Source organism: Oncorhynchus tshawytscha, linkage group LG22, assembly GCF_018296145.1.
Source record: "Oncorhynchus tshawytscha isolate Ot180627B linkage group LG22, Otsh_v2.0, whole genome shotgun sequence".
Taxonomy (NCBI): Eukaryota; Metazoa; Chordata; class Actinopteri; order Salmoniformes; family Salmonidae; genus Oncorhynchus; species Oncorhynchus tshawytscha.
In genome coordinates this window covers 38,664,358-38,716,857 of record NC_056450.1, presented here as the reverse complement: position 1 = coordinate 38,716,857, position 52,500 = coordinate 38,664,358, and the positions used below count along the sequence as shown (strand labels likewise).

Genomic DNA, 52,500 nt, shown 5'->3' with positions numbered 1-52,500 from the left:
AGAGCTTTCTCATGGATCTGCAGAGTGGGCTGCCGGGCCACCACTCAGGCGATCATCAGCATGCTGCTGCCTCACCCCCCAAGGAGGGACTAGAGCACCCCTCAGGCTTGACAGACGAGCTGTGTGGTGACCCCCTCCTGTCCAAGAGCCCTGCTGTCATCGCTGAGGCTCTGTGCGCTGCTAACATGGACATCTCTCACCTACTGGGCTTCCTGCCCCTCAACCTGCCCCCCAACCTGCCCCCCTACAACGCCTCCATGAGCACAGCAGGGCTTGTCATGAGCTACACCTCGTCTACCCCTGCCTCCTCCTCTTCCTCCTCTTCGTCATCCTCATCCTTGCATGCTGCCGAGACACACGCCGTTGCCACGGCTGCAGCCGCACCTCTTACCTCTTTGCAACCTCAACCTCAGGAGCAGCATGGCTCCAGCGAGGGCCTGGGTCTAGGGCCCCTGCACCCTCTCCCGCCAGTGTTTAGCTCCAGCCTCAGCACGACCACCCTGCCTCGCTTTCACCAGGCCTTCCAATGAGGGGCCACCAGGCCACCATGAGGGGCCATCAGGTCCCTACGCCTTCATCCTCAGCTCACTGCCTGGGCGCTCAAGGTCCATGGGGCCTGCTGGCCGCAAGGGCAATGATAAAAACACATGAACACTTAGAAGCCTTAATCGAATCACACAAAAGCTTTTGATTGAGCCCTAGAGAAAACTGAACCCTTAATTGAAACAAAAGGGAAAAGATGAGACATTTTAAAACAAACTTTCTTTCTATCCTTTAGTTATAACCTCTCCCACCAACCTATCTCCCTGATCCATGATCCCCTCTCCCACCAATGTATCTCCCTGATCCATGATCCCCTCTCCCACCAACCTATCTCCCTGATCCATGATCCCCTCTCCCTTTATTATGTAGGTAGTAGGCAGTAGGCCTTCAGTAGGCCTTCAGTAGGTCTTCAGTAGGTCTTCAGTAGGCCTTCAGTAGGCCTTCAGTAGGTCTTCAGTAGGCCTTCAGTAGGCCTTCAGTTGGTCTTCAGTAGGTCTTCAGTAGGCCTTCAGTAGGCCTTCAGTAGGTCTTCATTAGGCCTTCAGTAGGCCTTCAGTAGGTCTTCAGTAGGCCTTCATTAGGCCTTCAGTAGACCTTCATTAGGCCTTCAGTAGGCCTTCAGTAGACCTTCATTAGGCCTTCAGTAGGCCTTCAGTAGGCCTTCATTAGGCCTTCAGTAGGCCTTCAGTAGGTACCGCTACTTTATAAAGTAATAATATTAGGAAAAATAATCAAAGATTAATTTTAGAGAAGATGTTTTGAAGTGGATGAAATATAATTTTCTTGCTTTTCCAAATGTGACTGAACATGCTAGATTATCTCTCCTATGAGTGTAAAGGTCTGAACCACCTGCCCAGAAACACACCCTGTCTGTCATCATCACCGTCAGGGGGAAAACACACCCTGTCTGTCATCATCACCATCAGGGGGAAAATACACCCTGTCTGTCATCATCACCATCAGGGGGAAAATACACCCTGTCTGTCATCATCACCGTCAGGGGAAAACACACCCTGTCTGTCATCATCACCGTCAGGGGGAATATACACCCTGTTTGTCATCATCACCGTCAGGTGAAAACACACCCTGTCTGTCATCATCACCGTCAGGGGGAAAATACACCCTGTCTGCCATCATCACCATCAGGGGGAAAACACACCCCGTCTGTCATCATCACCGTCAGGGGGAAAATACACCCTGTCTGTCATCATCACCGTCAGGGGAAAACACACCCTGTCTGTCATCATCACCGTCAGGGGGAAAAAACACCCTGTCTGTCATCATCACCGTCAGGGGGAAAATACACCCTGTCTGTCATCATCACCATCAGGGGAAAAACACACCCTGTCTGTCATCATCACCGTCAGGGGGAAAATACACCCTGTCTGTCATCATCACTGTCAGGGGGAAGATTAATGAAGGAATGAAGTGATAATGCCCCGCCAACATTGCCCTCATCCAATAGGCCAACATTGCCCTCCTCCAATAGGCCAACATTGCCCTCCTCCAATAGGCCAACATTGCCCTCATCCAATAGGCCAACATTGCCCTCCTCCAATAGGCCAACATTGCCCTCCTCCAATAGGCCAACATTGCCCTCCTCCAATAGGCCAACATTGCCCTCCTCCAATAGGCCAACATTGCCCTCCTCCAATAGGCCAACATTGCCCTCATCCAATAGGCCAACAGTGCCCTCATCCAATAGGCCAACATTGCCCTCCTCCAATAGGCCAACATTGCCCTCCTCCAATAGGCCAACATTGCCCTCATCCAATAGGCTACAACCACACTAAAAATATCTCAGAGAAAGACTCGAACAACTGATTAATGTTATGACTCATAGAGGCAGATCATTTGTCCAGAAAGTATGATAACCAACGCTGCCAAACACAGCAATCAGTGGCGCCCACATATTTAATGACAAAGATATGTGAAAACATCTGAGTCGGTAGAAAACATGCCAAGTCATGCCGGTTTTATCTGGTTTTTCTAGAGAAGCATTTTATTTTATTTTTTTGGCAGAAGGCTCTTCCCCTTTAAGAATCCCTTTGGCTAGCTATCAGTGATGATGACCCTATATGGGGAAGGCTCTTCCCCTTTAAGAATCCCTTTGGCTAGCTATCAGTGATGATGACCCTATATGGGGAAGGCTCTTCACCTTTAAGAATCCCTTTGGCTAGCTCTCAGTGATGATGACCTTATATGGGGAAGGCTCTTCCCCTTTAAGAATCCCTTTGGCTAGCTCTCAGTGATGATGACCCTATATGGGGAAGGCTCTTCCCCTTTAAGAATCCCTTTGGCTAGCTCTCAGTGATGATGACCTTATATGGGGAAGGCTCTTCCCCTTTAAGAATCCCTTTGGCTAGCTCTCAGTGATGATGACCTTATATGGGGAAGGCTCTTCCCCTTTAAGAATCCCTTTGGCTAGCTCTCAGTGATGATGACCTTATATGGGGAAGGCTCTTCCCCTTTAAGAATCCCTTTGGCTAGCTCTCAGTGATGATGACCCTATATGGGGAAAAAACCCAACTTGTAAAAGCTGCTCTTGAAAACAGGTCATTACCAGTATTTGACTCATGATGATGTTCCTTCCTTCAACTGTCTTCCTTCCAGTATTTGTTTTAAGAAGTCTCCATGGTAACAATATGCCACACATTACTGATATGTATTTTTTTGTTGTTGTTGATGAAAACAAATATATTTTCTCTCTGTTAGAGATGCATGGTAATAACCACCCTGACATATGTGAATAGCAAACAAAAATGACAACGACGACATTGAGGAAAAGGTGTAAGAGAATGTTATTGCAGTGTACAAAATATCTCATCAAAAATGAATATTATTATTGCTTTTATCTCAGTAAGGTGTACAAAGTGATGATGTTTAATGTCTGGCAGGTTTACATTTGTGTGTATCTGACATTTTATTGCTCAAAAAAGGATGAATTATTAGCTTTGCCCTTTAGCTTTTCTCCTCTGTATTCATTCTTGATCTTGATCTTTACCTTGATATTTACCTTGATCTTTACCTTGATCTTGATATTTACCTTGATCTTTGCCTTGATCTTGATCTTGATCTTTACCTTGATCTTGATCTTTAACTTGATCTTTGCCTTGATCTTGAACTTTACCTTGATCTTGAACTTTACCTTGATCTTTACCTTGAACTTTACCTTGATCTTTACCTTGATCTTTACCTTTACCTTTACCTTGATCTTTACCTTGAACTTTACCTTGATCTTTACCTTGATCTTTACCTTTACCTACTTGAGTTAGTAGCAGAAACTTGGATTGTGGATTTTGACAAATGTTTTAGTAGGCTGTTAGTGGAATAATAATGAAATAGCAGTCAACATAGATAACATTGATAGACTCTCCAGTTTCAATTCATTCTCTACTTTCTCAGTATGAAACCCAACCTGACCCTAAGTAAACGAAGCGACCCGATTTTAGATGCCTTTTTTTTCTTCATATTCACTAGCCTTTTGAAAACTTAAGCCCAAAGTTATAAAACTATAACAGGTGCTCTTATTTGTGTCCCGTGAGTTATGTTTGTAGGATGGACAACGTTAAAAGATAGATTCTGCCTGGAGAGTACAAGGACTAATCTTTACGGTATGAATATCATCCTCTTGGTTTGCAACTTGTCTCAAAACCCCTTGACTTTTGTCTGTTTGAGTACTGAGCCCAGTCCACAGGCATCTATTAGTGAATACGTAGTTTCAAGTATAAGTCAAGTAGAAATGTAAAAATAAAGAAATAAAACATACGGCTGCTTTTAGCTACGGTTGCTCAGCAACTGTAGAGCACTAGAACATTTCAGTAGTAGCGATTTGAAGTGTTTCCCTTCCTCTCCTGTACTCCTCCTCACTCAGCTGCTTCCTAGATTCAAGACAAAAGGGTCTATCTAAAAAGGACAATATCCAGAACAGACAAGTCACCAGCCTGCTCTTTGACATTCAAAGCATGGGACGCCTGAATGGGATATTTCTTAGTCGTATTTTGTTGTTGTCATATGCTATATTTTTTTCTGTTTGTTAAAAACAGGACCTCGAAACAACACAACACATCACCTCATTTTTTAATTTTTTTTTTTCAATTTTTCTTACCAAAACCCAGAGAGAGGAAACTAAATCTTGCACAATTGCTCATTAAAATACATGTTGTATCATTTGGATTTAAGTTCATGTTTGTTTGGTTGTTACAAATAGTGCCACTGCCAACCAATGCTTGTGAGGTAATAAGTGCAGGTGTGTTCAAGTTGACACTAACCAGTCTGTTCCTGGAAAATCCTCCTCTAGGCTGGTACATTGTCTAAACTATGAACATGTCCTGATTGATCATGATACATGCGATTCTTACATTTGAAAGAGTTTGACTGTTTCTTACAGAGGAAGTTGGATATAAATATTGGTATAAATGTAAAAAAGAAAAAAAAGAAGGTTATGTCATAGCCTTTTTATATCAAGTATACATTTTAAAAGACCGTGGCTATGTTCAATTCCAGACACAATTGTAGGATTCAAATGTAGCATTTATCTTTTTATTCATTTATTGATAAAACAAATGAAAAGTTATTAGTATTTAGTCTTGTCCTCTCTGGGTTTCTGTGAGCTAATCTGAATTCTAGCACTTTCAACCTTTTAAAAAAAGTTTTTTTTTCTTTGAACATTTCAGCTGATATGTTGATGTGTTTTTTCATTTGTATTTGATCCTGTACATGTATGTGCCATTAGTTTGATGTGTAGATTTGATCAACCTTTGTGTATTTTTCTCCAAAAGAATGACAGTATTTTTGCTAAGACTTTTCACTAATACCTTCTTTCATGTGCCCCCCCCACTCCTCTCTCAGCCCATTGGGTAACCAGCGTTCATGTGCCCCCCCTCAACCCATTGGGTAACCAGCGTTCATGTGCCCCCCCTCTCAACCCATTGGGTAACCAGCGTTCATGTGCCCCCCACTCCCCTCTCAGCCCATTGGGTAACCAGCGTTCATGTGCCCCCACTCCCCTCTCAGCCCATTGGGTAACCAGCGGTCATGTGCCCCCTCCCTCTCAGCCCATTGGATAACCAGCGTTCATGTGCCCCCTCCCCTCTCAGCCCATTGGGTAACCAGCGTTCATGTGCCCCCCACTCCCCACTCAGCCCATTGAGTAACCAGCGTTCATGTGCCCCCCACTCCCCTCTCAGCCCATTGGGTAATCAGCAGTTCATGTGCCCCCCACTCCCCTCTCAGCCCATTGGGTAACCAGCGTTCATGTGCCCCCCACTCCCCTCTCAGCCCATTGGGTAACCAGCGTTCATGTGCCCCCCACTCCCCTCTCAGCCCATTGGGTAACCAGCGTTCATGTGCCCCCCACTCCCCTCTCAGCCTATTGGGTAACCAGCGTTCATGTGCCCCCACTCCCCTCTCAGCCCATTGGGTAACCAGCGTTCATGTGCCCCCCACTCCCCTCTCAGCCCATTGGGTAACCAGCGTTCATGTGCCCCCCACTCCCCTCTCAGCCCATTGGGTAACCAGCGTTCATGTGCCCCCCACTCCCATCTCAGCCCATTGGGTAACCAGCGTTCATGTGCCCCCCCCACTCCCCTCTCAGCCTATTGGGTAACCAGCGTTCATGTGCCCCCCACTCCCCTCTCAGCCCATTGGGTAACCAGTGTTCATGTGCCCCCACTCCCCTCTCAGCCCATTGGGTAACCAGCGTTCATGTGCCCCCACTCCCCTCTCAGCCCATTGGGTAACCAGCGTTCATGTGCCCCCCACTCCCCTCAGCCCATGGGGTAACCAGCGTTCATGTGCCCCCCCACTCCCCTCTCAGCCCATTGGGTAACCAGCGTTCATGTGCCCCCCACTCCCCTCTCAGCCCATTGGGTAACCAGCATTCATGTGCCTCCCCACTCCCCTCTCAGCCCATTGGGTAACCAGCGTTCATGTGCCTCCCCCACTCCCCTCTCAGCCCATTGGGTAACCAGCGGTCATGTGCCCCCCACTCCCTCTCAGCCCATTGGGTAACCAGCGTTCATGTGCCCCCACTCCCCTCTCAGCCCATTGGGTAACCAGCGTTCATGTGCCCCCACTCCCCTCTCAGCCCATTGGGTAACCAGCGTTCATGTGCCCCCACTCCCCTCTCAGCCCATTGGGTAACCAGCGTTCATGTGCCCCCACTCCCCTCTCAGCCCATTGGGTAACCAGCGTTCATGTGCCCCCCACTCCCCTCTCAGCCCATTGGGTAACCAGCGTTCATGTGCCCCCACTCCCCTCTCAGCCCATTGGGTAACCAGCGTTCATGTGCCTCCCCACTCCCCTCTCAGCCCATTGGGTAACCAGCGTTCATGTGCCCCCCACTCCCCTCTCAGCCCATTGGGTAACCAGTGTTCATGTGCCCCCACTCCCCTCTCAGCCCGTTGGGTAACCAGCGTTCATGTGCCTCCCCCACTCCCCTCTCAGCCCGTTGGGTAACCAGCATTCATGTGCCCCCTCCCCTCTCAGCCCATTGGGTAACCAGCGTTCATGTGCCCCCCACTCCCCTCTCAGCCCATTGGATAACCAGCGTTCATGTGCCCCCTCCCCTCTCAGCCCATTGGGTAACCAGCGTTCATGTGCCCCCCCACTCCCCTCTCAGCCCATTGGATAACCAGCGTTCATGTGCCCCCTCCCCTCTCAGCCCATTGGGTAACCAGCGTTCATGTGCCCCCACTCCCCTCTCAGCCCATTGGGTATCCAGCGTTCATGTGCCTCCCCCACTCCCCTCTCAGCCCATTGGGTAACCAGCGTTCATGTGCCCCCCACTCAGCCCGTGTGCGTTCATGTGCCCCCCACTTCCCTCTCAGCCCGCTGGGTAACCAGCGTTCATGTGCCCCCCTCCCCTCTCAGCCCATTGGGTAACCAGCGGTCATGTGCCCCCTCCCCTCTCAGCCCATTGGATAACCAGCGTTCATGTGCCCCCTCCCCTCTCAGCCCATTGGGTAACCAGCGTTCATGTGCCCCCCACTCCCCACTCAGCCCATTGAGTAACCAGCGTTCATGTGCCCCCCACTCCCTCTCAGCCCATTGGGTAATCAGCAGTTCATGTGCCCCCACTCCCCTCTCAGCCCATTGGGTAACCAGCGTTCATGTGCCCCCCACTCCCCTCTCAGCCCATTGGGTAACCAGCGTTCATGTGCCCCCCACTCCCCTCTCAGCCCGTTGGGTAACCAGCGTTCATGTGCCCCCACTCCCCTCTCAGCCCATTGGGTAACCAGCATTCATGTGCCCCCCACTCCCCTCTCAGCCCATTGGGTAACCAGCGGTCATGTGCCCCCCACTCCCCTCTCAGCCCATTGGGTAACCAGCGTTCATGTGCCCCCCACTCCCCTCTCAGCCCATTGGGTAACCAGCGGTCATGTGCCCCCCACTCCCCTCTCAGCCCGTTGGGTAACCAGCGTTCATGTGCCCCCACTCCCCTCTCAGCCCATTGGGTAACCAGCGTTCATGTGCCCACCAGCGTTCATGTGCCCCCCACTCCCCTCTCAGCCCATTGGGTAACCAGCGTTCATGTGCCCCCCACTCCCCTCTCAGCCCATTGGGTAACCAGCGTTCATGTGCCCCCCACTCCCCTCTCAGCCCATTGGGTAACCAGCGTTCATGTGCCTCCCCACTCCCCTCTCAGCCCATTGGGTAACCAGCGTTCATGTGCCCCCCACTCCCCTCTCAGCCCATTGGGTAACCAGCGTTCATGCGTTCATGTTCCCCCCACTCCCCTCTCAGCCCATTGGGTAACCAGCGTTCATGTGCCCCCCCACTCCCCTCTCAGCCCATTGGGTAACCAGCGGTCATGTGCCCCCCCCACTCCCCTCTCAGCCCATTGGGTAACCAGCGTTCATGTGCCCCCACTCCCCTCTCAGCCCATTGGGTAACCAGCGGTCATGTGCCCCCCACTCCCCTCTCAGCCCATTGGGTAACCAGCGGTCATGTGCTCCCCCACTCCCCTCTCAGCCCATTGGGTAACCAGCGGTCATATGCCCCCCACTCCCCTCTCAGCCCGTTGGGTAACCAGCCTTCATGTGTCCCCCCACTCCCCTCTCAGCCCATTGGGTAACCAGTGTTCATGTGCCCCCCACTCCCCTCTCAGCCCATTGGGTAACCAGCGTTCATGTGCCCCCCACTCTCCTCTCAGCCCATTGGGTAACCAGCGGTCATGTGCCCCCCACTCCCCTCTCAGCCCATTGGGTAACCAGCGTTCATGTTCCCCCCACTCCCCTCTCAGCCCATTGGGTAACCAGCGTTCATGTGCCCCCCACTCCCCTCTCAGCCCATTGGGTAACCAGCGGTCATGTGCCCCCCACTCCCCTCTCAGCCCGTTGGGTAACCAGCGTTCATGTGCCCCCCACTCCCCTCTCAGCCCATTGGGTAACCAGCGTTCATGTGCCTCCCCCCACTCCCCTCTCAGCCCATTGGGTAACCAGCGTTCATGTGCCCCCCACTTCCCTCTCAGCCCATTGGGTAACCAGCGTTCATGTGCCCCCCCCCCCCTCTCAGCCCATTGGGTAACCAGCGGTCATGTGCCCCCCCCCCCTCTCAGCCCATTGGGTAACCAGCGTTCATGTGCTCCCCCTCCCCTCTCAGCCCATTGGGTAACCAGCGTTCATGTGCCCCCCCCACTCCCCTCTCAGCCCATTGGGTAACCAGCGTTCATGTGCCCCCTCCCCTCTCAGCCCATTGGGTAACCAGCGTTCATGTGCCTCCCCCACTCCCCTCTCAGCCCATTGGGTAACCAGCGTTCATGTGCCCCCCACTCCCTTCTCAGCCCATTGGGTAACCAGCGTTCATGTGCCCCCCCCACTCCCCTCTCAGCCCATTGGGTAACCAGCGTTGCCTTCTCTATTGAAATTGTATCTAACCCAACAACAAATATATTCTACAACCAAGTATCTGTAACAGAGATCATGGTGAACATTATATGTTGTCGTCCCTAGGACATTCACAATCTGGAATAGAAGGACTACCAGATCGACCTCTTCTTCAAGGTAAAAAAAAAAGAAAGAAAAAAGAGCAGGTCCTGTTCTCCGACAGATGTGACACAGTTCCATCCAACAGCACATTATCTGGGGAACCCAGTTCGAAAGCACTTTTATTCAGCCCCCATGTTCATAACAACTGACTGATGCATGACTGTAAAGGGTTGTACTACTGCCTAGTAGCTAGAAAACACATGTTGCTTCTAGACAGATTCAGGCAGTCTTGAAATGAATATTGTACAACACTCTATGTTAACATGACGTGCCAAGACAGGGCTTGTTATAGAGAAGGTAAGTACGTCTCCATCTGCCCCAGTTTACAGTAGACTTCATCTCACACATAACAGTTTACAGTAGACTTCACCTCACACATAACAGTTTACAGTAGACTTCACCTCACACATAACAGTTTACAGTAGACTTCACCTCACACATAACAGTTTACAGTAGACTTCACCTCACACATAACAGTTTACAGTACACTTCACCTCACACATAACAGTTTACAGTAGACTTCACCTCACACATAACAGTTTACAGTAGACTTCATCTCACACATAACAGTTTACAGTAGACTTCACCTCACACATAACAGTTTACAGTAGACTTCACCTCACACATAACAGTTTACAGTAGACTTCACCTCACACATAACAGTTTACAGTAGACTTCACCTCACACACAACAGTTTACAGTAGACTTCACCTCACATATAACAGTTTACAGTAGACTTCACCTCACACATAACAGTTTACAGTAGACTTCACCTCACACACAACAGTTTACAGTAGACTTTACCTCACACATAACAGTTTACAGTAGACTTCACCTCACACATAACAGTTTACAGTAGACTTCACCTCACACATAACATTTTACAGTAGACTTCACCCCACACATAACCGTTTACAGTAGAGGTGATAGAAATGCTAATAATTCATTGGCAAAAGAAAACTAAAACTAAAGTACTTGTTGGAGGCAGCTTTAAATGCTACGTTTTTCAGAGCTAACCTTGGGAAGTGGCCTTTTCAGGAGTATTTTAGCAGTACTTCAGTATCATCAGGATGACCTAATCATGAGTCCATCCCACTCGTTGGAGAGATACCTCTGCTCTACCCCTGAGAAGGCCTACCTCTGACAGTGGTGTTATGATTCAAAGCATCAGATAGGTCTTTGGCATTGTTAATGAAAGGTTGTGGAAGTAATATCTCGATTTCAGTTCTGACTGAGTGCGGAGCGGATGTTTTCGCTACAATGCCTTGTTGGTTCATTACCTCGCCTGCACCTACTAGAGATGCACTTGTCCTCACCGTTCCTCTGTTAGTAGGTGAACAACACAGAATTTAAGGGAATTATTTGATCAATTTTAAGTCAGAAAACCGATTGGATTTCATGAATGCTTTTTTTTTTTTTTTTTCTAGTGAGAAACTGGGTACTGTCTGGTGAAAAGACAGAATCCACATGTAGTTTTATATATATTTTTAGCTTAATGTAAGTCTTGCATTCTAAGCTTTTTGTGTATCTTGTTTAGTGACATAGACATTTATTTTTAGTACTTGCTTATTACAGCCACCCCTGGAAAAAAAAGGTGAACAAAACAAAAATGGAATATTTACTTTCATCCTTACACTATTTTACATTTTATCAACTATATTCTTCAGAGAAAAAAAAAACGTATCTTTTTTTTTGTTTTTTTTGTTACATATCTCACATGCAATCAGTTGCTGCAATGTAAAGTGACAGATTTGTATATTGGTTGATCCAAAGAGATGACATAAACAGCAAACCTCTTTTACTTATTGTACAGTACATTGTATCTTTGACTTGTCATGTGTTATGTTGAAATTATTAAAAGACAAATTCACGGTTTCATACTTTGGCTGCGTTTTAATTTTTTTTTTTGATTTGACTCCTTTGTCTTTTTGAAAGGAGAATGATTAGAACACAGAAAGGTAGGAAATGGACTTAAACAGACTGGAAAGGGCAGTGTACACGGCACCTTCAGAAAGTATTCAGACCCCTTGACTTTTCTTTTACACATTTTTATTGTGTTACAGCCTGAATTTAAAATAGATTTTTGTGTCACTGGCCTACACAAATCAAATCAAATCAAATGTATTTATAAAGCCCCTTCGTACATCAGCTGATGTCTCAAAGTGCTGTACAGAAACCCAGCCTAAAACCCCAAACAGCAAGCAATGCAGCTGTAGAATCACGGTGGCTTGGAAAAAACTCCTTAGAAAGACCAGAACCTAGGAAGAAACCTAGAGAGAGGAACCACACATAATACCAATAATGTCAAAGTGGAATTATATCTTTTAGAATGTTTCTTTTACACATGAATTCAAAAAGGAAAGTTATAATGTGTAAATATAAAATTCGTTAAGCACATTTTTACTCCTGAACTAATTTAGGCCATAACACAGGGGTTGAATACTTATGGCACTCAAGACATTTCAGATTTGAATTCATTTGTAAAAAAAATGCATATGTGCAATAATTGGGTTCAACATTATTTTTTGAATTTGATTTATTATGGATCGCTGCTGCTGACAAGACAAGCAGCTACTCTTCCTGGGGTTTATTATGGATCGCTGCTGCTGACAAGACAAGCAGCTACTCTTCCTGGGGTTTATTATGGATCGCTGCTGCTGACAAGACAAGCAGCTACTCTTCCTGGGGTTTATTATGGATCGCTGCTGCTGACAAGACAAGCAGCTACTCTTCCTGGGGTTTATTATGGATCGCCATTAGCTGTTGATAAGTCAAGCAGCTACTCTTCCCAGGGTTTATTATGGATCGCTGCTGCTGACAAGACAAGCAGCTACTCTTCCTGGGGTTTATTATGGATCGCCATTAGCTGTTGATAAGTCAAGCAGCTACTCTTCCTGGGGTTTATTATGGATCGCTGCTGCTGACAAGACAAGCAGCTACTCTTCCTGGGGTTTATTATGGATCGCTGCTGCTGACAAGACAAGCAGCTACTCTTCCTGGGGTTTATTATGGATCGCCATTAGCTGTTGATAAGTCAAGCAGCTACTCTTCCTGGGGTTTATTATGGATCGCCATTAGCTGTTGATAAGTCAAGCAGCTACTCTTCCCAGGGTTTATTATGGATCGCTGCTGCTGACAAGACAAGCAGCTACTCTTCCTGGGGTTTATTATGGATCGCCATTAGCTGTTGATAAGTCAAGCAGCTACTCTTCCCAGGGTTTATTATGGATCGCTGCTGCTGACAAGACAAGCAGCTACTCTTCCTGGGGTTTATTATGGATCGCTGCTGCTGACAAGTCAAGCAGCTACTCTTCCCGGGGTTTATCGCCATTAGCTGCTGACTGTGTAGAGACCTCTGGTGGCATGTCTTGTGGGGTATGCATTGGTGTCTGAGCTGTGTGCTAGTCATTTAAACAGACTGTTCGGTGCTTTCCACATGTCAATACCTCTCATAAATACAAGTAGTGATAAAGTCAATCTCTACTCTACTTTGAGCCAGGAGAGATTGACATGCATATTATTAATGTTTGCTCTCTGTGTACATCCAAGGGCCAGCCGTGCTGCCCTGTTCTGAGCCAATTGCAAAAGTCCCTCTTTGTGACACCTGACCAGATGCGACAAAACTAGAGCCTGTAGGACCTGTCTTGTTGCTGTTAAGAAGGTAGAGCAGCGCTTTATTATAGATAGACTTCTAGCTACTGTTGTATCAATATGTGTTGACCATGACAGTTTACAATCCAGGGTTACTCCAAGCAGTTTAGTCACCTCAACTTGCTCAATTTCCATATTATTTATTACAAGATTTAGTTGAGGGTTAGGTATTAGTGAATGATTTGTCCCAAATATGTTTTTTGTTTTTGAAATATTTTGGACTAACTTATTCCTTACCCCCTTTGTTAGGCGTTGCAGTAGTAATTGAATACCTCATCTCTGTACCCCACACATACAATTGTCTGTAAGGTCCCTCAGTCGAGCATTGAATTTCAAACACAGATTCAACCACAAAGACCAGGGAGGTTTTCCAATGCCTCGCAAAAAGGGCACCTATTGGTAGAGTGGGTAAAAATAAAAAAGCAGACATTGAATGTCCCTTTGAGCATGGTGAAGTTATTAATTACACTATGGATGGTGTATCAATACACCCAGTCACTACAAAAATACAGGTGTCCTTCCTAACTCAGTTGCCGGAGAGGAAGGAAACCTCTCAGAGATTTCACCATGAGGCCAATGGTGACTTTAAAACAGTTAGAGTTTAATGGCTGTGATAGAAAACTGAGGAATACTAACCTAAATGACAGAGTAAAAAGAAGGAAGCCTGTACAGAATACAAATATTCCAAAACATGTATCTTGTTTGCAAAAAGGCACTAAAATAACTGCAAAAAATGTGGCAAAGAAATGAACAATATCCTGAATATAAAGCGTTATGTTTGGGGCAAATCCAAACACAACACGCCACTGAGTACCACTCTTCATATTTTCAAGTATGGTGGTGGCTGCATCATGTTATGAGTTTGCTTGTCACCATCAAGGACTCTCTTTTTTTAGGGTAAAAAGAAAAGGAATAGAGCTAAGCACAGGCAAAATCCCAGAGGAATACCTGGTTCAGTCTGCTTTCCAACAGACACTGGGAGTTGAATTAACCTTTCAGCAGGACAATAACCTAAAACACATGGCCAAATATGCACTGGAGTTGGTTACCAAGACGACATTGAGTGGGGTAGTTTGTTTTTGACTTAAATTGTCTTGAAAATCTATGGCAAGACTTGAAAATGTCTGTCTAGCAATGATCTACAACCAACTCGACAAAACTTTAAAGAATTTTTTCAAGAATAATGTGCAAATATTGTACAATCCATGTGTGCAAAGCTCTTGGAGACTTACCCAGAAAGACTCACAGCTGTAATCACTGGCAAAGGTGCTTCTACAAGGTATTGACTCAGGAGTCTGAATACTTAGGTAAATGATATATTTCTGTATTTACATTTGCAAACATTTCTAAATACATGTTTTCAGTTTGTCATTATGGGGTATATTGAGAAAAATATATATTTGATACATTTTCAATTCAGGCTGTGACACAACAAAATGTGGAATAATGGGTGTGAATACTTTCTGAAGGCACTGTACATTCCTAGAGATCACTACACCACACTGCTCTACACAGATGATTTGACAGACTGGACACCGCTAAGGGACTTGTTACTTGAGTTAAGCCATTGAACACCCTAATTACAGTATGATGTCATACAGGTATATGCAGCTAACCTACATGTTAACTCAGCAAAAAAAGAAACAGACCTTTTTTTCAGGACCCTGTCTTTCAAAGATAATTTGTAAAAATCCAAATAACTTCACAAGATCTTCATAGTAAAGGGTTTAAACACTGTTTTTCATGCTTGTTCAATGAACCATAAACAATGAATGAACATGCACCTGTGGAACGGTCATTAAGACACTAACAGCTTACAGACGGTAGGCAATTAAGGTCACAGTTATGAAAACTTAGGACACTAAAGAGGCCTTTCTACTGACTCTGAAAAACACCAAAAGAAAGATGCCCTGGGTCCCTGCTCATCTGTGTGAACATGCCTTAGGCATGCTGGAAGGAGGCATGAGGACTGCAGATGTGGCCAGGGCAATAAATTGCAATGCCCGTACTGTGAGATGCCTAGGACACCGCTACAAGGAAACAGGACGGACAGCTGATCCTCCTCGCAGTGGCAGACCAAGTGTAACAACACCTGCACAGGATCGGTACATCCGAACATCAGGTACAGGTACAGGATGGCAACAACAACTGCCTGAGTTACACCAGGAACGCACAATCCCTCCATCAGTGCTCAGACTGTCCGCAATAGGCTGAGAGAGGCTGGACTGAGGGCTTGTAGGCCTGTTGTAAGGCTGGTCCTCACCAAACATCACCGGCAACAACGTGGCCTATGGGCACAAACCCACCATTGCTGGACCAGACAGGACTGGCAAAAAGTGCTCTTCACTGATGAGTGGCGGTTTTGTCACACCAGGGGTGATGGTCGGATTCACGTTTATTGTCGAAGGGACCAGCGTTACACCGAGGCCTGTACTTGGAGTGGGATCAAATTGGAGGTGGAGGGTCCATCATGGTCTGGGGCAGTGTGTCACAGCATTATTGGACTGAGCTTGTTGTCAATGCAGGCGATCTCAATGCTGTGCGTCACAGGGAAGACATCCTCCTCCCTCATGTGGTACCCTTCCTGCAGGCTCATCCTGACATGACCCTCCAGCATGACAATGCCACCAGTCATACTGCTCGTTCTGTGTGTGATTTCCTGCTAGACAGGAATGTCATTGTTCTGCCATGGCCAGCGAAGACTCCGGATCTCAATCCCATTGAGCACGTCTGGGACCTGTTGGATCGGAGGGTGTGGGCTAGGGCCATTCCCCCCCAGAAATGTCTGGAAACTTGCAGGTGCCTTGGTGGAAGTGTGGGGTAACATCTCACAGCAAGAACAGGCAAATCTGGTGCAGTCCATGAGGAGGAGATGCACTGCAGTACTTAACACAGCTGGTGGCCACACCAGATACTGACTGTTACTTTTGACCCCCTCTTTGTTCAGGGACACATTCAATTTCTGTTAGTCACATGTCTGTGGAACTTGTTCAGTTTATGTCTCAGTTGTTGAATCTGATGTTCATATGATATTTACACATGTTAAGTTAGCTGAAAATAAAACGCAGTTGACAGTGAGATATTTGTTTTTGCTGAGTTTATGTATACCTACACTAATAGGAACACTCTCCTACATTTACAGGATACAGACTGCTATTAGATTTTTAAAAAATGTAAAAACTCAAAAATGGTTTTAATACACAATGTGTAATCTGATACCAACCCTCAAGACACACAGCATAGAGACAACATGACAATGGCACTTCAGCATTACTCTGGCTTTATCTAGTGAATGTAAAATGAGCACGCCCAAAATCCCAGCAGACAACCATTTATGGCATAAATGAATAGATAAAAGGAGACTTGTTCAAATTCCAACGAATCAGCACTTTAATTGTTTCATACATTATATAACTGGACATTCTGTAAAGAAAACGTGGGAAAAAAGAAAAATAAAGTTTCTTAAAAACCATGCTTTTGGCTAAAACAATGACATGATCTTTATACATACAGTCAGAGCCCCACAACAGGAGAAAAAAAAAAACACCGCTTTGCATTTACATACATAGTAGAATGTCATTCACACACATACACAGCTCATGTCAATCAAAAGAACATCTGTAGAAATCCTCTCCTGAAATGTTGTTTGTTGGGCCCAGGTGAGGAAGTATGTCTGTGGATCAGGAACACTTTGACACTGGCAGAGGGGAGGAAAAGGCTGATGGGATAATGTAGAGGTGAATGTGAGAGAGAGATGGCTGATGGGATAATGTAGAGGTGAATGTGAGAGAGATGGCTGATGGGATAATGTAGAGGTGAATGTGAGAGAGATGGCCGATGGGATAATGTAGAGGGTAGAGATGGCCGATGGGATAATGTAGAGGTGAATGTGAGAGAGATGGCCAATGGGATAATGTAGAGGGTAGAGCTGGCCGATGGGATAATGTAGAGGTGAATGTGAGAGATGGCCGATGGGATAATGTAGCGGTGAATGAGAGAGATGGCTGATGGGATAATGTAGCGGTGAATGTGAGAGAGATGGCTGATGGGATAATGTAGCGGTGAATGTGAGCTGTCCGATGGGATAATGTAGAGGGTAGAGATGTCCGATGGGATAATGTAGAGGTTATAGATGGCCGATGGGATAATGTAGCGGTGAATGCGAGAGAGATGGCTGATGGGATAGAGGTGAATGTGAGCGAGATGGCCGATGGGATAATGTAGCAGGGAATGTGAGAGAGATGGCTGATGGGATAATGTAGCAGGGAATGAGAGAGAGATGGCTGATGGGATAATGTAGCGGTGAATGTGAGAGAGATGGCTGATGGGATAATGTAGAGGGTAGAGATGGCTGATGGGATAATGTAGCGGTGAATGTGAGAGAGATGCAGAGATAAGCTGTTAAGGGAGAGTGGAGACAGGAGGCAGAGAGGTATGATTCATTCAGTGGTTCACTGTATTATCAGTCATCCAGAATGGAGTAATTCCCTCTCAGCACCGGTTCCCTCCCTTTCCCTCAGCCCCGTTTCCCTCCCTTTCTCTTCCAGTGCAGTTCTATCCCAATACCCTTTGCTGTGTGAAAATCACACCTCTACCAGACTGTTTCTATGCTCTTTAATCAACAACAAAAAAACAGATGAAGAATCTAGTGGGGTAGTAATGTTGACCTGAAGGTTATGTTCCTGAAAGATCAGCTCTCAATTTTATTTAAACCTTTTCCTGGACTTAAAAAGGTCCATGGATCATCATTTTTGGTGCAGGACTTGGCTTAATCTGGGCCTGGGAAACTGGCACTGAGAATAACATTTGATAGCCTTCGTTTACACAGGCAGCTCAATTCTGATATATTTTTCTTCTTCTCTTTTGACCAATCAGATCATCTTAGATAGAAAAAAAAGTCTTTAAAGAATTGGGCTGCCGATGTAATCAGAGACAGAGTAAAATATACCCAAGATAGAAAGGTCTTTAATGTTTTTAGTCCCCAACACCCCAAAAGGAACATTCTATCTGTTGTGTCGGGCCAGTGTTTCAACAGGCAGAATGTTCAGCATTTCAGTCTCAGCCTTCAGAGGAACTCCAGCTACAAGACGATGTGAAGCCCCAGTGGGAAACTCTAACTCTGGGTAACAGAGCCGGTGTTTACACAGGCAGGCCAATTCAGCTCTTTTGCCAATAATTGGTATTTTGACCAATCAGATCAGCTCTTTTGCCAATAATTGGTATTTTGACCAATCAGATCAGCCCTTTTGACAATAATTGGGGAAAATATCAGAAGTGGGCTACTTGTGTAAAGACAGCCAGATAGAGTAAACCCAGTGAAGGACCAGGCGATCCTAGTAGAGACATTGATGCTCAGAGTAAACCCAGTGAAGGACCAGGCGATCCTAGTAGAGACATTGATGCTCAGAGTAAACCCAGTGAAGGACCAGGCGATCCTAGTAGAGACATTGATGCTCAGAGTAAACCCAGTGAAGGACCAGGCGATCCTAGTAGAGACATTGATGCTCAGAGTAAACCCAGTGAAGGACCAGGCGATCCTAGTAGAGACATTGATGCTCAGAGATAACCAACACCAATAACTTCAGTTAGAATAGCAGGTGTGTCTCACTGAACTAGGTGTTCAAAACAAAAGATCAATCTCACCCCCCCCAAAAAAAAAAATGCATAGTTCAGTGAGACCATGGAGCTGTTTACATTGACTCGTAAATGTAATGGTGTCCAACCGTTTTAAAACAAGTCATTTCTCCCCTAAGGCTAAAGCTCATAAACTAGAAAAGGTGATTTGAAGATGAGAAATACTACTTTTCCATCAACAGGTACTTTTTTTTGTTCCATAACATTTCATATTTCAACCACCTTAAGCCTCGACTTCCCTAGCAACATCAGATTAATTGATCACGGAGGAGAATTTCATTTTACACAATCGGTTACCTCAATGTGAGAGATTTTTTTTCTCTCCAGGAAAAACATTTAGATTCTGATTTTTAGTTGTGGTTGAAATGGTCACATCAGGACATGGAAACCGCAATAAAAACAGAATATTGTAATATCCTTGTTCCAATGTTAGATTTCCATTTCCAAGCTAAACAAAATAATTTTTAGTGCCATTACCACCATGTGACCTCCCAACCATCTGGAATAAAGATTATAAACTCAAATAAACTAACCTTACTAACTAACACACAGACAGAGAGACACACACAAAGAGACCGAAAGACACAGACAGACCGAAAGACAGAGAGAGCGAGAAAGAAACAGAGACAAAGGTCAGACTAAAACATCTTTACAGAGAACTGATTTTAAAACAAAGTGAAGTTCTGAACCAATGCACTTCATTGATTGTCCAACTTCCAAAAAAAGCAGACACTAAAACACACAGAGACTCAATTCAATTGACATGCTTTGGCCCATGTTGTGTCCAAGGTGAACCACAGGAAAAACATGGACTGTCCCAGAGGAACTCTGTCTCTGTGGACACCAATAACGGAGGGAGGGGGGGGGGAGCGTCGAGCTATCAGGCAGCGTCCTCTTGCTGTTCTCTCCCTATGCCTGTGGGTGGCACTGTTCCACAAAACCCACCTCATGCTTCCTTCCATACACAGAAGTCAGTGTTTGCTGGACACGAAGAAGACAAAAATTAAAACCGAACAAGAAAATGTGGCAACAAAAAATAAAAAAAGCAGCAGAAGCAAACTCAGTCGATTTTGACGGCAGCGTAGATCTTCCGTATGAACATGTACGCTGCGTAAAAACCGATTGTCCCTGTAAGGAGCCAGAAGGACAGGACCATGAGAGCCGTGTAGCCAAAGTACAACAGGGAAGGAATAAACTCCACGATGTCCAGCTGGAAGAGAAACACAACATCAACTTGTTGTTAGACAGCTACCAGCCAATCTAAACAGCTACCAGCCAATCTAAGCACGCTTTCAAACCTCATCTCAATATGTCTTTGATGTTTACCTTGTTGACAAAGTAGAAAATGGCATAAACAAGAACGTAGAAGGCTGAGCCCCCTGATACCAGGAAGGTCCTCCACCACCACCGGTAGTCCTGTAGGAGACAGACAGACAAGACAGTTGGCAACTCTGATGTCACAACTCGTGGAGCGTTCCAGTTCCACTGTCTCTGAACTTCTTTTCTCACACACACACACACACACACGTTTTTACTATGCAAAAGCCCCATCTATACACCCACACAGCAGGGCCCCGTCTCACCTCCGCACAGAGCTGGAAGTAAACCATGACGATACTAATCTGGGAGCAGGACACCACCAGGATGATGAACACCAGGAAGAGGAAACCAAACAGGTAGTAGAACTGGTTCTCCCAGATGGCCTGCAGAGGGAGAACAGATTACAAACACCTCGTAGACCAGGGCCACGCACAGATCTGATTTGATTGGTTCTTCTTCTGCTGCGGCCCATCAATGTGGATGGAGGTGTTTCCTGTGGTCCATGATGGATCAACTCCTTGGTCTTTCTTGCTAAAGGGAAAGGTTGTTGTCCTGGCACTACACTGCCAAGTCTCCAACCACTTCCCTATAGGCTGTCTCATCGCCGTTGGTGATCAGGCCTACCACTGCAGTGTCCTCAGCAAAGTTGAGAGTTGGAGTGGTGCTTGGCCACCAAGGGAGGAGGGGGCTATGCACAAACCCCCGAAGGGCCCCACGTGTTGAGGGTCAGCGTGGCAGAAGTGTCGTTGCCTACTTTCACCACCTGGCCCATGACGAAGTCCAGGATCCAGTTGTAGAGGGAGGTGCTCAGTCCCTGGGTCCTGAGCTTAGTGATGAACTTGAAAAGGCATTATGGTGTTAAACGCTGAGCTGTAGTCGATGAACAGCATTCTCACATAGGTGTTCCTTTTGCCCAGGCAGTAGAGCACAGTGGAGATGGCATCATCTGTTGGATCTAGGGTGGCTGGAGTTGATGTGCCATAACCAGCCTCTTAAAGCACTTCATGATTACAGAGGAGTGCTACAGGGTGCTAGTCATTGTGGCAGGTAGCCTTAGAGTTCTTGGGGACAGGAATGATGATGGTCAACTTGTGGGGAATTCACAGACTGGAACAAGGAGAGGTTGAAAATGACTAGAGATGCCTGCCAGCTGGCCTGAGCATGCTCTGAGAACGCACCCTGGAATACCATCCTGTCCCGTAGTCTTGAGTGTTGACCAGATGCATTTAAAAAATATATATAATTTAGCAGACAATGTCACCCAGAGGGATTTACAGGAGCAATTAGGGTTAAGTGCCTTGCTCAAGGGCATCTGATGCTCCAGATACTAGTCTAAAGAAGGACAGTTTTATTGCTTCTTCAATCAGAACAACAGTTTTCAGCTTTGCTAACATACTTGCAAAAGGGTTTTCTAATGATCAATTAGCCTTTTAAAATGATAAACTTGGATTAGCTAACACAACGTGCCACTGGAACTTGGGATGGCTGGAGCCTTTGACATTTTTTTAGGGCCTTCCTCTTACACCGCCTGGTACAGAGCTCCTGGATGGCAGGGAGCTAAGCCCCAGTGATGGACTGCGCCGTATGCACTACCCTCTGTAGCGCCTTGCAGACTGACGCCAAGCAGTTGCCGTACCAGGCGGTGATGCAGCCAGTCGAGATGCTCTCGATGGTGCAGCTGTAGAACACACCATCTGTTGTTGAAGAGACTTCCCCCTCTGGATTTCTCGGAATCCTGATCTCGGAATCCAATCTCGGAATCCAATCTCCTGTTCTCGGGAATCCAATCTCGGGAATCCCAATCTCCTGTTCTCGGGAATCCCAATCTCCTGTTCTCGGGAATCCCAATCTCCTGTTCTCGGGAATCCCAATCTCCTGTTCTCGGGAATCCCAATCTCCTGTTCTCGGAATCCAATCTCCTGTCTGCTCGGTGAATGGAGAACCCATCGACTTGGATACCCCTCCAGGGCTATCTTCAGAAAAACATATTGCTTTTGTGAGAGTCCTGTTGTTAGCAAATCCGCGATCGGAGGTCATCCGTTTTATTTATCAAGTGACTGAACACAGCGGTGGCCTGTTTTCGTTCGCCTTAAGTCTCAACAGCACACCCCTCTCCTGCCTTTCCCCCCGCCTATTTCTCCTCTTGGGTGGCCCAAAGATTGGGTCAGCGGTACAAAGAACCCTGGGAAGATGAGTCAAAGTCGAAGCCGGAATTGAGGTTAGTAATTGCTGACGTGATGTTCAAAAGGTATTGTCGGTCTTAAGAAATGATAGAAACAAAATGCATCTTCTACAGCTAAAACGGCTCGGAGCCATTCACCATACAGTGACACCTTTATATAATAAACTGCAATGATTTCTGATTGACTCTCTTGTTTGTTCACCTGGAAATTCCTATTCCAACAGGCTAATAGGAGAGGACTTCTACTCACACTGAAAATGAAGAAGAGTTCAATGAACATGGCACCAAACGGTAGAATCCCAGCCATCAGAATTCTTCGGGAAGGGAAAAGAGAAAATGTCTTAAAAAAAACACTGTTCATCCAAACGACTGTGTTCAATGAACTTCTACGACTGAATATAAGAGGACGTTCTACACGAAAAGACGAGTATACATGGATTGGTGCAGAGCAGTAGGCAGGCTTGACAAGGACACTCACCCCACAAACTTGTTCATGTACCAGCGCTGCTCAGGCACCTGGCGAGGGATCTGATTGGTGCGGACGGGGTTATCGTACGGCTGCTTGCGGAAGCCAAAGTAGTAGCCCAAGTAGACCAGTGGCATGGAGATACCGAACCACATGCAGAGTAGAGCCAGCATGGTGGCGAAGGGGACCTGAGTGGGGAAGACGACGTCACAGGTTGATATGGTCCACAACACCTGTCCTTGTTCTGAGGGCGGTAGACTGAATGTGTTGATGATATTCAGGGAACACGTGTATTCCGGATCATTGTGGAGAATTGTAAAGCATGTGGATTTGACATATTTTCTATGTCTCATGTGAAAAACCAATGGCCCTCTCTGGGTCAAATATAGTGGTCCTATAGACAGTGGTCCTATAGACAGTGGTCCTATAAACAGTGAATGTGTTGCTATACAGTGGTCCTATAGACAGTGGTCCTATAGACAGTGAATGTGTTGCTATACAGTGGTCCTATAGACAGTGAATGTGTTGCTATACTGTGGTCCTATAGACAGTGAATGTGTTGCTATACAGTGGTCCTATAGACAGTGAATGTGTTGATATACAGTGGGCCTGTATGTAGGAGACTAGCTAGCTCACAGCTCCAGACGAGTGCTCTCCCCAGATGAAACAGTTGAGGACGAAGCAGATGGAGAAGACCACAGCCGGGTACAGAGTGGCCGTCTGCAGGCACAGCAGAAACACGGAGTCACACATGAATAGTAGGCAACCGGACACGAAGTTTGATTAGAAATAATATGTCATTAGTCATTGATAGTGTTCATTTGAAATACTCACACAGAAAGCACCCTTCTTCCACCGATGCCCTTTCAGCGTGCGGTAAAGTCGGCCAGCGAAGTACCCACCGAACACACTGGAAGCAAAAACAGTCATATTGATGCCTCTCCCAGTGTATAGACAGCAGACAGAGCACAGCCAGAGGCCCAATCCCAAACAGAAAGAGTCACCCTCCTTATGTCTCATGCCCAATCCTAAACCGAGAGAGAGTCACCCTCCTTATGTCTCAGGCCCAATCCCAAACAGAGAGAGTCACCCTCCTTATGTCTCAGGCCCATTCCCAAAATGGACCCCTATGCACTTGTGAAGATTTGTGAGGATTTGATAAGTAATATGGTGAAAGTTCCAACTAGCCTATCAGAGATGCGGCATGGTTGAGCGATTTACCGTATCGCTTACACCCAACACATCCTCTCAGATCTCCACAAGTGCATAGGGGTCCATTTTGGGATTGGGCCTGAGACATAAGGAGGGCGACTCTCTCTCGTCTTACCCCATGAACATGAACAGAAAGCAGGAAGTGGTCATCAGGGCCCCTCTACTGGAAGGAGACAGCATCCCCAACATGGCCACGACTACAGGACAGATAAAACACAACAGCTCCACGTCAGAGACACACAGGCAACCAGGCTTTCGTCTCCAGCTGTAGTGGCTGGACCAAATCCAGAGATTACAATTCCTTGGTGAAAACAGCTGTTGGTAGATAAGAGTGCTTTTGAAACGAGGTTCTAGAAGTCTGTTTACAGATCACACTCACAGATGACGATGAGAATCATGCAGAAGAGCTGTATGCCTGAGCCCAGCAGAGAGCTGAGGATCATGGGATATTGTGGAGGTCTGAACACGTCACCATGGACATTCTTCCAGCCCGACTCCTCCATGGTGTCCTCCTATCGAAGATAGGCATTGGTCAAGATATCTTAGAGACACACTACCCACAACAAGAAGTAAATACTCATCTCGAGAGGGTGTACATATGGCACATTTTAAATCCTAATCTCTCACACACACACAGCTGTCAAATGCCAAAGTCATGTCTAGCAGAGTGAGTGGGGTCTCTTACTATGTCATCCTCTCTGTTGTAGTTGGCGATGTCCTTCCTCAGGGTCCTGATGATGATCATACTGAGGATCCCAGAGAGGAAGAAGACCACCACCACTGAGTTGACGATGGAGAACCAGTGGATCTGCACATCGCTCATGGTCAGGTAGGTGTCCCAGCGAGATGCCCACTTCACCTGGCTCTCCTACAGGGAGGAGGGAGAGACAAACAGGGGGTCAAGTCAGGCCATTGATAATTCTTTAGGCAGAGTCCCAGCGAGACCAAGGTATCTTGGTCTAGAGGAACTTCCATTAGAAGACAAGCAATTACATAATCAAGGCAGGAGCCTAGAAATCACAAAAGAACCATCATAAATAAGCACATTCCTCAGTGAAGAGGACCCCTACCAACAACGTAGCTAGCCAAGTCAAGTCCCATTTTATTTCAAGTGTGTCTCAACACTTTTACAGATAACAATTCTAAATCTTTACTGTTGCTCAGACTCTGGGACCTAAAATAAGGGCCATACAGAGAAGGGCCACACAGAGATGGGCCACACAGAGAAGGGCCGTGCCACTTACCTCCCAGCGGACAGAGTAGGTGAAGAGAACCTCATTCTCCTTGGAGGGGTCAATCTCCTGAGGAGCTGAGTTAGTGGCCTCAGGCAGGGTACACAACCCCTTATCAGCCTTCAGGTCTGTAGAAGGATCCAGACAGGAGACAATTAACACATAGGAAGGGAAGGATAGAAACACCGGCTGTATTATCTAACGCTGGTCTCTGTGTTTAATGGGCTGGAATAAACCGTTCGTACCTCAGACAGGACAGGGTGCTGTGTAACTTCACCTTGACACTGTGGAGAACCAGCTCAACTTACCTTCCACCTTGACACTCTGGGGAACCACTTCAAAACGTACAACTCTGTAGTTGTGCTCTTCCTCCTCCTCCAGCTTCTCCTTGTGGTAGTAGATGATGAAAGACAGGTGGTTGTGAAGGTAGAACTATAGTAGAGAGAACAGAATGAAGGACAAGTGGTTACAGTTGAAGTCGGGAAGTTTACATACACCTTAGCCAAATACATTTAAACTCAGTTTTTCACAATTCCTGATATTTAATCCTAATAAAAATTCCTTGTTTTAGGATCACCACTTTATTTTAAGAATGTGAAATGTACAGAAAATGATTTATTTCAGCTTTTATTTCTTTCATCACATTCCCAGTGGGTCAGAAGTTTACATACACTAATTACATACAATTAGTGTTCGGTAGCATTGCCTTTAAATAGTTTAACTTGGGTCAAACGCTTTGGGTAGCCTTCCACAAGCTTCCCACAATAAGTCGGGTGAATCTTGGCCCATTCCTCCTGACAGAGCTGGTCTAACTGAGTCAGGTGTGTAGGCCTCCTTGCTCGCACACGCTTTTTCAGTTCTTCCCACAACTTTTCTATAGGATTGAGGTCAGGGCTTTGTGATGGCCACTCCAATACCTTGACTTTGTTGTCCTTATGCCATTTTGCCACAACTTTGGAAGTAGGCTTGAGGTCATTGTCCATTTGGATGACCCATTTGCTTTAACTTCCTGACTGATATATGATAGCTGTTGCTTCAATATATCCACATAATATATCCTCCCTCATGATGCCATCTATTTTGTGAATTGCACTAGTCCCTCCTGCAGCAAAGCACCCCCCACAACATGATGCTGCCACCCCCGTGCTTCACGGTTGGGATGGTGTTCTTCGGCTTGCAAGCCACCCCCTTTTCCTCCAAACATAACGGTGGTCATTATGGCCAAACGGTTCTATTTTTGTTTCATCAGACCAGATGACATTTCTCCAAAAAGTGCAATCTTTGTCCCCATCTGCAGTTGCAAACCGTAGTCTGGCTTTTTTTTTATGGCGGTTTTGGAGCAGTGGCTTCTTCCTTGCTGAGCGGCCTTTCAGGTTATGTCGATATAGGACTCGTTTTACTGTGGATATAGATACTTTTGTACATGTTTCCTCCAGCATCTTCACAAGGTCCTTTGCTGTTGTTCTGGGATTGATTTGCACTTTTCACACCACAATACATTCATCTCTAGGAGACAGAAGGCATCTCCTTCCTGAGCGGTATGACAGCTCTGTGATCCCATGGTGTTTATACTTGCGTACTATTGTTTGTACAGATGATAGTGGTACCTTCAGGCATTTGGAAATTGCTCCCAAGGTTGAACCAGACTTGTGGAGGTCTACAATTTTATTTCTGAGGTCTTGGCTGATTTCTTTTGATTTTCCCATGATGTCAAGCAAAGAGGCACTGAGTTTGATGGTAGGCCTTGAAATACATCCACAATTGACTCAAATGATGTCAATTAGCCTATCAGAAGCTTCTAAAGCCATGACATCATTTTCTGGAATTTTCCAAGCTGTTTAAAGGCACAGTCAACTTAGTGTATGTAAACGTCTGACCCACTGGAATTGTGATATAGTGAATGATAAGTGAAATAATCTGTCTGTAAACAATTGTTGGAAAAATAACTTGTCATGCACAAAGTAAAATGTCCTAACCGACTTGCCAAAACTATAGTTTGTTAAAAAGAAATGTGTGGAGTGGTTGAAAAACAAGTTACTGACTCTGACCTAAGTGCATGTAAACTTCCGACTTCAACTGTATGTAGGTAGAACTATAGTAGAGAGACTACAGAACGCAAAGGTTTATACACTAAACTACTGGACAACAAGAGCTGTTCTGTAATAGACAAGCAAAATTCAGAGTTCCCACTCCCCTAATCTCATACAGATGTGTCCATACTCCCTCTCCATGCTTTAACTAGCAAGGAGGTTCTGTACCTTGCTGCTCTCAGTGAAGCCCAGTCTGTAGCCGTGTTCAAACTGAACATCCTTCACCACATCCTTCTCCTCCTCTGCCTCTTTGTTGGGGTAGAACTCCAGTCGCGTGGCCACTGGGAGGTTGTCTGCGATGCTGAGTTTATAGACAGGATTAACATGGAGCCTACAGCAGCATCTTACTTACACAGTCACCTGACTACTGGACAGAGTATTGAGGAAGGAAGGGTACTCACAGGTGAACATAGTACTCTTCCTGGATGCGCTCAGCCACCAGCTTGCTCTGCTGCACGTTGAGTTTCAGCTTGGCACAAACCACCTTACACTTCCTGTCCTGGGTCATGAGTACCGAGTAGGGGGTGTTCACAATACGATCCCCGCGTAACACCTCCCCTATAGCACGCACACACACAAACACACAGTTAGTAGGAGTTCATGGCGTGGGTCTTTATGCGTAACAGATTATTATGAATCCCATACAAAGACAACACAAATCAATGCTTTAGAACACTGTACACAACACAGTAAACCTTCCAAACGATGACAAGATGCATAGAACAACACTTCTACATGTGAGGAGAACAGAGAGAGCTGCTTACTTACCCAGGTTCTCTGCTTTGTAGACCACTTTATCAGGCTGACAGAAGGGCAGGGAGTAGTATTCATAGGGAAGCTGAGTCCGGGAGCTAGTCAGCTTCACAGCCTGGGGGGGAAATCAGTGGGCCACATTCAATTGAGTGACTGACTGCGTGACCTGCCAAACGCATGCCAATAGGCTACAGAACCAATACTAGTATCCACCCCAGTCTGCCTTGGAGCTAACAAGCTTTAGTCCATCTATCAAGCTTAGACAATAACACAGTTCATCATACCTAGAAAACCACAAAAAAAACTATGCTAACTTAGTGAAACCACAACAAGCCAAGGCAGAATAGAGTACTATATACCTGATGAAGCATAAGAGGGCTAGAACTAGGCTAAAAAGGTTTGGTTGTTTAACTTACCTTAATCTCTACAGCACTGTTCTGGTGGAAGTTCATAGGAGCAACTCCAGGCACGTAAAAGGGCTGGACCCCTCCAGGCAACATGGACAACAGCAGCAGGGCCAACCACGTCTCCTTCAACACAACAAACAGTCAATGGACTAGTTGGTCAATCTATACGAAGAAGCTTTTGATTAGAACTAAAATGTTTGCCCCTGGCAGAAGGAGGTCAGAAGGTGACTTTTTTTGGACCTGAATACCAAAACACTCAGTAGATAAGAGTTGCTCAGAGTTTACACATTTTAATTGATATTGAACAACCCTGTTGCCACATAGCTGCTTTAGACATTAAGAAATCAATGGACTGGAGATGCCTTTGGGATATGTAAAGGTGGGACTAATGTTTCACACACACAGAGAGAGAGAGAGGCCGTGATCTTAATCAAATCCAAATTTACTAGCCTTCTGGGCACACACACACCCAGTACAATCCAAGGTGGCTTGATGACTTAGACACAACTTTGAGACTGTACTTTACATAGGACTAGATCTAACCAGTCACAAATGAAAGACTATGTCTACACATCCCAATGATTGTATAGGAACACTCCTAATGTTTGAACAGGATCTTCTGGTTTACTTACTGTTACAGTAACACAACTGCATGTCAAATATTAGTACAGAGTGAGAGATGGATATCACCCTTTCACTTAACTAATATCACACCAGTCAAGCCTGATTTTCCTTTCCTGTGTGGAGTGCTTGTTTACACAACCACTAGCCATGAATGTATGACCAAAACCATTCATATTGCACTGGTCTGGGAGGGGTGAGGATGAGCATTTATGTGACAGGGAAACATGAACACCGTGAAAAGGTAAATGTAGATGTTTTTTTTTAATGTAACTTTTATTTAACTAGACAAGTCAGTTAAGAACAAATTATTATTTACAATGACGGCCTACAACAGCCAAATCGGGACGACGCTGGGCCAATTGTGGACTCCCAATCACAGCCGGTTGTGATACAGCCTGGATTCGAACCAGGGTGTCTGTAGTGACGCCTCTTTTCATTTTTGTTTATTTAACTAGGCAAGTCAGGTAAGAACAAAATATTATTTACAATGACGGCCTACCGGGGAACAGTGGGTTAACTGCCTTGTTCAGGGGCAGAATGACAGATTTCTACCTTGTCAGTTCAGGGATTTGATCTGGCAACCTTTTGGTTACTAGTCCAACTCTCTAACCACTAGGCTACCTGACGCCTAGCACATATGCAGTGCCTTAGACCGCTGCGCCACTCGGCAGTCCGTTGATGATGAAAACAATAACAAAACAAACTTAAAAACCCAATGCATCATATCAATCTCGTCTCAAATGAATAATGAGTGACATACCTCTGTATACGAATGAGTGCATGAAAACATCTCCACACTGATAATAGCTAGCAGTTATATAAAATAGATGGTTGAGACATGTCGACTAAGCAACAGCAGCTAGATAGTTACTCTAAGAAAGGACACTCTTTGGTTAAGCTTATAGAATACATAAATCAACCCGGAAATGCATAGCTAACAAGTTGCCAGCCACATACTAGTTAGCATTAACCATCTAACATTACCTAGTTAAACTGCCCCCTTTTGTCTGGGCTCTGGTCCTCGAACTAACTAGCTGCCACATAAAAACTAACTAGCAAGCTACCTATGTTTCGCATTTCCAGTACAACTTTTAGCAAGCGTGTACGTAGCTAGGCAAGTTAGAGAACGATGGTTGTGTTGTTGGCAAAGCCAGCTAACGTTAGCCTAGCTACGCCAAAGGGCTACTAACGCTGTCACAACGAGATTATTAATGAACTGTGTCTAAACTGCAATTGAAATACATGTCATGTTTGTTCCATATACAAAGTACGAACTAGGTAACTAGCTACTCAGGTACATTGTATTTTTTGGGCTGAACTGACATGAACTAGTTAGCAGTAGCGGACAAGCTGGCTTAGCGTCGTCAACATCCCCTGCTTGCTGCACCGTTGACAAATCAATGTAGAGAGACAGCTCATAGAAATGTCGTTAAATCATGACTCTAAATTTCACGTGGTAAAAAAAAAAGTACAGTCGCATATTAACACAACCACATGCTTCTATTTGAAGGTAGATGTTGCAACAGATGTTGGAAGAACAATATATATATATTTTTCCTGTTCACTTACCATCGCCGCGGCCGCCATCTTGAATACACGTGTCATTCGTGACGTCACGTGATCCCCATTAGCAGCAAAATGTGTTGATAGTGCTAGCTAGTTAGCTAGTGTCATCTAGTGACAGCAATTTATACTGAACAAAATATAAACAAATCATACAACAATTTCAAATATTTTACTGAGTTACAGTTCATATATGGAAATAAGTCAATTGAAATACATTCATTAGGCACTCATCTATGTGTTTCACATATGACTGGGAATACAGATATGCATCTGTTGGTCACAGATACCTTTATTTTTTTTAAAAGGTAGGGGAGTGGATCAGAAAACCAGTCAGTACCTGGTGTGACCACCATTTGCCTCATGCAGCACGACACATCTCCTTCGCATTGAGTAGATCAGACTGTGGAATGTTGTCCCACTCCTCTTCAATGACTGAAAAGTTGCTGGATATTGGCTGGAAGTGGAACACACTGTCGTACATGTTAATCCAGAGCATTCCAAACATGCTCAATGGGTGATATGTCTGGTGAGTATGCAGGCCATGGAAGAACTGGGACATTTTTAGCTTCCAGGAAATGTGTACAGATCCTTGCATTATCATGGTGGAACATGAGGTTATGGTGGCGGATGAATGGCATGACAGTTTTATTTTATTTATTTAACTAGGAAATTCAGCTAAGAAAAAAATTCTTATTTACAATGATGGCCTAGGAACAGTGGGTTAACTGCTTTGTTCAGGGGCAGAACGACAGATTTTTGCCTTGTCGGCTCAGGGATTCAATCTAGCAACCTTTCGGTTACTGGCCAAATGATCTAACCATTAGGCTACCTGCCACCTCTAACCACTCGGCTACAATAGGCCTCAGGATCTTGTCACAGTATCTCTGTGCATTCAAATTGCCATTGTTAAAATGTAATTGTGTTCGCTTTCTGTGGCGTATGCCTGCCCATACCATTATATTGTTAAAGGAGAAATGCTCACTAACAGGGATGTTAACACTTTTTAGAGAAATAAGCTTTTTGTGGATATGGAACATTTCTGGGATCTTTTATTTCAGCTCATGAAACATGGGACCAACACTTTACATGTTGTGTTTATATTTATGTTCAGTGTACATCTGTTCAAAATGAGTTTGTATGTAGATTTTTTTGTAAAAAAATAAATAATAATTTCAGTCATTGCTTGTTTGACTTCAAGCAGGTTGTTAAAAAAACAGATACAATCTCCTTCATATCGTCATTCATATGTTGAAAAATCTGATCAAATCTCCTTCATATCATCATTCATATGTTGAAAAATCTGATCAAATCTCCTTCATATCATCATTCATATGTTGAAAAATCTGATCAAATCTCCTTCATATCATCATTCATATGTTGAAAAATCTGATCAAATCTCCTTCATATCATCATTCATACATTGAAAAATCTGACATATTTTGTCTTTACTCTTACAAGAAATTGCAGATCATCATGTTAAATTTGATGTAGGCTAGAATGACAATATGAAAAGCACAATATGATTTTATTCATTCATTTTATTCAACACAACCTTTCAGTCATTGCACTTACAAGCATCTATAAGAAAATATCAAAAAAGCATTTGGTTAAGAAATGCATTATTCATATGAAAACATATATCCCGTATTCAACATTCAATGTCTGTGCAGTCAACTGTTACCTCAGTGCACAAATTATTCAGCCATGTTAGACAAATGATGACAGTGGCCTACATAGAAAAAACCCCCACAAAAAAACCATGCAAGCAACATCTAATTTTACTTGTGTAAAAATGTCACATCACATCGCATTATTCCCTTGTGTTGCCTACATATAGATACAGTATAGAGGATTGACAAACAAGTACGCTTCTCTCCGATAAAATAAATTAAGACCCTTACCACATAGGCAACAAATAGTTTTATAAGTGAATTATTCTAGATTATACTGTTGCACTCCAGTGCTTATTCAGTGGAGTATAGTTTCAATCGTCTATGGCAGAATATAAATGGCCTTTTCCAATATATGAACTGGGCATAGACATAGGAAATTCACAATAAAAAAGGCTCAACTTTGGCTAGTTTTTTACATTTCTGGCCGCTCATATATTTAAATAAAGTAACATTCTGAAACCCATATCACAGTCAGCCATGTCATGAATCACTGTAATTAATTTGTTAGGTCATCATTCATAAAGCTACAGTAAAATGCCATATTTCATAAGGAACCATCTAAAAACATGTTTTTCTCTGTAGGTTAGTCTGTAGGCTACTCTATACAGGTACACGGAAGTATGAGAGGATGCTATGTATCTGCCTGGATCTTTCTGATTGGCTCAAGGCTGTTGCTGGTACTGGCTCTCTGTTGCAGTGTAGAAATCCTCCAGGACGCTCTGAAGATACTCAAAGGTGGGCCGGTCCTCGGGCTTGTTCTTCCAGCACTCCAGCATGACGTCATAGAGCTCCTGGGGACAGCTGTCGGTGCGCTGCATTCGGTAGCCTCTCTCCAGGGAGCGGATCACTTCTGGGTTCGTCATCCCTAGATGACAGAGCCAGCACAGAAGCACACATCATTATAGGGCGAGACTGTGAACTTTACACTTTATTCATTTCATTCATCATTCAATGAACATACAGTACAGTGCAAGTACAAGTACAGCAGAGGGCATGTTCTCATTCAGGTCCTCAGACCTGGATATGGTGTGCGTCCATAGCTGATGATCTCTGTCAGTAGGATGCCAAAGGACCAGACGTCTGATTTGATGGTGAAGGAGCCGTAGTTGATTGCCTCTGGGGCCGTCCACTTGATGGGGAACTTTGCTCCTGTTAGGGAACAACATTAGTGCTTTCTTACTGTACGTCTGCTGCCCCCTGCTGTCACTGAAAAGATATTACAGCAACTTGTCTCAACATTGTGTTTTCTATTCAAACCATGTCACTCATTCACACTTCCCTCTGACACAATGATATCTGTCCCTCTGATACAGTATCCCACAGTTCCTTGTTCCAACTCTGACTTCCCTCGTTCTCTAATTCTAATTCCAAACCACTGTACTCTACCGTACTATTATTGGTTAACTCAGCTGTCATGTCACAGTCAGTTGAACCCCCCCTTTATGTGACACAGATACTTGTTCACCAAGGGGATACTGTTAGATGCTGATCTTACCCTCCCTGGCTGTGTACTCATTGTCCTCAATGATTCGGGCGAGGCCAAAGTCAGCGATCTTGCACACCAGAGCCTTGGACACCAGTATGTTGGCGGCTCGCAGGTCCCGGTGGATATAGTTCCGCTGCTCAATGTAGGCCATACCTTCTGCAATCTGTGGACAAAGACATGGTTGGATGTCCGCAGACAATAGGAAAGCAGAAGCAGGAGAATGGGTGCTTCAAGTAATTCATGTCCCAAGTGCTCTCAATGATTTAATGTGAAATATATCTATTGTTTTCATGTATAGTTTCTAAAGCCTCCCTTTAGGCTCTGCTACGGGACAATAAAATAATCAGTCATTAAAACTTAAAATAATGATAATGATAGCTATACTAATAAAGATAAAGGACTTTCAATTTGCCAATCGTGTCATTTACGACCACTGATTACTCTGATATCAACTCAACTGGGACAATATTTCCCTTCCATACAGGGACCATCTGGGCCCATTTTAAACTTATAACTACCATCAGGCTTTATCTTTCACCTCTCATCCTCTCTCTGTCTCTCTCTCTCCCTCTCTCTCTCTCTCTCTCTCTCTCTCTCTCTGCCCCCCCTCTCTGTCTCTCTCTCTCTGCCCCCCCTCTCTGTCTCGCTCTCTCTCTCTCTACCTCTCTCTCTCTCTCTCTCTCTCCCTCTCTCTCTCTCTCTCTCTCTCTGCTGCCCCCCCTCTCTCTCTCTCTCTCTCTCTCTGTCTCTCTCTCTCCCTCTCTCTCTCTCTCCTCTCTCTCTCTCTCTCCCCTCTCTCTCTCTGTCTCTCTCTCTCTCTCTCTCTCTCTCTCTCTCTCTCTCTCTCTCTCTCTCTGTCTCTCTCTCTCTCTCTGTCTCTCTCTCTCCCTCTGTCTCTCTCTCTCCTCTGTCTCTCTCTCTCTCTCTCTCTCTCTCTGTCTCTCTCTCTACCTCTCTCTCTCTCTCTGTCTCTCTCTCTCCCTCTCTCTCTCTCTACCTCTCTCTCTCTCTCTCTCCCTCTATCTATCTCTCTCTCTCTCTACCTCTCTCTCTCTCTCTCTCTCTCTCTCCCTCTCTCTCTCTCACACTCCTTCAATCGTTCTTTATTTCTTCCCCTCTCTTTCTCTTTTCTATCTCACGCATGTATATAGACACAAACTGATGTATTCAATCCACATCGCTAAAGTTCAGGTCTATAAAGCTATTGAAATTTAAAGGCAATATTTTGGCATTCATGGAGACTGCATTCACGGTAAACACTGGATATATGTCAGCTCAATCCCAAATGACCTTTACATTTCTATCGCAACTAGATAAGCCTTATCTGTGTACCAATCTCAGTGGAATAATTGAACATAACTAAATCTCTCATAGAAGATTTAAATCTGAGCAGACCAATCTGTCTTCCTGTTCCCTTCTCTTTTAAGGATCCTCTCTCTCTCTTTTTGTAATTCGACTCCTCATATTCCATTTCAATATCTTTTTATGTTGTTTCATTCTCACACCTCACCTCACCTCACTACATACAGCAGATGGCATAAAACATGCCCATGTGTTCACAAGTTCTGCTTTTCTGTTCATAAGTTCCTCATTGCCTCTCGATATCTGTAGCAACAGGTGTACAACTGGAAATACTGTATGATCAGGTTTCAAACTGAACTGTTCGATTGTGTTGCTTCTAATACTGTCAAAATAATTTCACATCACAATATTGTAGAACAGCAAACATTGGCATGAAGAATTTGGTTTACAAACACATTCTGCCACACACCTTCTTCTGCCAAGCTAAAGACAGGATTTGAATATTGAAATGCTGCCCACAATAGGAAAAACATGTACTCCAGAACAAAGGCATGAAACAGAAGAGTATCCAAATGAGTGGCTTGATATTGTCAGTAACTGGGTATAACAAGATCAAAGCATCCTCCCTTTTCTTTGGTTCTCTTTTCCCTTCTACCACAGTAGAAGACTGGGAGAATATAAAACCATACAATTTCAGAGAGAAAAAAATCCAGACTGATAGTTTAAGTTTGACATAACTGAATCTCACCTGCGCTGAAAAATCAATGAGTTTGGGGAGCTGAACACGGTTCCCTTCATCACTCTTCAAGAAGTCCAGCAAACTACCTAAACACACACACACACACGCGCGCGCACACACACACACACAAATACACACACAAACACAGAAATGCACGCACAAAAAACAGTCAGTGACAGAAATACACTGACGTGTGGTTATGTAAATGTAAACAAAATGTCAAACTGTGGTGTACACACACCCTTTTCCATGTACTCTGTGATGATGTAGATGGGTTCCTCTTTGGTAACCACAGCGTTCAGACGGACCAGCTTGTCGTGCTGCAGGGCCTTCATCAGGTTGGCCTCGTCCAGGAAAGCCTCCACGGACATGGTACCAGGCTTCATGGTCTTCACTGCCACCTTGGTGTGCTTGTTGTATGTAGCTACAGCAAAAGACACAAAGACAAACCACATGACCTATGTTACCTCAGTTCAATGCTCCACAAAGCAAGAATGTTTTCAGACTACATATACAACTCCTGAGTGGCACAGTGGTCTAAGGCACTGCATCTCCGTGCAAGAGGCGTCACTACAGTCCCTGGTTTGAATCCAGGCTGTATCACATCTGGCTGTGATTGGGAGTCCCAAAGGGCGGCGCACAATTGGCCCAGCGTTGTCCCGGGTAGGCCGTCATTGTAAATAAGAATTTGTTCTTAACTGACTTGCCTAGTTAAATAAAGGTTTGAAAAAACAACATAAAAAATCACACTGATCTCCCAGTATTAGTCCAAACATAACCTTCTCAGAATGACAGAATACAAGCTTTAAATGACATGGAGCTCACCCATCCAGACTTCTCCGAACTGGCCAGCCCCGAGCCTCCTGTCCAGTTTGAGGGACTCCCGAGGAATCTCCCAGGCATCCTTCTCCCAGGGCTTCTGGGGCTTGGGACTGAGACAGGGGCTGGTCAAGGCCTGGCACAGACCATCTCCCAGCTCTGTTGTAATAACAAACACATCCAGTATGACATCCACACACAAAGCTCTGAATCATACAGGACATGAAATACATTCAGTATTATTGAACATAACACACATGAATAAACCCATAGGAAGTCAGTACTGCTGGAGGCCAAATACACAATGTGTCCATATTCAGAACAGGCAGCCAGCAGAGGGGGCTGTTATCTCCAACATCCACTATCAACTTTAGTAGCAGTTGACACTAGTGCCTTCGAATTCAAGTCTGGACCTCAGAGCAGGTTTCACTCTTCTGCCTATAATCGGAGACTGATTTAGACCTGGGACACCAGGTGCAAGTAATGATTCATGTAGAGCAGAAAACCAGCAGTACTCCGGACCTCGTAGGGCAGTGTTTATTCATCCGGGTCCTGGTCAACGTGAACCTTTTGGACGTTTTCCCTAGCATTACACGCCCGATACAAATAATCAAAGCTTGATGATTTGTTGATTATTTGAATCAGCTGTGTAGTGCTAGGGCAAAAACTAAAATGTGCACACCTTGGGGTCCCCAGGACCAGGATTGGGAAACACTGTCTTAGGTTAATAAGATTGAAATAGCCCTTCTCTAGTGTGTTGTGGAAGGCCGTGACACTCACTTTTATAGTGGCTGACCAGTTCCTGCAGAGTGGTGAAGGTGATGCGTGGGGAGATGTAGAAGCCACCATTGTCCAGCGTACGGATCTTGTAATGCTTGACTGTGTCTCCTGATTGGGAATCACTGTCTCTCACGGATAGGGAGTAACTGCCTATAGCAGGAAGGAGACACGGCTTGCTAAAGTCTAAAAGGGCGCTTGTATAATGTACATGTATAAGAGCTTTTGAACTTGCTCACCCTTGGTGGTCTCACTGTCACGGATCATAAACGATCCCATTTTGTTTCCTGAGGCCAGCAGCTGCCTCTCTGCATCTTTCCTGCTCACTCCTTTAAAGAACCACCTGAAGGAGGGGAAAGTCATATCAGACTGATTCCTTTGAGCAGCACTACTCACAAACTACTCACACAGTACACTGGAGAACATTTTATGTGCCCCCTACCGATTGTGTTTTTATTGTTTGTTTACTTGCGTTGTTGGTAACTTATTTTTTTCGACTTATTTTGTGCATAATGTTTTGCCGCTACCATCTCTTATGACTGAAAATAACTTCTGGACATCAGGACCGTGATAACTCTCCACGGGCTAGCAGAATCCATTTTTTCCTTTAACGAGTCTGACGAGGCAGACCAGAACGATATACTGCTTTTTCAGGAACAGGCCCAGATCCCCGTGATTTGTGGGAAGAGGAGGTGGAGAAAAAGGGTCCAGAGGGCGGGCTGCCTTCTGAGAATTAATAGGCGATCGAATAAACCCCCACTTCGTTCCATTCTGCTAGCAAACGTGCAATCTTTGGACAATAAAATAGATGACCTACACGGTAGATTAAACTACCAACAGGACATTCAAAACTGTAACATCTTATGCTTCACTGAGTCATGGCTGAACGACGACACTAACAACATAGAGCTGGCTGATTACACGCTATACCGGCAGGATAGAACAGCGGCGTCTGGTAAGACAAGGGGCGGCGGACTCTGTCTTTTTGTAAATAACAGCTGGTGCACGGTATCTAAGGAAGTCTCGAGCTATTGCTCGCCTGAAGTAGAGTATCTCATGATAAGCTGTAGACCACACCATCTACCTAGAGAGTTTTCATCTGTATTTTTAGCTCTTTTACGTGACAGTCAGAGGCTGGCACTAAGACAGCATTGAATGAGCTGTATTCTGCCAAAAACAAACAAGAAAACGCTCACCCAGAGGTGGCGCTCCTAGTAGCCAGGGACTTTAATGCAGGGAAACTTAAATCTGTTTTACCAAATTTCTATCAGCATGTTAAATGTGAAACCAGAGGGGAAAAAACTCTAGACCACCTTTGCTCCTCACACAGAGACGCTTACAAAGCTCTCCCTCGCCCTCCATTTGGCAAATCTGACCATAATTCTATCCTCCCAATTCCTGCTTACAAGCAAAAATTAAAGCAGGAAGCACCAGTGACTCGCTCAATACGAAAGTAGTCAGATGAACCAGATGCTAAGCTACAGGACTGTTTTGCTAGCACAGGAATATGTTCCAGGATTCCTCTGATGGCATTGAGGAGTACACCACATTAGTCATTGGTTTCATCAATAAGTGCATTGTTGACGTCGTCTCCACAGTGAACGTACGTACATACACCAACCAGAAGCAATGGATAACATGAAACATCCACACTAAAGGAGCGGCACTCTAACCCGGAAGCTTATAAGAAATCCCTCTATGCCCTCGGACAAACCATCAAACAGGCAACGCGTCAATAGAGGACTAAGATCATATCGTAATACACCGGCTCTGATGCTCGTCGGATGTGGCAGGGCTTGCAAACCCTTACAGACTACAAAGGGAAGCACCGCCGAGAGCTGCCCAGTGACACAAGCCTACCAGATGAGCTAAACTACTTCTATGCTCGCTTCGAGGCAAATAACACCGAAACATGCATGAGAGCACCAGCTGTTCTGGAAGACTGCATGATCAAGCTATCCGCAGCCGATGTGAATAAGACCTTTAAACAGGTCAACATTCACAAGGCCGCAGGGCCAGATGGATAACCAGGATGTGTACTGCGAGCATTCGCTGACCAACTGGCAAGTGTCTTCACTGACATTTTCAACCTCTCCCTGTCTGAGTCTGTAATACCAACATTTTTTAAGCAGACCACCATAATGCCTGTGCCCATGAACACTAAGGTAACGTGCCTAAATGACTACCGACCCGTCGCACTCACATCTGTAGCCATGAAATGCTTCGAAAGGCTGGTCATGGCTCACATCAACACCATTATCCCACAAACCGCCCCAACACATCCATAGATGATGAAATCTCTATTACACTCTATTGCATGCCCTTTCCCACCTGGACAAAAGGAACACCTATGTGAGAATGTTATTCATTGACTACAGCTCAGAGTTCAACACAATATTGCCCTCAAAGCTCATCACTAAGCTAAGGACCCTGGGACTAAACACCTCCCTGTGCAACTGGATCCTGGACTTCCTGACGTGCCGCCCCCATTTGGTAAGGGTATGTAACAACACATCCGCCACACTGATCCTCAACACAGGGGCTCCTCAGGGGTGTGTGCTCAGTCCCCCCCCTGAACTCCCTGTTCACTCATGACTGCACAGCCAGGCACGACTCCAACACCATCATTACGTTTGCAGATGAGACAACAGTGGTAGGCCTGATCACCGGCAACGATGAGAGAGCCTATTGGGAGGAGGTCAGAGACCTGGTTGTGTGGTGCTAGGACAACAACCTCTCCCTCAACTGGTGCCAGGACAACAACCTCTCCCTCAACGTGATCAAAACAAAGGAGATGATTGTGGACTACAGGAAAAAGAGGACCAAGCATGTCCCCATTCTCATCGATGGGGCTGCAGTGGAGCAGGTTGAGAGCTTCAAGTTCCTTGGTGTCCACATCACCAACAAACTAACATGGTCCAAGCACACCAAGACAGTTGTGAAGAGGGCACGACAAAACCTATTCCCCCTCAGGAGAGTAGGTTTTGGCATGGGTCCTCAGATCCTCAAAAGGTTCTACAGCTGCATCACTGCCTGGTATGGCAACTGCTCGGCCTCTGACCGCAAGGCGCTACAGAGGGTAGTGCGACCGGCCCAGTACATCACTGGGGCCAAGCTTCCTGCCTTCCAGGACCTCTATACCAGGCGGTGTCAGAGGAAGGCCCTAAAAATTGTCAAAGACTCCAGCCACCCTAGCCATAGACTGTTGTCTCTGCTACCGCACGGCAAGCAGTACGGGAGCGCCGTCTAGGTCCAAGAGGCTTCTAAACAGCTTCTACCCCCAAGCCATAAGACTCCTGAACACCTTGTCAAATGGCTACCCAGACCATTTGCGTGAACCCCCCCCACACTCCTCTTTTACACCACTGCTACTCTCTGTTGTTATCATCTATGCATAGTCACTTTAATAACTCTACCTACATGTACATATCACCTCAACTAACCGGTGCCACCGCACATTGACTCTGTATATCGTCTCGCTATTGTTATTTTACTGCTGCTCTTTAATTACTTTTATATCTTTTTCTTATCCGTATTTTTTTTAAACTGCATTGTTGGTTTACGGGCTTGTTCGTAAGTAAGCATTTCACTGTAAGGTCTACACCTGTTGTATTCGGCGCATTGTGAAGTTTGATTTAATTTGCTTGATTTGAACATACTTACTCTTCGGTTTCAAGGCTGTCTATGGCTACATAGTTACTGGGGATGAAGCCTTCCTGGCCTGTGCTGATTGACTGGGCTCTCCACCATTCTCCAGACCTACAGAAAGAGAGAAAGACGGAGATAGAGGGACAGACAGACAGACAGACAGACAGATAGACAGACAGACAGACAGACAGACAGACAGACCTACAGAAAGAGAGAAAGACGAGATAGACAGACAGACAGACAGACAGACAGACAGACACAGACAGACAGACAGACAGACAGACAGACAGACAGACAGACAGACAGACAGACAGACAGACAGACAGACAGACAGACAGACAGACAGGCAGGACAGACAGACAGACAGACAGACAGACAGACAGACAGACAGATAGACAGACAGACAGACAGACAGACAGACAGACAGACAGACAGAGACAGACAGACAGACAGACAGACAGACAGACAGACAGACAGACAGACAGACAGACAGACAGACAGACAGACAGACAGACAGACAGACAGACAGACAGATTGTGAGAGGTGGGGGAATATGTATTATATGTATTGTATACAGTGCTCTGCATGGGGTATGAATGCATCATGTTTATGTATAATTGTCAGAGACACTCACTCCTGTAAGATTTTAAGCTTGTCTCCCTTCTTGAAGCCCAGGTCTCCATCATTTATACCCTCATAGTCATACAGTGCGATAGCAATGCTCTCAGGACCTGGAGGGGGAGGGGCAGAGAATGTAAGCGCGCGTGTGTGTGTGTGTGTGTGTGTGTATAAAAATACAAATAAATTAAATGCATGCACACATATGACAAAGAGAGACTTTGTGTTTGTGGGTGCCATCAAGTGCAATTCTTACATGTTTAAAAACAACAATAGGTCACTTCCTGTCTGGCTGCTTTACTGGTATAGCAGTGGAGAGATCATCTGCTGTCTCGTGTGGTGAAACTCTGAGTGGGGGCTATCTCAAACTACACGCTCTCCCCCTCTTTCACTTTCATCCTCAGCCATAAGTCTAGAACTACACGACAACAAACAGTTTGTCGGTTCACGCTGACAGTATGTCGTGTCACTGCTGGAAATACAGTGTGATAAGCTGAGCACTGTGATAGTTCCTACATCACAAATTCAAGTGAGCAACTGTTACATCTCTGTGTCGTACTCACCGTCAGAGGGGACTGTAGGGCCAGTGGAGATGGTTCTATTCTGTGAAAGACAGAAAGAGATTGAAGTCGAGGAGAACCATAGGAAATGTAGTTGGGAGAAAGTGAACAAAACGGAGAAGATAATGACGGGTCAAATGACAGATGACGTAAAAGTGAGATAAACGGACAGAAAACAGAAAGAGACACCCCCCCTGAAAATATTTTAATAATATTTTAAAACAACATCCTTGCCTTTGTTGTACTAACGCTCACACTTGTCTTTTCTCACGAGCACTGACTTTGCTGAGAGTTGCTTTATTGAGGAAAACATTTCCTTACTATGACCTGTGATATGTGGTTGTCCTCACCTAGCTATGGACGCATTAGCCAGTAAGTCGCTCTGGATCAGAGGGACTCTGCAAATGACTAAAATGTACATGCAAATTCAATGTCTTGTTCAAACAATGATCACAAAATGAATTTCTGCATTCATTGGATGTTACTTCCCCTTCCTCATTCAGAACTTCAGCGCTTACAGTCGCTTTACTGTAAACACACAGGAAATATTGACCACCCTAGACACTCAAGGAAACCGACTTACAGATCAGTCACTTACTGTGCATTTGGCAACAGAGGAGAGTCTAGCAGTTATGCAAAGCAACAACTAGTTAGAACATGAGTTATATGGGTAATGCACCTCACATATCAATACTCTGTGCATAGTCATATTGTAGGGAGGCTAACACGTTACTTTTCACTATGTTGTCTCAGTGACAATGATAAATATAACTCATTAGAATTTCCCTTTTCAATGACCATGTCCCCTACTGATCTTTCATCGATTTCTCATCACCATCCATATCGTCACCATCCCCATCATCACCATCCATATCGTCACCATCCCCATCATCACCACCATCATCATCATCACCATCATCATCACCACCATCATCACCATCATCACGCCCAGGTTTTCACTCACAGCCTTGGTCCCAGTGGTGGGGTCTTTGACATAGTGGGCTGGCTGAGTCCGGCTCAGAGTGTCATCATTCACTCCTTTGCTGCTGGGATCCTGCTGCTCCTTGGACCCCACGCAGCCCATGGTGGAAGAATCTAACAATGTGTTATTTCAGAAAATATCAGTCAGAATACAATGTCATTTACTGTACGCTACTGTTTGAGTTTACTTTCATTACATCCTGTTTCCCACACAAGTCTACATGTTACACAGCTTTTTGGAAGCAAAACAATTCTAGAAGTCTTCCGAATCACCAGAGCGACACCAAACTAGCAACACCCAGCCACGCCTTTGGGACACCAGAGGTGGCATGAAGAACTCTTTGTTTTTCAAATAAAACTGTAACTTAGTAGCGTTGTAGGTGGAGTCATAGGATCTGTGGGTGGAGTCAATATGGTCTGTGTAAAATATTTTAAAAAGGGACATTAGAGAGAGGGGGAATTCTTCTGATTGAACAGAGCTTTATCTGTGTGAGAGATACAGGACTGTCATTTTCTGGTTCATCTGTGTTAACATAAACAGAGGAACTGGAGTATTCAAAGAGTGAGAGAAGGAGAGAGAGGCAGAGAGATTGAGAGCTAGAGAGACCTTTAAGTTACAGTGAGAATAGACCTTCACCACAGCGTGAGGGTAACCGGTGAGAAAAGGCTAGCTACTATAATTAGTGGTGGACGCTAGTAGCGTTTCAATCCGTGATGTCAATCACTCTAAGACCTTGAAGTAGCTTGAGGCTTTCGTGGAGCGATAGGTAGCGATGCTAAGTGGGAGGCAGTTATTGATGTGTTTAGAGGGTTGCTGGTTCGATCCCAGGTTTGGGCAAGGAGAGGGATGGAAACAACACTGTGATATTAGCATGGATGAGTGAGTGTATGTTGTTGTTATAGGATACATCTGGCATGAATTACTTCACTGTGACTAAAGGCAAACTACTAACACAAATGTTCATAGAACACTTTCAAAATTCTACTTTTAAAACTGATGAGAGAAGGAAGTGATGTTTATCAGAGAGAGAGAGAGAGAGAGACAGAGAGAGAGAGAGAGAGAGAGAGAGAGAGAGAGAGAGAGAGAGACAGAGAGAGAGAGAGAGGGAGAGAGAGACAGAGAGAGAGAGAGAGAGAGGGAGAGAGACAGAGAGAGAGAGAGAGAGAGAGACGGAGAGGGAGAGAGAGACAGAGAGAGAGGGAGAGAGAGAGCGAGAGAGCGAGAGAGACAGAGAGAGAGAGAGACAGAGAGAGAGAGGGAGAGAGAGACAGAGAGAGAAAGCATCTGAGAGCTATTACTGTAACTTAACAGAAGAAAATGTGACTGAAGTCATCATAGAGGTTATTTTCTCGTAGAGAGCTGATCTACGATCACGTCTCCCCATGTCCATATATTCATATTCTTTATGATCTAGGATCATGTCTCCCCATGTCCATATAATCATATTCATTATGATCTAAAAGGGAAAACTGACCCTAGATCAGTACTCTGAGACACTTTGTGAATATGGGCTCTGAACACATTTTACTGCACTCAGTCTTTTAGGATGTGGAGGATTGCTGCTGGATGACAGCCATATATCTCATGACATAGTCATGGAGAATGTTTCTCTTTAAACAGTTACGCAAAGCTACCAATTGGCTAATTCATCCGCCTCTCCTCTCCCTTGGTAACTATTTCTCAGGGTGTTGGCTGTAAATGAGCACGTGTTCTTCGTCAACTTAAACTGGTCAAATACACATGGCTGTATCTATCTGCATACAACCACTTGATCAAAAATAATGGTGTAAATATTCACTTCCCTTTTCCATTTAAATGGTGTTCCTCTTCACTTGATCTGTTAGCTTTTACAGGGAGGATAAGTTCAAGTTTAACTTCCAAGCAAACCTGTTTATTCAGTTTTCATTTCCATAGTTCATAGGCAGATAATGCAAATCCCCAAAAACGGATTTGTGAAGATGCTGGAGACAAAATGAAAACTGATTCGTGAAGATGCTGGAGACAAAATGAAAACTGATTCGTGAAGATGCTGGAGACAAAATTAAAACTGATTCGTGAAGATGCTGGAGACAAAATGAAAACTGATTCGTGAAGATGCTGGAGACAAAATGAAAACTGATTCGTGAAGATGCTGGAGACAAAATGAAAACTGATTCGTGAAGATGCTGGAGACAAAATGAAAACTGATTCGTGAAGATGCTGGAGACAAAATGAAAACTGATTCGTGAAGATGCTGGAGACAAAATGAAAACTGATTTGTGAAGATGCTGGAGACAAAATGAAAACTGATTCGTGAAGATGCTGGAGACAAAATGAAAACTGATTTCCTATTCTCAAAAATGTTTCACTTACATAGTCAGACTCAAACACCACCACCACAACAAAATAAAACACAGAATGTGTATGGTTATTGTGAATGGAAAAAGGTTCAGATTATCCTTATGCCAATGGTCCCAAATTACAGGTAGCCTATAGGAAGCCACACCCCTGAATCTCAGGAGAAGACATTTCTTCTTGAGTGTCAGCCCGCCCAGTAGTCCAAGGATTGTTATCCGTTTACAAATCTCCTCAGACTCATATCGATCAATTCGTCCTCCATTAATCTAATAAAGCCATGACATACATGGCATGCACTTCCTGTACAGAGGAAGTTAACTGGAGGTGAAGCCCAGACCGTACAAGCTTCTCCTTGTCCTCTCCATCCATCTATCCTGCAGTCTCTTGAACAAATCAGCCCCTAATAGCACCTCTAACCATCCTCCTCAGGTCTCTGGGAGTGTCTGTCTGTTTGCCTGTCTGTCTCCAATACCCCATATTGCCCACGGATGTAAATCTAGTGAGCTGTGGAAGCCCTGCATCATGTGTGCCTCTGGCCCTAACTGCTATCATGGCATCTGACGCAGGGCGGGCGTTTGAAACTGGGACTGGACACCATGTGAAAAGGAAGAACTGCACTGCTAAACCTCCCCTGCTCACCTCGCACGCACACACACTGCACTGCTAAACCTCCCCTGCTCACCTCGCACGCACACACACTGCACTGCTAAACCTCCCCTGCTCACCTCGCACGCACACACACTGCAATGCCATGTCCCTAAGCACCATACACACACACACACTGCCATGTCCCTAAGCACCATACACACACACACACTGCCATGTCCCTAAGCACCATACACACACACACACTGCCATGTCCCTAAGCACCATACACACACACTGCACTGCCATGTCCCTAAGCACCATACACACACACTGCACTGCCATGTCCCTAAGCACCATACACACACACTGCACTGCCATGTCCCTAAGCACCATACACACACACTGCCATGTCCCTAAGCACCATACACACAGGACACTTTGCACTGGGAGGATTTGTCTCTGCAATTAGGAGAGTGGCAGTATGGCATGAGGTTCTCTGATAGGCTTCTCCAAAATTAAGTATTGACTTCCTGTTTCCTGAAGTAGAAACTAGAGACACACTTGACCTGATGAAACACTGATAGAACTATAGGAACTATTGTCAGCATAAATGTGAGGAAATGTGAGGCTTTCCAGCACAAGTTGATGCAATCATAATGTGCTATAAATTGGGTCTTACATATAGAGTAGATTGACTCATCAGATATCCATGCAAGATTAGCATTGATAAAAAATAGTAGGTTAATCAATTATTATGGTGTTTACTTCGTTTTTAAAAAAATGCACCATTACTACACTCTTAGAAAAAAATATCCTAAAGGGGTTCTTCCCCTGTTCCCATAGGAGAACCCTTTGAGGAACCCCTTTTGGTTCCAAGTAAAATCGTTTTGTTTCCAGGTAGAAACTTTTTTGAGTTCCATGTAGAACCCTTTACACAAAGGGTTCTACATGGAAACAAAAAGAGTTCTTACCTGGAACCAAAAAGGGTTCTCCTATGGGGGAGAGCCGAATAACCCTTTTCAAACCCATGTTTTCTAAGATTGTGTTTTCCCTCAATAAATAGATTTACAAGCCATGAATAGGTGTTGCATCTGTGAATATACAATGTGAATATCGTATTCGGTGTTGAGTCCGTAGGATAAGCAATAACTTTTGGTTCCTCTTTACATTAGCCTAGGCAAAAAGAAGCGAAAGACAGAGGGCTCAGCAAAATGGAAAAGAAAGAAACTACGTCTCAACATTTCTGAGCTAAAATGGACAGACAGTAAAGACGTATATATATATATATATAAAATCTAAAAAAAGAAACAGTTAAAATACATTTCACCTTTACCACCATTTATGTGAACATCATAATTTTGTAGTTTCTCTACTATCATCAGTGTAGGAATTACATACACAAACCAATAGCAAACACCGTAATGTAGTCTACATAATAACACGGTCATAAATCCCTTTAATGCGCAATTTTCATAATACCACTGAATGACCCAGAAAGGGAACCGTTTAAGAAAACATCCATCTGTTCATCGTCTTATTTAAGAAATGCATATCGTCTATGAATATCAGTGAGTAGGTTATAGGTTATAGGTTATTCACCTTCGTGGTCTAGAAGAAAAAAATGAGAGGGAATTACCTCGTTCCAACCAGCTGTATAATCCTTGGCCGCTATATGGCCAAATGGTCTTCTAACCTTGAATTACTTGTAATTCTTTAGAAATCACTTATTTTCTATTTAATATTATGTCCACTCCTCCATCCCGACTCGTGATAACAATTCCGATAGAAAGTCCTGTTTTAGTTGTATACGAGGAAGTTAGTGCGTCGGCTCGCATCTAACTGTAGATGAGGAACTTTCTCTCTGACTCTTGGCACCGGCAATGTCACGTCAATGAAGACACAGATATCTTTGAGGGCAGTTTTTTTTTTTTTTTTTTTTTTACTCTTCCGGAAAGTAGCGGAGTAAGTAAGCCTAGAGATAGTCTGAATATGCACAGTTAAAAATACAAATACACGCTATCTTTCTTGAAAATAAATTCAATTTAAAATATACTGTAGCCTATAGCTTATCTCTGTCTATGAAACTATTTATGTGCTTTGAATTGTAAAAGTTGTCTTGATTATTAAAGTGACTCATACATTTCTGCAGCTTGGTTTGGTACGCGCTGTAAGAAAGTGGACATAAACTGCTGTATCAATTCTCAATAACCTTAATCTTTGTAAACAAAATAAAATGGGACATATATGCTGAAATGAGATCCCGAATTATATGTGGACAGTTATTTTATTAGCCTTTAGCCCTAACAGCATGCTTAACTGGAGTCTCACAGACAACATCCCACAGTCATTGAGGACATGGATGGAGCAGGGTGGTGTGGGCCCATCGGGCTAGGTCAGGATATTTAAAAAAAAATCCTCCGGCTCTTGAACTAATCCTTAATCAAATGTCAGGATTAAAGACCAATGTCCTCTGATCCACAGCTTGATAAAGAGAGGGAAAGGGAGGGTCTTAGATGGGGCTCTGGCCTCAGAAATGTACGAGTGAATGCTCATACTCATCTGATCATCTCCTTCAACACTTCCTGCAGTCTCAATGCTATCAGATCTGCTTCAACTCTCTGATCACACACCATCTCTTCCATTACCATTACCATCTCTTCCATTGATTTGTTGTTCTTTATACTTTATACAATAAAACAGCTTTATACAGCTTTTAGCTGACGAAACACAACTAGACCTTAACTAAATGTTGGGATTGCTAAAGGGCCTGGACAGGTTGTTCTGCTTGAGTAAGTCTGGTCAATGTTTAAAGGATATCCCTTTCTAACCTGACAAAGACCTACACTACTGACTGTTCTCCCTTCACTTTTATCTCAAAGACCTACACTACTGACTGTTCTCCCTTCACTTTTATCTCAAAGACCTACACTACTGACTGTTCTCCCTTCACTTTTATCTCAAAGACCTACACTACTGACTGTTCTCCCTTCACTTTTATCTCAAAGACCTACACTACTGACTGTTCTCCCTTCAACTTTTTGAGGATCTGGGGACCCATGCCAAATAATGTTAGGGCCAAGACAGTCACCACTGTCTTGGTGTGTTTGGACCATGATGTGTGTGATATGTGTAGGTGATGTGGACACCAAGGAACTTGAAACTCTCGACCCGTTCCACTACAACCCTGTCTATGTGAATGTGGGTGTGTTCGTCCCTCCTTTTCCTGTAGTCCACGATCAGCTCCTTTGTCTTGCTCATTGCCAGGTCTCTGATCTCGTTCAGCCATGACTCGGTGAAACATAAAATATTCTAGTTCTTAATCTCCAGTTGGTAGGATAGTCTCGGACAGAGATCATCCATTTTATTCTCCAGTGATTGCACATTGGCCAATAGTACGGATGGTAGAGGTGTGTTACCCACTCACCGACGAATTCTCACACCCTGATCTCCACCCCCTGTATTTCCGTCTTTTCTTCAAGCGAATGATGGGGATTTGTGCCTGGTCCCAGAGAATGATGGGGATTTGTGCCTGGTCCCAGAGAATGATGGGGATTTGTGCCTGGTCCCAGAGAATGATGGGGATTTGTGCCTGGTCCCAGAGAATGATGGGGATTTGTGCCTGGTCCCAGAGAATGATGGGGATTTGTGCCTGGTCCCAGAGAATGATGGGGATTTGTGCCTGGTCCCAGAGAATGATGGGGATTTGTGCCTGGTCCCAGAGAATGATGGGGATTTGTGCCTGGTCCCAGAGAATGATGGGGATTTGTGCCTGGTCCCAGAGAATGATGGGGATTTGTGCCTGGTCCCAGAGAATGATGGGGATTTGTGCCTGGTCTCAGAGAATGATGGGGATTTGGGCCTGGTCTCAGAGAATGATGGGGATTTGGGCCTGGTCTCAGAGAATGATGGGGATTTGGGCCTGGTCTCAGAGAATGATGGGGATTTGGGCCTGGTCCCAGAGAATGATGGGGATTTGGGCCTGGTCCCAGAGAATGATGGGGATTTGGGCCTGGTCCCAGAGAATGATGGGGATTTGGGCCTGGTCCCAGAGAATGATGGGGATTTGGGCCTGGTCCCAGAGAATGATGGGGATTTGGGCCTGGTCCCAGAGAATGATGGGGATTTGGGCCTGGTCCCAGAGAATGATGGGGATTTGGGCCTGGTCCCAGAGAATGATGGGGATTTGGGCCTGGTCTCAGAGAATGATGGGGATTTGTGCCTGGTCCCAGAGAATGATGGGGATTTGTGCCTGGTCCCAGAGAATGATGGGGATTTGTGCCTGGTCCCAGAGAATGATGGGGATTTGTGCCTGGTCCCAGAGAATGATGGGGATTTGTGCCTGGTCCCAGAGAATGATGGGGATTTGTGCCTGGTCCCAGAGAATGATGGGGATTTGTGCCTGGTCCCAGAGAATGATGGGGATTTGTGCCTGGTCCCAGAGAATGATGGGGATTTGTGCCTGGTCCCAGAGAATGATGGGGATTTGGGCCTGGTCTCAGAGAAGCAGTATATCCTTCGCGCCAGAATCCTTAAAGAAAAATCTTCATCCAGTTCGAGGTGAGCAATCGCTGTTCTGATATCCAGAAGCTAATTTTGGTCATAAGAGACGGTAGCAGCAACATTATGTATAAAATGAGTTACAAACAATGCGAAAAAACACTTTCTCTCTCCTATAGCTTTCTCTTCTTGATCTTCATCTCCCTCCCCCTTCCTCTTGACTCTTTATAGTCTCACTATAACACATCTACTTACAGACATTCCTGCTAGGATGAGGATGGTAACAGAGAGATTTAAAACGGGTCAGTACTGGCCACGTGATAGTAAGACAACGGCTCTGCACTGTCCACTTGACAGTAACACAATGACTCTTTTCTTCCAATACAGAAGCTGCTAGCCAGCGTGGGCCCTCCATATGCAAATCAGACTGGAGAACGAGGAACTTCACCTGTGTGATACAGATATACCTTTAATAGTTACTCACGCAATTATGTGTGCGGCTGCCTGTATACAAATCAAGTAACGCGAAAGGTGAACTTTGGGATCACAGAGGAGGGAACGTGGGCTGGTTGAGAAACACCAGGGGTAATCTTGGATGTCTATGATCTCTGATCTCCTTGTTTATGGGGTATAGTAAAGCCCTACAGTTGTGTATCTATAATTCTACAGTAGCAGTCAAAAGTTTGGACACACCTACTCATTCAATGGTTTTTATTTATTTTTACTATTTTCTACATTGTAGAATAATAGTGAAGACGTCAAAACTATGAAATAACACATATGGAATCATGTAGTAACCAAAAAAGTGTTAAACAAATCAAAATATATTTTATATTTTAGATTCTTCAAAGTAGCCTTAGCCTTGATGACATTTTTTCACACATTCTCTCAACCAGCTTCATGAGGAAGTCACCTGGAATGTATTTCAATTAAAAGGTGTGTCTTGTTAAAAGTGAATTTGTGGAATTTCTTTCCTTCTTAATGCATTTGAGCCAATCAGTTGTGTTGTGACAAGGTAGGGGTGGTGTATAGAAGATGAGTCCAAATGTTAGATTTTTGGTTCTAACCGCCGTGTCTATGTGAGACGCAAAGTAGGTGAACGGATGATCTCTGCATGTGTGGTTCCTACCGTGAAGCATGGAGGAGGTGTGATGGTGCTTTGCTGGTGACAGTGTTGGTGATTTATTCAGATCTCAAGGCATGGCAATATGCCATCCCATCTGGTTTGCGCTTAGTGGGAGAATCATTTGTTGTTCTACTGGACAATGACCCAACACACCTCCAGGTGTAATGGCTATATGACCAAGAAGGAGGATGATGGAGTGCTGCATCAGATGACCTGGCCTCCACAATCACCTGAGTTTGAACTTGAACTTTGAACTTGCAACCTTCTGGTTGCTAGTCCAACGCTCTAACCACTAGGCTACCCTGCCGCCCCGGCAGGTCCACAGTTAACAGTGGATGTCAGAGCAAAAACCAAGCTATGAGGTTGAAGGAATTGTCCGTAGAGCTCCGAGACAGGATTGTGTTGAGGCACAGATCTGGGGAGGGGTACCAAAGAATGTCTGCAGCATTGAAGGTCCCCAAGAACACAGAGGCCTTCACCATTCTTAAATGTAAGAAGTTTGGAACCACCAAGACTCTTCCTAGAGCTTGCCGCCCAGCCAAATTGAGCAATCGGGGTAAAAGGGTCTTGGTCACTTGAACCCAATCGAACATCTCTGGAGAGACGTGAAAATAGCTGTGCAGCAACGCTCCCCATCCAACCTGACAGAGCTTGAGAGGATCTGCAGAGAAGAATGGG

The 52,500-nt window shown here is 44.8% G+C and overlaps 3 protein-coding genes across 3 annotated transcripts in view; 1 reads left to right on the top strand and 2 right to left on the bottom strand.

The window, feature by feature from the left end:
- Positions 1–3,380, top strand: part of plagl2 (pleiomorphic adenoma gene-like 2) — a 5,129-nt gene extending 1,749 nt beyond the window's left edge. The window contains exon 2 of the mRNA XM_024385175.2: positions 1–3,380. This exon is cut by the window's left edge and continues 953 nt beyond it. Coding sequence (XP_024240943.1) covers positions 1–530 — 530 coding nt within the window. The 3' untranslated portion in view covers positions 531–3,380.
- A 13,170-nt stretch (positions 3,381–16,550) lies between these two features.
- LOC112222386 (transmembrane 9 superfamily member 4) lies at positions 16,551–30,751 on the bottom strand. The gene is made up of 17 exons (XM_024385174.2): positions 30,674–30,751; positions 28,490–28,603; positions 28,089–28,188; positions 27,722–27,878; positions 27,489–27,621; positions 25,539–25,662; positions 25,243–25,358; positions 24,684–24,866; positions 24,378–24,510; positions 24,114–24,195; positions 23,621–23,696; positions 23,423–23,506; positions 22,799–22,974; positions 22,571–22,634; positions 20,402–20,521; positions 20,145–20,234; positions 16,551–20,028 (listed from the first exon to the last, which is right to left on the bottom strand). Exons 1-17 carry the CDS (start codon positions 30,707–30,709, stop codon positions 19,879–19,881), a joined length of 1,938 nt encoding a protein of 645 aa, XP_024240942.2. The 5' UTR covers positions 30,710–30,751; the 3' UTR covers positions 16,551–19,878.
- A 1,439-nt stretch (positions 30,752–32,190) lies between these two features.
- LOC112221354 (tyrosine-protein kinase HCK) lies at positions 32,191–48,099 on the bottom strand. Its single transcript, XM_042304190.1, has 13 exons — positions 47,836–48,099; positions 43,257–43,387; positions 42,296–42,335; positions 41,749–41,845; positions 41,130–41,225; positions 37,706–37,809; positions 37,470–37,619; positions 36,696–36,848; positions 36,112–36,294; positions 35,880–35,956; positions 33,839–33,992; positions 33,361–33,492; positions 32,191–33,208 (listed from the first exon to the last, which is right to left on the bottom strand). Exons 2-13 carry the CDS (start codon positions 43,374–43,376, stop codon positions 33,006–33,008), a joined length of 1,509 nt encoding a protein of 502 aa, XP_042160124.1. The 5' UTR covers positions 43,377–43,387; positions 47,836–48,099; the 3' UTR covers positions 32,191–33,005.
- Positions 48,100–52,500: the final 4,401 nt, after the last annotated feature.

Coding starts and splice junctions, on each gene's coding strand:
- LOC112221354 (XM_042304190.1), bottom strand. CDS start 43,376: ATGGGCTGCGTGGGGTCCAAGGAGCAGCAGGATCCCAGCAGCAAAGGA. Junction 36,849..37,469: donor ACTGGTCAGCCACTATAAAA/GTGAGTGTCACG, acceptor TTATTACAACAG/AGCTGGGAGATGGTCTGTGC. Junction 35,957..36,111: donor CACAGAGTACATGGAAAAGG/GTGTGTGTACAC, acceptor GTGTGTGTTTAG/GTAGTTTGCTGGACTTCTTG.
- LOC112222386 (XM_024385174.2), bottom strand. CDS start 30,709: ATGACACGTGTATTCAAGATGGCGGCCGCGGCGATG. Junction 23,507..23,620: donor GGAAGAAGGGTGCTTTCTGT/GTGAGTATTTCA, acceptor CTGTGCCTGCAG/ACGGCCACTCTGTACCCGGC. Junction 20,522..22,570: donor AACTCTTCTTCATTTTCAGT/GTGAGTAGAAGT, acceptor CTCCCTCTGCAG/GCCATCTGGGAGAACCAGTT.